At 33.0% G+C, this 72,089-nt stretch overlaps 6 protein-coding genes and 1 long non-coding RNA gene across 9 annotated transcripts; 6 read left to right on the forward strand and 1 right to left on the reverse strand.

Moving 5' to 3' along the window:
* Positions 1-5,428: 5,428 nt before the first annotated feature.
* On the forward strand, positions 5,429-7,231 carry LOC126685790 (cytochrome P450 94A2-like). Its single transcript, XM_050379746.2, has one exon. It carries the CDS (start codon positions 5,531-5,533, stop codon positions 7,043-7,045), a length of 1,515 nt encoding a protein of 504 aa, XP_050235703.1. The 5' UTR covers positions 5,429-5,530; the 3' UTR covers positions 7,046-7,231.
* A 5,090-nt stretch (positions 7,232-12,321) lies between these two features.
* LOC126686049 (probable myosin-binding protein 4) lies at positions 12,322-15,674 on the forward strand. 3 transcript variants are annotated; one of them, XM_050380067.2, is made up of 3 exons: positions 12,322-12,496; positions 13,217-14,406; positions 14,501-15,674. In XM_050380067.2, exons 2-3 carry the CDS (start codon positions 13,320-13,322, stop codon positions 15,508-15,510), a joined length of 2,097 nt encoding a protein of 698 aa, XP_050236024.1. In that variant the 5' UTR covers positions 12,322-12,496; positions 13,217-13,319; the 3' UTR covers positions 15,511-15,674. The 3 variants fall into 3 exon arrangements, with proteins under 3 accessions (XP_050236024.1, XP_050236023.1, XP_050236025.1); XM_050380066.2 differs by having other exon boundaries at positions 13,220-14,406; XM_050380068.2 differs by having other exon boundaries at positions 12,323-12,496; positions 13,220-14,406; positions 14,504-15,674.
* A 9,312-nt stretch (positions 15,675-24,986) lies between these two features.
* On the reverse strand, positions 24,987-31,048 carry LOC130015705 (uncharacterized). The gene is made up of 7 exons (XM_056106380.1): positions 30,950-31,048; positions 29,973-30,670; positions 29,605-29,852; positions 27,472-28,638; positions 26,495-27,372; positions 25,469-26,368; positions 24,987-25,172 (listed from the first exon to the last, which is right to left on the reverse strand). Exons 1-7 carry the CDS (start codon positions 31,046-31,048, stop codon positions 24,987-24,989), a joined length of 4,176 nt encoding a protein of 1,391 aa, XP_055962355.1.
* A 7,836-nt stretch (positions 31,049-38,884) lies between these two features.
* Positions 38,885-40,509, forward strand: LOC126653944 (cytochrome P450 94A2-like). Its single transcript, XM_050347948.2, has one exon. The coding sequence runs from the start codon at positions 38,910-38,912 to the stop codon at positions 40,434-40,436; it is 1,527 nt and encodes a 508-aa protein (XP_050203905.1). The 5' UTR covers positions 38,885-38,909; the 3' UTR covers positions 40,437-40,509.
* A 3,471-nt stretch (positions 40,510-43,980) lies between these two features.
* Positions 43,981-44,709, forward strand: LOC126653945 (inhibitor of trypsin and hageman factor-like). The gene is made up of 2 exons (XM_050347950.2): positions 43,981-44,134; positions 44,368-44,709. Exons 1-2 carry the CDS (start codon positions 44,116-44,118, stop codon positions 44,565-44,567), a joined length of 219 nt encoding a protein of 72 aa, XP_050203907.1. The 5' UTR covers positions 43,981-44,115; the 3' UTR covers positions 44,568-44,709.
* A 15,401-nt stretch (positions 44,710-60,110) lies between these two features.
* LOC126688178 (transcription factor bHLH3) lies at positions 60,111-62,194 on the forward strand. Its single transcript, XM_050382787.2, has 2 exons — positions 60,111-60,301; positions 60,546-62,194. The coding sequence occupies exon 2, from the start codon at positions 60,548-60,550 to the stop codon at positions 62,066-62,068; it is 1,521 nt and encodes a 506-aa protein (XP_050238744.1). The 5' UTR covers positions 60,111-60,301; positions 60,546-60,547; the 3' UTR covers positions 62,069-62,194.
* A 7,831-nt stretch (positions 62,195-70,025) lies between these two features.
* On the forward strand, positions 70,026-71,291 carry LOC126653731 (uncharacterized). Its single transcript, XR_007632305.2, has 3 exons — positions 70,026-70,325; positions 70,823-70,919; positions 71,177-71,291. It is a non-coding gene; the product is annotated as an uncharacterized LOC126653731 (long non-coding RNA).
* Positions 71,292-72,089: the final 798 nt, after the last annotated feature.

A 72,089-nucleotide genomic window follows, 5' to 3' on the forward strand; every position in this document is an offset into this window, starting at 1 on the left:
TGACTGATGAAAAATCTGTCGAGGCGCAATCCCATGAATTGCAGAAAATAGCTCATGAGATCATCTCCGAAGGTATGGTTCTTGATGAACAATTTTAAGTTGCTGTTTTAATTGACAAATTACCTCCTTCGTGGAGGGACTTTAAGAATTCTCTCAGGCACAAAACAAAAGAGTTCTCGCTGGAAAGCTTGATCACTCGTCTTCGGATTGAGGAAGAGGCGAGAAAACAAGATCTAAAAGATGAAGTGCTGGTTGTTTCTAACAACACAAGGAAGTTTAGTTCGATGAGTCTGAAGCCTAATGGCAAGAATTTTAAGAATCAGAATCGCAACTCGAACCAAAACCAAAATGTGAATCGCAACAAAGCGAACCAGAATGGTAATCCTTCAAGGAACCATATTGTGAAACAGGCACCACCTGTTAAGAATGACCTGCCACCATTTCTATGCTTTAACTGTGGAAAACCGGGTCATATGGCACGCAAGTGTCGGAACAAGCCAAGTACTGCTCCACAGGCTAACTTGACTGAAGAGCCTTTTACGGCTATGATAACAGAAATGATGGCTGAGATCAACCTTTTTGGTGGATCAAGTGGTTGGTGGGTAGACACGGGCGCTAATCGCCATGTTTGCCACGATCGTGCTATGTTCAAAACATACACTGCCGTGGACGATAAGAAAGTATTACTGGGTGATACTCACACCACTACTGTCGCTGGAATTGGAAGTGTTGAACTGAAATTTACTTCAGGAAAAACACTAATCTTGAAGGATGTGATGCACACTCCTATGATGAGGAAGAACTTGGTGTCTGGCTATCTTCTCAACAAGGCTGGATTCTTTCAGACTATTGGTGGAGATATGTACACCATTACTAGAAATGGTATTTTTGTGGGAAAGGGTTATGCTTGTGAGGGTATGTTTAAGTTGAATGTTGAAATTATCAATAAAGATGTTGCTTCTGTTTACATGGTTTGTGATTTTAATACTTGGCTGCAAGACTCTGTCATGTAAATAAAAGAATAATTAACAACATGAGCACCCTAGGATTAATTCCTAAAATGAACCAAACTGAGTTTGAAAAATGTGAATTCTGTAGTCAAGGTAAGATAACTAAAAACTCACATAAATCAGTAATTAGAGAATCTGAACCTTTAGATTTAATACATTCTGATATATGTGAACTTGACGGTACCTTGACCAGAAATGGTAAAAGATATTTTATCACTTTTATTGATGATTGTTCTGATTTTACACATGTGTATTTGATGAAAAATAAAAGTGATGCACTTGACATGTTCAAGTTATTTGTAACAGAAATTGAAAATCAATTCAATAAGAAAATCAAGAGATTTCGCAGTGATAGAGGTACTGAATATGAATCTAGCTTGTTTATAGAATTCTATAACTCACATGGTATTGTGCATGAAAGAACAGCACCTTATTCTCCTGAAATGAACGGTAAAGCCGAAAGAAAAAATAGAACACTTACAGAAGCAATAGTGTCTATTTTATTGAATTCTGGAGCTGCTTCTTATTGGTGGGGTGAAATTCTTTTGACTGTTTGTTATGTACTCAACAGAGTCCCGAAATCAAACAGGAAGATTTCACCTTATGAAATCCTAAAGAAAAGACAACCAAATTTGTCTTATTTGAGAACTTGGGGCTGTTTAGCCTATGTTCGGATTCCTGATCCGAAACGAATAAAATTAGCAAGCAGAACCTATGAATGTGTTTTCATTGGGTATGCAGTCAATAGCAAGGCTTATAGATTTTATGACTTGACTGCACGAGTTATTATTGAATCAGTAGATGCTGATTTTTATGAACAGAAATTTCCTTTTAAATTAGGAAATAGCGGGGGCGAATCATCTAGTAATGTTCCTGTGGTCAGGAATAATGAGATTACTAATGATAAAGAACCAGAGATCGGAAGAAGTAAAAGAGCTAGAATTTCGAAAGACTTTGGAACTGATTTCCATGTCTATTCTTTAGAGGAGGATCCTTCGAACCTCCAGGAAGCTTTAACTTCATTAGATTCTGATTTGTGGCAAGAAGCCATAAATGATGAGATGGATTCATTAGAGTCCAATCATACATGGCATTTGACTGATCTGCCTCCCGGTTGCAAAACCATAGGTTGTAAATGGATCTTAAAAAAGAAATTGAAACCTGATGGTACTGTAGACAAATACAAAGCTCGACTTGTAGCCAAGGGTTACAGACAACGTGAAAACGTTGATTTCTTTGATACCCATTCACCTGTTACTAGAATAACATCCATTAGAGTGCTGATTTTGATCGCTGCGCTATATGATTTGGTCGTACACCAAATGGATGTTAAAACTGCTTATTTAAATGGTGAACTGGAGGAAGAAATTTACATGGATCAACCTGAAGGTTTTGTAATACATGGTCAGGAACAGAAGGTGTGCAAGTTAGACAAATCTTTGTATGGTCTAAAACAAGCACCTAAGCAATGGCATGAGAAATTTGATAATCTTGTCATCTCAAATGGCTTTAAAGTGAATGAAAGTGACAAATGTATTTACTACAAATCTGAAAAGGAACTTTGCACTTTCATATGTCTTTATGTAGATGACTTGCTGATTTTTGGATCAAATATTCATGTTGTGAATGCTGTGAAATCAATGTTGAGTGCCAACTTTGATATGAAAGATCTAGGTGAAGCGAATGTCATTCTTGGCATAAAGATAACTAGATCTGAAAAAGGAATTTCTTTAGATCAATCTCACTATGTTGAGAAGATTCTAAAGAAATATAACTACTTCGACTGTAAACCTGCATGTACACCTTATGATCCAAGTGTAAAACTTTTTAAGAACACTGGTGATAGTGTACGACAGTCTGAATATGCGAGCATCATTGGCAGCCTTCGGTATGCCACTGATTGTACTAGACCCGACATTGCATATGTCGTTGGATTACTGTGCAGGTTTACTAGTAGACCTAGTATTGAGCATTGGCATGCTATTGAAAGGGTTATGAGATACCTTAAAAGAACAATGAATCTTGGATTACATTATCTGAAGCATCCTGCTGTACTTGAAGGGTATAGTGATGCAGATTGGAATACATTGTCAGATGATTCCAAAGCCACGAGCGGCTATATTTTAAGTATAGCTGGTGGAGCTGTTTCTTGGAAATCAAAAAAACAGACGATTCTTGCTCAATCTACGATGGAGTCAGAAATGATAGCGCTAGCTGCTGCTAGTGAAGAAGCAGGATGGCTAAGAAGCCTGCTAGCTGAGATTCCTTTATGGGAAAGACCGATACCAGCTGTGTTGATCCATTGCGATAGTACCGCGGCTATTGCAAAAATTGAGAACCGTTATTATAATGGTAAGAAACGACAGATACGTCGTAAGCACAGCACTGTTAGAGAATTTATCTCAACAGGGGCTGTTAGAGTGGATCATGTACGCACTGATGATAACTTAGCAGATCCTTTGACGAAAGGATCAGGTAGAGAGAAAGTCCATAAAACCTCAAAAGGAATGGGACTATTGCCTATTGAATGAATCATCCATAATGGTAACCCGACCTAACTGACTGGAGATCACAAGAAATAGGTTCAATGGGTAATAACAAGTTATGAATGATATGAGCCAGAACATGCAAAATTAATGCATGATTCCTAAAGCGAGAAGAGGATGAGTTAATAAAATCTCTTAATGAAGTCTATACTCCATATGGAGTGGAGTACCTAGCTATAGGAGTACTCTTGATAGCTTCACCTTTGTGAATGTGGAAGTGGGGCCGCTTCCTATGAAATTTGAGGCAAAATTTCTAGAGCGTTCACTAAACTGGGATAGACGTGCAGGGCCATAAATGCACGGGCTTTAGAAAAACACTTATGAAAAGAACGTGCGTGGTTTGATGTCCGAGATAGAGTTCAAGACTACGAGTCACTCTTGTTGAATCAGAATCTTACTCACTACGCAAAGGTTCAAATCGAAAGATACCTTTGTTTATGCACAATCTTAACAGAAATTGCTCGAGAAACTATTTTTAAAAATTCAAAGTGGGGGATTGTTGGAAAGTTATTGAATTTAAAAATTAAAAAGGAAAAAGTGCCTTGTAACTTGAAATGAGAAGATATTCTGTTTTGTGGTTTTCCCACATTGCTTAGGAAAACTCAATACATTGGGTTTATAAACTTGGTCTTTCTCATATGGGTTTGGGCCCCAAGGGGTACCCAGTTTTGTGAACGGGCTAGGAGTTACATCCTACCCGATTTACCACACACGCGCGCGCCGTCCGTCCGGTCGGCCGGCCTGGTCTGGGTGGGTGGTTCGGTTCGGCTAGCACTTTATTTTTTGCATACAAAAGTATTAATAATTTTTATTCAATTCTTTTGTAACTGTTATGACTCTCTGATTACCTCTCCACGTTTTTTGACTGTTGCTGTTTCCTTCATTAATCATAAATCATTTTCTGTATTAATTATTTACACAGCAGCTATATTTTCTTAGCCTATAAATACTGGCTTCACTTTTCATTTGAGAACACACAGAAACACAGAGCAATACAAAGAAAGTGTTTTAGAGCTGATTTCACAGTGCAGTGTGATCAGTATTTCCGGCTGTTTTATCCTAGGGACGCCGCGGTTGATAGTCAGCTTTGCACCACCGAGCTGTGCCACGAAACGTCTAAAAGAGAGCGACCTAGTCCGCGACTCAGCCTCATCATATTCAGTTTTACAGTAATTGTCTCAACAATATATATATATATATATATATATATATATATATATATATATATTCAACAACAACCTATTATCTTTAATAAAAAAAATTACAATTGTTAAGAAAAAAATATTGAGACTCCTCCTTACCATTGCAATAATTTCTCTTTAATCTTTTATTTGAAAAATGTGTCTTTATCAGGCCGGTTCTGCAACAACTCATTAAAAAAAGCAAACCAATAACACTACAATTGTCCGTCGTGAATAAAACTATTCTCTCTGGTTCATAATATTCGTCACATTCAAAAATTTCTTTTGATTCATAATATTTATCACATTAAAATTTCAAACTTATCTCTAGCAATAAATAGTTTAATAAGGCTAAAAGGACTAATCAAATATAAAACTAGTGGTAATTAATATAAGCAACTTAATAAAATTATTATAAATTAAAATATATTTATTAATTTTTTAATTTATGTGAAGTGGCTAAATACGACAAACATACATTATGGACGGAAGGAGTAACATTAAAAAAAATGAAACTAATTAAAATTCACGTTTATACATAAACTGTTAAACACCAAAAACATCAGTACCATATTTTTTGCATGCATCGTTAATTTTTATATTATGGAATATTAATGAATTAGAAACAAAATTGATTTTTTCAATGGTCCACTCCCTCAATTCACTATAAAGATACGTTCTCAAACCTTGTCCACTACATCTCAATTCACTTTACCAACAAAATAGTTCATTCATATATTCATCGCTACCTTAAATTTGTCTTTACTCTGTTGCTTAAATCAGCCACAAGAAAATGTTTACAGAGCTCTCAGTATCATTTTTCTGTATACTTCTCTCGTTGTTCTTTATATTTTCTGTCGCTAAATCCTCTAAATCCAAAAAATCAACCCCTAATAATTACTCCCCTAAACCATACCCAATATTTGGTCACTATTTTGATCTAAAAGAAAACTGGCACCGTCGTGTTCAATGGACGTCGGATATTCTCCGAAACTCACCTACAGCGACGTTTATGTTGCGACGCCCATTAGGTGGCCGCGCAATTATTACAGCGAACCCAGCAAATGTTCAACATATGCTCAAGACTCACTTTCATCTCTACCAAAAAGGCGACCAATTTCATAGCATTCTCTACGACTTTCTCGGAAATGGAATCTTTAACGTCGACGGCGACAGTTGGAAATTTCAACGACAAGTTGCTAGCCACGAATTCAACACTAAATCGTTGCGGAAGTTTATGGAAACTGTCGTGGATACCGAGCTTTCGCAGCGACTAATTCCAATTCTCTCTGCCGCCGCTGAAAATGAAACTGTTCTTGATTTTCAGGATATATTACAAAGATTTGCGTTCGATAATATATGTACGATTGCATTTGGGTATGATCCTTCTTACTTATTGCTGTCGCTTCCGCAAGCGGAATTCGCGCAAGCTTTTGAAGATAGTGTCAGAATTAGCAGCGAACGGTTCAACTCACCATTAATCTGGAAAATCAAGAAAGCTTTCAGAATTGGATCAGAAAAACAGCTCCGAGAAGCCACATCTAAGGTCCGCAATTTCGCAGCTCATCTCGTGAAAGAAAAAAAGCAAGAACTTAAAGAAAATTCCTCGCTCCAATCCGTTGATCTTTTATCAAGATTCTTGAGCTCGGGCCATTCTGATGAAACATTTGTGACTGATATAGTCATCAGCTTTATATTAGCAGGCCGCGACACCACTTCCGCAGCGTTAACATGGTTTTTCTGGCTGTTAGCGAATCACCCAGAAGTGGAGTCCAACATCTTTGAGGAAATAAATGAGAAATCAGAGATGCCGATTTTCGAAGAAGTTAAAGACATGGTGTACACACATGCAGCTTTATGCGAAAGCATGAGGCTATATCCGCCAGTTCCGACTGATTCCAAGGTCGCGTTAGCTGACGATGTTTTGCCTGACGGTACTGTGGTGACTAAAGGGACGAGAGTTGGCTATCATCCGTATGCAATGGGGAGACTAGAGATTCTATGGGGTGCTGATTGGGCTGATTTTAAGCCTGCGAGATGGCTTCAGAGAGATGCAGAGGACAAAAAATGGAATTTTGTCGGGAGAGATGCGTACACGTATCCGGTGTTTCAAGCCGGACCGAGGATTTGTTTGGGTAAAGAAATGGCGTTCTTGCAGATGAAGAGGGTTGTTGCTGGTGTTTTGAGTCGGTTTAAGATTGTTCCGGCGACGGATGATGGGTTTGAGCCAGTGTTTATGGCGTATCTAACGGCCAAGATGAAGGATGGGTTTCCTGTCAGGATTGTGAAAAGAGAAATAAGCAAGTAATAAAGCTTGCTGCTATAAGAATGGATGATCCTGTTCGCCTGTTTAGTGTTTGTTAAAAAGTCTGAATGAGATTAGTAATTTTGATTAGCAATCGTATGGTACATATTTTGTTTTTTTAATTCTTTTTTCACACTTTGTAATTCACTTCATTATATGATTTGAGTAATAAATTTCTTTCGCATAGAACATTTATGCATGTAGAATTTACTTTCAAATTCACTTCATTAATATTATAGAGCCGAAAATTTATTACAAAAACTCAATTTTTTTAAAATCAAACTCATGTTATGCAAGTATAGTCAAAGGTTTCGTGTCACTAAAATGGAAAAAAATATTAACCCAATAAAAAAATCAAAAATCAAAAAATATCTGTAAATAATTGAAAACTGACGGTACGTGAACCTAACCGCATGTAAAGTTGAAGCATATACAAACAAATTATGATGGCTGATTAATAAGCCTAAACAAATAATACAAAACTACGTTCTTCCATACAGAATCCTACAAATGAATATATTATCTTTTAGTGTACATTATGAAAGCAAAGTAATTGTGAAAATAAAAATAATCATTGAATCTATTTGTATGGTTGATTATAATTTTGTTGTCTAGATAGTGGGTTGGACACAAATACTAAGATAATGTTTCATTATTTTAGCGATTTAAGTCTAACAAATAACTCGTTGTATGGTCTGGAAAAAGATAAGAGTGAGTTTGTGGCTGTTATTTGTTGGAGGTTGTGGATTAATAAAAATAATATAGTGTGGGGAAAGCGGGGTGTTTTGGCGGAGGAGATTGTGAATATAGCGAGCAACCAAGTCGGCTAGAAAAAGTAGCAAGGATCCAAGTGATATCAATGTGGTAATTAGAAATGGTGCAGTGAATTGGATCTGTCCTCCTAGTGGGTTCGTGAAGGCTAATGTAGATGGAGCCATTTTTGGCGATGAGAGGAAAGCAGCGGTAAGTTGTGTGCTCAGAGATGCTTCAGGTTGTATCATTCAAGCAACGCAATTTTTCTTCGCTGGTGTTTATGAGGCCCGAACAGTGGAATTATTGGGTATTCGAGAAGTGCTCAGCTGGCTCAAAGACTGGGATAATGTGATTATTGAGTCCGACGCTCAGGAGGTTATCTCGGACATCAAGAACCCAAAGAGGCGTGAGGGAGATATGCTTGTGGATGATTGCGTTATGTTAGCGAAATAGTACTCAAAGTATCTTTTATGTTTATAAGGCGGTTTGCGAACATAGCTGCGCACTTGTCAGCGCGTAATGTTATATATCTTTGTCAGGTCATCGAGTTTGGTTGTCAAACTTTTCCGAATATCTTACACATGTATCTGTTTTGAAACTCTCTTAATGAATAATTTCTTTGATCGTCAAAAAAAAGAGTAACATTCGAAAATTTTACAAATAAAATTCCAACCTTTTCAATTTTTGCACTTTGTAACCTCATTTTGAATTCCGGTCATTTTGTTAGTTTTTTAAGTTATATAGGGAAAAATTAGGATTTTAGTCGAGATTTAATAATGCCAATAATATGGCTAATATGATTGTCATATATGTAAATAATTGTCGGAAAACGGTTTAGGCTACAAAATATATAAACTGAAAAAGATTAGAATTTGTTTCATAACGTTTTTAAACGTTATACTTAAATCGCTAAAAAGTGAAAAGTTAGAATTTTTTTACCAAGACCCCTAAATACAATGAGCAAGAATGTTATGTAAAGAATATTATATGATGCATTTCGTTTATCCCTCTTGAATTATGTGAAACTCTCTCACACACACACACACACACTTAATCTTCCGTATAACGGTAAATGGAGCGAGGAGCTCACGATCGAGTGGTTGAATAAGAACTCGGTTTGAATTCTTTTGCTATCTAAATGAATAAGATCGAATTCTCTAATTATGTTTGTGAATGTTCATGTATAGGTGAACTGGATTAAGAGTTTGTAAACTCGCTCATAAATAAGTTTGATCATGAATTTATATACTGGCTTGAATGAGCTCGATTATTAGCCAATAACCTTGCTTATTGTTTCTAAATATCCTTATTTAAATAAATAAATTTCTCAAAATAAATTTATAATTAATTTAATGGATTTTTTTCTCAAAGATTAAATATGTAAAATTCTATTCATAAAAAAGTTAAAATTTATAAACATAGTTATATTTTATTTGTTATGAATTATTTAAATAACCCGAGCTTGTAATCCAAATGAATCACAATATTTACTTTTTTGAGCAATTAACTACAAAATTCTTCATTTTTTTATCAAATTATCTCATAATTGTATTTTTTGGATAATTTTTTAAAAGTGGGGAATAATTGTATTTTTAACATGCATGAAATACAAATCGAATGTGAGTGATGCGAAAAGGAAATTAGAAAGTTTCCTAATTGTTACAGTAAAATTATCTTAAATTTATTTTTTACAATACAAATTTAAATTACGGGATAGATCCAAAAATGAAAAAATTTAGGATTAATCGTTCAAAAATATAAAATCTGAATTAAATGATTATGTGTTATAAATTTAGTGGGCGAGTTGACAGTTTTGTTTTCAAGTGCTAATACATAAAAACTCCGTTCCGTTGTAGCCAAATGGGAGGGCAACAACAATTATTCCCATCTTCACTTTTTTTTCTTTTACAGGGATAATACAACTGGATTTATTTTCCTTTTCTTTACAATTTTGTTTTGTTTTGTTTTCTTAGATCTATTTATACGAGACATAAATCTCTGTATGAAAATTTCCACCTTTGAATTTCCTTAAAGTCTTAAAAATATCATTCAAGACTTTAAAGCTGAATTTTGTTTTAATGAGTGATTTGTCAATGCTGGTGGCGAGATGATAGACATTTGAACAGATAATAAATTGTAGATATTAATATATGAATTTTAGGGTAGCAGCTGATCTTGTTTTTATTGTGATAGTGATGAAGCCGTGGTGATTTTGTCATTTAACGAATTAATTTTTAACATTTTTGTTTTTTTTTTAGATTCATTCATTTGGGTATATACTCTTGTATATTTATTGAGAATTAAAGATTGTGTATGAACTTTTTTGTTTGTCAAATAGCATTAATTAATTAAAAGCTAATTGATCTGCAATCTTATAAGAATAAATATTTAGAGAGACAGTCATTTTTTAAAATTGAAAATTCATATTAAAATTGCAAAACATATAAAAATTCATAATTTTTAGAATAATTAAACCTATTTTTTTATTAGATTTACTCATACATAAAAGCATTCAAAATGTATCAATGCACATTCAACAATTTGTCCTCGGCTAAAAAAATGCTGATGACGGTGTGGTATTGGACACGCCGATACTAGCTCTCATTTAAAAAAAAATGTAATCCATCGATTTAACGAGTTATGATAGTTGTATCTAAATTTCAATTTAATTAAAATTATATAACTGTTTTAGAGCAAATTACTCTAAAACCTTCCATGTTTGTCATAATTAACAGTTTGATATCTTTTGTTTGAAAATCAAACACTTTGGTACCTCAGTTTTAATTCTGTCAATGATCAATAAAGCTCTTTTGTTAATCTATTTCGTTTAAATTAATGGTCAAACAAAAAATTAGTGAAACCCTAAATGAAATATTTAAACTCTGAAATGCTCTCAAATCATTTTATTTTTTTTAACAAAACCTAGAAACCCATTAACACTTTTACCATTTTATTCATCTTCCACCTCAGTTCTGCCGACAACCACCACCGTCACCGACCGCCATATCATGCCGGAACAATCTGTGCCATGCCTGAGACGAACCTAACGCATCTGGGTTCGTCTCAGGCAAACTCCAAATGCACCAGATGTGTCTCGTGCATCTGGGTTTGCCTGATGCAAATTCATTGTCATTTGGGTTTGCCTTGCATTTGCATCTGGGTTCGCTTGAGACAAATTCGGATGCAAACGGGTTCGTCTCAACCTAAAAGCATCTGGATTCGCCTGAGGCAACCCGACAACCACTTTCGGTCGTCGGAGTGTTTTTGTTATTTTGTTCTCAAACGACGTAATTTTAGGTAAGGGTAATTTGTTAATTTCAATTGTATTAATTAACAGAAAAAACATAAAAAAATTGACAAAAAGATCTATTAGTTTACATAACAAAAACTGAGATACCAAATCGTTAATTTTTTTAATAAGGAGTACCAAACTGTTAATTATAACAAACGTGGAGGGAGGGTTTAGAGTAATTTACTCATTTTTAACTGGACAAATAATGTAAAGTCACGTAAGCAATGAATGTTGAATCATATATGTTTTGACTATATTTACAAATCTAAAAAAATTAACAATCTAATCCATTAATTTGACGTGTCATGTTAGTTATATTTAATCTTAATTGAATTAAAATTATATATTTTTTAATTTGGACTAATCATATAAAGTCATGTAAGCAATTCATATTGAATCATACATTTGGACTAATCGTATAAAGTCATGTAAGCAATTCATATTGAATCATACATGTTTTGACTATAATAATTATAAATTATAAATTAATGGACTAAATTGTCAATTTTTTATAGATCAATTTCTAGATGTGGACATATATAACCTCAAAAAGGGCAAATAAATGTTTATGCCCCTAAATTTTAACGGTTTGATCACTTACACCTAAACTTTTACAATAATCAACCACATGCACACTTAAATTTAATTTTTTTTTCATTACATTTGAACACACTTTAAGAAAGTGAGAACACTTGCTGGATTAAAATCCAATGAGCCTCTTAAATTTTAAAGGCTTAATGGTAAAAAAAACCAAACCTTTACGACTTGTTGTAATTTTATCCAAATTTTTTAATTTTTGTAATAATATCCAAATTACATTTTTTTATTGTAATAGTATCCAAATTGTATTTTTTTGTTGCAATAATAGCCAAATTGATAGCTAAACTTGTTGTTTTCAATTAAGATATTATGCTATTATTATTTTTTGATGTATAATAATATAGTAAAAGTCCCAAAAAATAAAAAAAATCTCAAAAAAAAATCACATAAAAAGTGCAATTTGGCTATTATTGAAATTTAAAAAATATCAAAAACTAATTTAAAAGAGAAATAAAATATTAAATTTTTTTAAAACCTTTTCCATTTTGTATGGAGAGTATAATTCACTTGCTGAGGTGAAAATGGGGAGAAATTGTTTTATGTACTTTGACATAGTTGCGGGTCGTTTAATTTAAAATTCTCTAAAATGAACTTTTTTGATATTTTGTGCGAGATACAGGAGGTGAATTGACCCTTTGCTCATCCGGTAGCAACCAAACAAAATGCAAGACAGTTAATTTCAACGGTCTCTCTCAGAATGAAATTGATATTCAGATCTTCCCACAATTTTTATTTTCTTTTAATAATTACGTTTACTTAAACTTTGATCTGCAATGCCCTTCAATTCGTAATCATCATTTCACAACCAGGTGAACACATTTCCCCCTATTTTCTCACGTTTCCTGTACATTGATTATCGAAACAATTGAATTTTGTTAATCCCATTCAATTTAAATTGTCTTCTTTTAATCTAATTTTCATGTTCTTAGCTGGTTCTTAGTTCTGCCTTTTGTGTATCTGTGTGATTTTAAGCTTGAAAATAATGCAGATCCTGGACGCAATGTCATTGTTTTGCTTTCAATCTAATTAATGTATACAATTATGGTTGTTATTTGATTCTAACATAATCTTACGCAGTTAGGGATGATAATTATAAATTATTATTTGTCGGCTGTCAGTTGGATTTTATCAAGTATGAACGCAATTGCGCTAGATTTCTATTATTCTGATTCAAAATTAAAGCTTGATTTTCCTCCACTATAAGGATTTTACGGAGCTCCCCATATTTATGATATCTTTGTTTGATTTATTAATTGTTATCTGTTGTTTAAATCATTTTAAATTTTTCACTTTTATCTTTTTCCTCATTTTACCTGTTCTCTGATTTCTTAGATTGTTCATCTAAGTAACCACAAACTTCATTTGGTCAATGTTTTCCGATTCAGATTTAAAATAACAATGTTTTGCGTTGTCCATGTCCGAGTGTCCCATTTTCCCATATCTGTGTTTGTGCTATATATATGTTCATTACTGTTGGTTAGTTTACATGTAGGCTCTTCCAAAAGTGATTGGTTGTTTTATTGTCTCAGCAGGTTGCTGCTGCTTGCTATGCTGAATTTGGGAAGGAAACATCTATTTTGTGGTCAGTGATTGTCATATTTGTATGGAATTATAGAGTGATTTCTGGTAAAAATGGCTGAATCCAGCACTTCTATTGCAGAAGTATGGAAGAATTTGCAGGGTTTTATGATTCTTTTAGAATATGCAGCTTGTGAATTATTTTTGAACTTTTTGCTGCTTATTGATGCTCTATTCTCATATCTGCTGACGAAATTCGCACGCTACTGCAAACTGCAAAGACCTTGCATTTTGTGCTCGAGGCTTGATCATGTATTGGAAAATGAAAAACCTACATTTTACTGTAATCTTCTATGCAGCAACCATAGATCAGAGATATCATCTATGTTTTCTTGTTGCATCCATGGAAATCTTGCTGATGGTAATAGTATGTGCGACGAATGTTTCCTGTCATTTTCCAGGAAATCAAAATCAAGCTCAGATATGGAAAGGCTATTGATGGGTAAGTTTGGATTTGATCTTAGTTCTCACGGCTGCCAGAGTTCGTTAATAAACGGAGAATCCGTTCTCGATTCTGATAGTGTGAAGCAGTGTTCATGTTGCAATAAGCCTTGGATATCAAGACAGAAAGTTGACAAGCCGCATCTGGTAAAAGTAAAACCGCCGAGGAGTGGAGTGTCTGTGCCTAACATTCCTTTACCGCGGCGTCTGACTCATCGTGAGAGCTTAAAGAAGATGAGGGAAAGATTTTCAGGGTCAACAACTCCTGGCCGTCTTGGAAAATTGAATCCTGATCCTTTATCTCATGTCGGATATAAAGAACTTAAGATAACTTCCGATTCAGATTCCGAATTTCCAATTTCGGATGACGATGACGGTAGTAATGCTAGTGTTCGTAGAATGAAGGAGCCAAAGGAAGTTCCACCTATTACTCTGACCAATTATTTTCATTTTAATGCTAATAGAGATCATGACCGGGGACAGAAACCGAATCAAAAAGCCTACCCATCTGCACTACCGGAGCTTATTTCTCTCGACGATTTTCCAGCTTTATCCCATGGAGTGGTGGAATCAATAGAGAACAGTGAGCTTAAATTTCATGTCTCTCAGAACTCTAATCCTTCTGTGCTATCTCAGCTTATGGCTTTAGTTGATGCTCCCTCGTTATTCAAACGTCCTTCTGAAATATCACAACGGAAATGTAAGCTCTGTCTCTTCATTTATTTGCCTGTTTTCTACACATAAATCTGTTTTGTTTTTGCATTGACTCGCATTCTCCTCTGTAATTGTTCTAGCAGCAGAAATTGCAAACATCGACCAGGTTGCTAATGAATGTAAGAATCAGATTGATGACTTGAAATCGACGATTGAAATAGCTGCAAAGGAACCGGAAGGATGTGAAGAAGAAGAGAAATTTCCAGACGAGAGAGTCCCCATCGCCCATGAGGACAATGGCGATGAAGGACAGATAATTGAGTCTGGTGTTGAATCAATTGATGAAAGCTCTGTCAGCGAGATTGAAAACGAAGGCGACAATATCGTTGATCGATTAAAAAAACAAATACAGAACGATAAAAGATGCATAAATGCTTTGTATAAGGAACTCGAGGAAGAACGAAATGCTTCTGCCATTTCAGCAAATCATGCAATGGCTATGATCACAAGGCTGCAAGAAGAAAAAGCTTCATTACATATGGAAGCGTTACAGTACTTACGAATGATGGAAGAGCAAGCGGAATATGATGTAGACGCGCTAGAGAAAGCTAATGATCTGTTGGCTGAAAAAGAAAAAGAAATACAAGACATGGAAGCTGATTTAGAGTATTTCAGTTTACAACTCCTAGCCGAGCCAGCTCTGCACACTGTTCCGTCAGTTCGCGTAAATCACGAAGAGAATCTTATCAATGTAAAGTCTTCATGGAAAGAACTCGAAGACGAAAAGCTATTCCTTTCGCAGTATTTAAAGGATTTGGAGACGAAATTTCATAATGCGGCTAATCAAGACACCAACTCTGAAGAAACAGCAGATGGAGAAAGTAACAAAGCGGAGACTGATCATAAAAAGTCTAACAGTACTTCGACTGATGGAGATGAAATCGGTAGGAACGAAAAAATCAATCTGGTGAATCTGGAAAATGAAATTTCAGACATTAATGAAAGACTGGAAGCTCTTGAAAGTGATTGGAATTTTGTGGAGCATACTCTTAGCTCTCTCCAAGCTGGAAAAGAGGGTCTCTGTCTTGTTCAAGAAATAGCTCAGAACCTACAAGAACTGCGAAAAACCGCAACGAGAGGTAGACCTTAAATGTTCCTCCATTGATCATGCACATTAATTTTTTTGAAGTTAATTAGCGTATTTAAAAACAAAATTAGTTGTTTTTTTGTTTATGTATTTGATTGTCCATATAACAGCCAGTCCTGTAATTGTCTTAATCATTTTCTCCCACATAGTATCATTCTTTCATTCAATATTAGATCTTGTCCGAGTACGGTAGTAATGTTGGTACATTTTTTAAATATACGGAGTTGAAAATTCTACGTCGGCACAGAAAAAATTTGATCGTATCGGCATAAACTCTATTCATGAAATTAGAAATATTAGATTCAAACTGAGTTTAAACTGAACTAAATTTACATATAAAAAGAGTCAATTCAGGTCCGATTAGATCCAATTCGAACCCAACTCGCTCAAACCCCGCCCATAACCAGGTATGCCGATAGTGTTAGTGATATGCACTAGGTCAATCATGTTTGACCATGTTTTGACTTTATCATTTTATTATTTATTGATTGGCAGTTTTTATCATTTTATATTAATGATTAAAATACTTGAATGGTTAATTCTTTCTAAGGTCATCGAGTATGTGACTTGATAGTAGAACCCTTAGGTTTAATAAAAGAATTATATACCATCTATCCCTAGTCTTAATAGAACATTGAGACTAGTGTGATGTTGACTGATGATTATGTTTTACTAATCATGTATATGAGATATTAAGTCAAATCATAGGTGCTATTTGAGAAATAAGGCAATGGATGACCCACTGTGAGAATACTACATAGATCACTGTCATAAGTAATTCTCATTACAGTTCTATTAGTATAATCCTTTGACCTTGAAATCATCATGGATTTCTACATAGCTATTTCATATTTTGATACAGTCTTACATTATCTTTAACAGGATAATGGAATAGATTGTCATTGGATATGAAAGTAACTATGTGAGAAATGTGAGTGACTGAGAAGGAATTTGTCCCTCATTTATTTGAGTAAGATATCTATGGGCCCCTTGAAGAAGATAGACTGAAGTAAATGCATGGCCATGCTAATTGATAAGAAGTTATCATTTTCAGTTTACTTAGAGTCAAGAAACTAATGATTGAATGTTATAAGGATGACATAACTATGCCTTATATTCAATCTGAATATCGAGAGACAAAGGGATTAAAATATTATTGTAAATGGTTAAATCGGATTATCGATATTCATATAACTTGGGTAGTCATAATGTCTTGCTAGAGGCCACTTATGACTTGTGGGCTGAAATAGGGATTTCGAGCCTACTGCCAACGTTATATGAACCTACAGGGTCGCACACTAAGAACAGGCCCAAAACAGTTATGGGTTGTACAAGCCCAATGTGATTAAGTGATTAATTATATATATATATATAATTCGTAATATATATATATATTAATAAATATATATATTAATTCGAAATTTAAGGATAAGTGTTTTCCTTAATTTATTATTTTTGGAAGATAATAAATATAGTAATTAATATATATGGATAATTATCAAAAAGGAGTTTTTGATAAACATAAACTTGTAGAATTGCAATGAGATTGAAATTCGAATTTGTCTCAAACCCTAGTGTTATTTATCACTATAAATACTCATTAAGCAGTTGGTTTGAGAATCACGAAATTCATTATTCACTAAATCACTAAAATTCGAAATTGCTTGTGAAGCAATAGTGCTAGCACACAAGCACTAGTTTTGGCTAAGGTCTGTTCGTGTGGATACTCGTAGAGGACGCGTTCTTTTGGAGGCGTTTCTGATCCGAGGCCAGGTATCACCAAAGTGAACCACCTCCTTCCTTCCTACATTGCTGTTGAATTCGACATACAAGTAAGTAATTGTTCTGTTTAATTCGAATTACATGGATCTTGGTTTGGGTTTTTAGATAAATTTTTGAAATTCCGCTGCGTTATGAACCAATAAAACCCAACAGTGGTATCGGAGCTGCTTGTAATTTGATTAATTAGATTCTGAGTATATATGTGATATATGCTTATTGTATGTTCTGTTTTGAAAAAGGGGTTGTTTTTCGAAATTGTTTTGAAGGAATTATAATTCGTTGTAATTATAAATAAAACGTTTATGTGATTAATTGTATGAAAAATAGTATGAAGAATTAATTTGATTAATTGTTTAATGTGATTAAAACTTCGAATATACTGTTCTAAATTAATATTACGTTTTAATTTGATTAAAGGTTTCGTAGTATTAATGTTCATACGAATTGATAAGAAAAGGGGAAACAGAATAATAAAACTGTTTTTGAATAAGGATTAGTAAACTGTTTATGAAACTGTTTTAATTCCATTAGGAAAACTGTTTTTGAATAGGATTAGTAAACTGTTTGTAAAACTGGTTTTAATTCTATTAGTAATTCTGTTTTGAATAGGATTAGTAAACTGTTTGTGAAACTGTTTTGATTCTATTAGTAATTCTGTTTTGAATAGGATTAGTAAACTGTTTGTGAAACTGTTTTGATTCTATTGATAAAACTGTGTTTAATTATGTTATGAACATAATTTATAAAACTGTATTTAATTCTGCTATGAGCCGAATTAATGAAACTGTTGTTATTTAAGTGTTAAATAAATTGTTTCTGAACAGTTTTTAAGATGCAGTAATTAGGGTTTTGGGGTTATTTTAATCTGTTTTGAACATATTAAAATAAACCGTAATCAATTAAGATTATTGATTTCGGATAAAGAAATTTTAATTCTGTTAAGAGTAACATGTGAGAAAAATTTCTGGACCCGCTAGCCGACTAGCGGGACCACCGCCTGGGGCTCTGCCCCCGGGCCCCGCCAGGGGCGCTGCCCCTTGGACCCCGCTAGGGGCGCTGCCCCCAGACCCCGCCAAGGGGCCGCGCCCCTTGGACCCCGCTGATACACCCCATTAAGGACCATTATCCTTTTAAGCCGGCGTGTTTTTGTCATGTATTTTATTTTAATACTTTAATGATAAATTTTAAATATGATTTAAATTATCATGTATAACATATTTATATGATTGTTGTTAAATATGATTTAAAATAGTGAAATAATATGTTTTTAATGTTTATCTTATTGGTTATATGCTTTGCATGATTATTTTATATGTGATAAGATAGGATAACTAAATAGGATAAATAACAAACCCTTATTTAATATTAAGTCTTCAATATACCTCCCATTGTAATAACACTTATCAAAACTTAGATTGCTATGTATAGGCTATTGCCAAAGCATGATGTATAAAGTCATCTAAGTAAGATAAGTTGGATAAAAGTGATATCCATATGTTTGATTTGGTTAGACTTAACTAGGTTATCAAAATAGTTTTGAACCTAGGGTATAAGATAGAATATCAAGACTACATGTGATGTTAATATTCTATGTTCAAGAATTGCATGAGATGTAATTGGTAAAGTGTTACCTACCTAAATAAACCACACTTAAAGTGATAAGCCAAAACTTACTTGAAGTAGGGTGAAATATGGATCTTGTCCCACTATTATTTTTCAATTGTTGAAATTAACATTAAGGGTTTTTATATGAATTATGGATATATGTTGTGGGAATTTTATTGTGCCTTTTATTAAATGCTACTTGTATATTTATTGTTGTAGAGATGGCTACAAACACTACACCTACTTCATCAGTGCGATCAATCCTTGAGAAGGATAAGCTCAATGGCACTAACTTTCTGGACTGGTGCAGAAAACTAAGAATTGTTCTTAGGCAAGAAAGAAAGGAATATATCCTTGATCAACCCCTCCCTGAGGAACCAGCTCCTGCTGCTACTAGAGCTCAAAGGGATGCTTATACGAAGCATCTCAATGACTCTACTGATGTCACTTGCATTATGCTTGGATGCATGGAGAATGAACTCCAAAAGCAAATGATGGAATTGGATGCGAACACCATGATTACTGATCTCATGGAAATGTTCCAAGAGAGAGCAAGAATTGAAAGGTTCAATACCATCAAGGATTTGCTTTCTTGCAAGTTGACTACTAGCGGCTCAGTTAGTCCTCATGTTTTGAAGATGAAGGGTCATCTTGAACATTTGGACAGGCTCGGTCTCCCAATTGCCCAAGAGTTGGCTACAGACATTATTCTCCAATCTTTGCCTGAGGCTTATGATGGTTTCATCATGAACTTCAATATGCATAATATGGAGAAGACCACCACAGAGTTGCATGGGATGCTTCAAACTGCTGAAAAGAACATCAAGAATGAGATTAAGGATGTTCTTATGGTCAACAAGGGAAAGGGTATGAAAAGGTCTGGTAAGGGCAAGGGAAAGGCTTTCAAAAAGTCTAAGCCCAAGTCCAAGCCCAAGACCAAGGATGAACCCAAAGCAAAACCGCCAAAGGAAGGAACTTGCTTTTTCTGCAAGGAACCTGGACATTGGAAAAGGAATTGCAAGAAATATCTGGATGATCTGAAGAAGAACAAGGGTAGTGAGACTACCACTTCAGGTATTCATGTTATAGAAATTAATCTTTCTACTTCTGATTCATGGGTATTAGATACTGGATCTGGATCTCACATTTGTACTAATGTGCAGGGTCTCAAAAGGAGTAGAAGTTTGACAAAAGGCGAAGTGGACCTACGAGTTGGCAATGGAGCAAGAGTTGCTGCTTTAGCTGTAGGGACTTATGAGTTATCTTTGCCTAGTGGACTTATTTTATCTTTGAACAATTGTTATTATGTACCTACTGTTAGCGGGTATACTAACTTGTAGTAATCCGGAAATACGGAATCGATCCCACGAAGACAAGAGGTTTAAAGTGAGCGAATATGTAATGGGAAATTCAATTCGGAAAGCAAAGATTAATTGGAATTGTAGTAATGACTACGGAATTTAAAACTAGTGAAATCAACACTTTAAGCAATTAAGAACTAAAGCAATTAATTAATAAACGGGAATAACAATAGGAAAAAGCGTCTAGAGGTTGTTAAATCATGCCACTAACGAATCCTAGAAAATTGGGTATAACAGTGTTATCGGCTCGGGTCAAGTTTTCCTAGATTGCCTAATCCGCTCTCTCGAGTCCGCAATTAGGTCTAATTGAGATTAGATTATCAAGTTGACGTCTAAATCGCTCTCGCGTAATTAGAAGTCAACAATGTCAATCTAATCCAATCGCGAAGCTAACTTCTAACCACCTAATCCCTAAACCGCCCTAGCGTGATTAGATTTTAGGTTTGTGATCAACTAAGTCCGTCTAATTAATTGACTCTCGCCTAATTAACTAGTCTCTAAACATAGATTAATAGATCAAGTTAATCTAAGCATTAAGCCCCAATAATCACAACAAACTCCCAACACAAATCTACCCTAATCAACTATTCAACTAATCATGGCAATCATCAACAACCCCCAAACAAGGAGTTTAGCTAGCCATTATCAAAACTAAAGCAATGATTAAACAAGAATTAAACATACTATTAAGATGTAGAAAGATTACCTTTAATAAGTAGAAGAAAAACATTCAATAATAACTATAATAATGAAGCTTGAATAATAATAATCTTGCATTAATCACCAAAGTTAAGAACAAGAATCTGGAATTAAAACTAAGAACAATTGTATCTAAAAATCTGAGAATAGTAATAGGAAATGGGGGCTACAAATCTAAATCTAGTGCATAACCCTAAAAAGGGAAAATAAGGTATCCTTATATAGTACTACCCAAAATAGGGAATAAAAATACAACCCATCTAGAATGTTTGGCCCAATAGGGAAAGAAACCAAGAAAATCTGAGCTCCCTCTATTACTCTTGTCTCGAATCGAGACACTCAACTTATGAGTGTGTCTCGATTCGAGACACACTAAGCAGAAAAATCTGCTTCTCTAAAACTTGTGTCTCGATTCGAGACACCCATTTAAGTGGGATGTCTCGATTCGAGACACCTCTTCAGAAGGGGGGGATTTGCTTCTTTTGCTTCCGGCTTTCGACTTCTTTTGCGCTCGACTTCCGCTTCCGCTCATTTTCCACTATTCCGGCCTCAAAACTCTTCGTAATGCTCTTGATTCCCTGAAACATAAACACCCTCTATAAGCTAATCAATTCCATATAAAAGCGGGGTGAAAACACATAAAAGCATACGAAAAGACATCCTAAAGATAGGAGTATTTCACTCCTATCAAACCTCCTCACACTAAAACCTTGCTTGTCCCCAAGCAAGAAATGAATCTTACTATCAACCACAACAATTAGCAACCTTGGAGATTGTAAACACATGACTACACACGAACTCCCAACCAATGAAGGCACAAGACAAATTTCTAGTGTTATCAATTGTAAGCGATGCAACCAACGATGAATGCAAGTATAATGACATAGTCCAATGACATTGAGAATACTATTGGTAAGGCATTTGTGTTAAGCAAATTCGGAGTTACAATCATCTACGGGACATGCACACATTGGCCAAAATGAAATGGTAAATCATGGCATTATTCTCAAAGGAACCAAGCAAAGCACAATGAAACTCACAAGATATCACTCCAGCACACAAGTGTTTAGGGTAAACAATTAAACTCACATCGTGCTTATTCACCATAAGCTTGCCTTTAGTCCCGAACTCCACTATTTGGTTCGGTAATCAACAACTATCGTATGGACTTGTGAGGGTTGTAACTTGGCTATGGGTTAGGGGTAGGTAGATTTGGATACTTGGCTAAAACTTGATTCGAACGACTCTTTTCTAATATACTTCCGACCTAGCTTGGATTTTCAACACTTGTGAACTTTTCAATTTTAATTGCCTTTGTTTATTCTTTCTTTCTTTTCTTTTCTTCATTTTTCTCTTTTTCTTTTGTTTTCTTTTTCTTCTTGATATTGTTGTTATTCTTTCTTTCTTTGATTTTCTTTTTCTCAAGGCAAATTTCTCTTCTTTTACCACTTCACATTTTCATTATAATCATCAAGCTAGAGCCACATTTTTCTCATCATTAGGTCATTCAAATCAAATTGGGTGTTTTAAGAGGTAAGTTGTTGAAGGGAGTTGTGTAATTTGTGTTTTGACAAAGAAGGGCTTAGGCTCAAAATGGTGATTCTAAAGGTAGAGGGTAGGCTTTTAAGTGATTTTGTTCAAAAATTTGGGGTATTCCTAATGCCATACTCATCTAGTCATTGACACTCAACCTCTATAGTTTTGAGCGGACACCAAGCAAGTTCTAGGAATTTTAGCATGCAATTGACACTCACAACAACAATTAGGCTCAAAAATCACTCAATAAAAGGGTGTCATGCAAAAAGCTCAATTCCTATGAAAACATGCCAATCATACTCAAATTTTCAACAATGGCACAACTTATCACATTACAAGCACACATCATGCATCCGTATTAAGCACTTCAGACTTATCAAAACACAACACCAATTAATCATGTAATTAACTCGAATTTCATTAAACCATGTCATACAACTTGCATCTTATTAAACACATTCACATTTGATTGATTTAAACTAGAAAAATGCACTCACTAACTTCATTGATCGGGAATCAAACTTTCATTTCACAAATACACCAAGGTCACTAATCATGCTTCAACATACACAAGCCAATGATTTAGTGCGAGGTGACTCAAAATAAACAACCTAAAACAAACAAACTAGACTCCTACACGCAAACATTAAAAACAAAACAATAAAACCGAGACTCTAACGCATTCATATTTTCAACAACCCCTCCTCACACTATTTCTATGCTATGTCCCCATGGCAATGAAATAAAACGGAAAATTGCATGAGTTAGAGTTGAAGAAAGCAAATCTTCGAGTTCAATCGAACTCGGGTGGCTCCGGCGAAGGTGTAGGAGACGGGAAACGCGGACCGCCTTGAGCGTTGTAAAACTCTTGCATCTTTTGCTCATGTCTCCTCATGCGATGTTGCATCCTTTCTTGCCTATACTCCATCTTCTTCCACATCCTTCTTTGCTCCTCCATAAAAGCACGTTGGTCCGCTTGGAAATCGTATGGGGGCGGTTGCTCCCATTGGACTCCCTCCGGAACACTAGCAAATTGTTCCCCACCTTCGGCACTAGTGCCGGCCATATGGTTATCTTTTCTTCTAGGTTGCTCCTTTGGCCGCCTCGGTATGGGCTCTTCTCTTGGCTCACTCCAACCCGCTCTAGGGTAAGGTTCGCCGGGATGGGTGTCTTCCCAATGTTCTTGTACGTATTTTCCAACAACCCGTTGTTTCCTTGCATAGCCCCCATGCGAGAGATGATCCACATCGATCATCTTTGGAGGTAACAACTTGTATTTGCTTTCATCAAACTCGGGGTCTTTTCTTGCTAAGTGCATCACAAACCAACCATGGCCGAGTTTCTTATTTTTCACCGGAGCTTCTAACAAGATTTTCATGAATCGATAGCCCACATTAACATGCACATCCGGGTTGGTTTCATCCTTGAGTACCCGGAGAATTAGCAAATCCGATCGTGTTACTTTGTTGGACTCATGGCGCCCGGCATAAGAGTGAGCATACCATTTGAGCAAAACTATGGCCGCGATATCCCTCACTTCATTTAGCTTCGCATTGTGGCTATCAAAAACCGCTTTACCCGATGCCCCATTCCAAACCAAATTGTCATCAAATTCTTCCGGTATAAACTTCAATCCCATATCCCACAACGAAAAATCTTCAATCAAGTTGGCCAACGTGTATTCCCGCTCTTTCCCTTCTAGCCGGAAAGTGAGAGTTGTCTCGCTTGTTGGTGATGGTTTGAGTGTGGTGAAGAACTCATAAGTAAGCTCCTCACAATACTCATGTGGAGAAGCTTCCATTTTTGTAAAATCCAACCATTCGAAATAGGGCTTTACAATCCCATGGATTTTCAACTTCGTCATGCTTTCCCAACAAACCTTGTATGGAACGGAAATACCTTTCTTCTTAAGGCTCTTGAACATATTTCCTTCCGCCTCGGTACGGATATCAAAAGGCGTATCAAAACGGTGTCGAAGAGCCCCCGGAGTGTTAACTCCGAAAACGTTGGACCCGGAAGCACTTTTCTTACGATTGGAACGGAAGGTTCCTAGCGTCGGTTCAACCGTTGGTGGTGGTGGGTTCGAAGTTTGCGCGACGGTCTTCTTTGATCGTGTAGCTCGTGACATGGCTAGAGTGGCGTAAAGGGTGTTCGGAAATGTGTTTGGAATTGAATTTGGGTAGATGGAGTGATGGCTAGGGCTTCTTGAAGGTTTGGCTTGATGAAAGAGAAAGAAGCTTTTGGATATGGAGGTTTTCTAATTTAGGTATGGAATGGTGGAGAAGATGAAGTGATGGAGTCCTTTTTATGGCTAAATTCATAGCTATGGATTGAAGGGCCAAGATGTGTTGTAAGTTGGTGATCCATGTCAAAAATTTGAATCTTGAAGGGTTAGGATCGTGCCACATCATCAATCCATGTGAAACAAATAAGAGCCAATGAGAAAAATTCAAAATCCCCCCTTTTAGTCAAGTGTCTCGAATCGAGACACCCTTATTAATCAGGTGTCTCGATTCGAGACACCAAAAGTTGAGAAGCAGAATAATCTGCTTCTCTTGTCTCGAATCGAGACAGCTTCCTAAGAGGCTTGTCTCGATTCGAGACAAGGGAAAACAGATTATTCTGTTTTTCCTTTGTTGGGGAACCTTGAATTTTTTTCCGACGAAATGCTTCATCGAACTCCTACACATCCAAAAACCGAACATACCACGCATTATCTCGAACATAACAACATATGAAATACGCCAAATCATAAACAACATAAAAAAAAATTAAAACTTAAGGTAATTGCAAAATGAAAACAACTAAAAGCATTAAAATTCAAACCTCTTGGGATTGCCTCCCAAGTGCGCTTGTTTAAGGTCGAAAGCTCGACCGTCAATCCGTGGCACTTAAGTTGAAGGGGGAGCAAGATAGATCTTGTCATCTATTTGACCCGTCAAAGGTCCCAAGTAGGGCTTGCAACGGTTTCCGTTGACCTTGAATGTCTCTCCCTTTTGATTTTCTAATTCTATTGCTCCATGAACCGCCACGTGCCGGATCTTATACGGACCACTCCACCGAGATTTTAATTTTCCCGGAAACAACCGCAACCTTGAATTATAGAGCAACACAAAAGCTCCAACTTCAAATGACTTGGGTGAGATGTGAGCATCATGCCATTTCTTCGTTCTTTCTTTATAAAGTTTGGCATTCTCATAAGCATCAAGTCGGAATTCATCTAGCTCATTAAGTTGCAACAACCGCTTCTCACCGGCCGCCTTGAAGTCATAGTTCAACTTTTTAATTGCCCAATAGGCTTTGTGTTCTAATTCAACCGGCAAGTGACACCCCTTACCATACACAATTCGATAAGGCGACATACCGAGAGGTGTCTTAAATGCCGTGCGGTAGGCCCATAAGGCATCATCCAACTTGAGGGACCAATCCTTTCTTGTCCCATTTACTGTCTTCTCTAAAATTCTCTTCAATTCACGATTCGAAACTTCCACTTGGCCACTCGTTTGGGGGTGATAGGGGGTAGCAACTCGGTGGTACACATTGTACTTTTTCATCAAAACCTCAAATTGCCGGTTGCAAAAATGCGACCCCCCATCACTAATGATAACCCTTGGAGTCCCAAATCGGTTAATTAGACGCTTGAGAAACTTCACCACTACCTTGGCATCGTTTGTAGGTAAAGCCTCCGCTTCTACCCATTTCGATACGTAATCCACACAAACCAAGATAAAAAGGTTTCCATGAGACATCGGAAATGGCCCCATGAAATCTATGCCCCACACATCAAAGATCTCCACCTCTTGGATTGAGGTCAATGGCATCTCATCTCGTTTGGAAATGTTCCCTACTCGTTGACAACGATCGCAATGCCCCACAAACTCCTTGGCATCGCGAAATAGGGTAGGCCAAAAGAACCCACTTTCTAGCACTCTAGCCGCGGTCCTTGACGCCCCATAATGCCCGGCGTAATCCGCCTCATGACAATGGCTCAAAATTGGCATCACTTCCTTCAAAGATACACACCTCCGGATCATCCCATCACCACATATCTTGAAAAGATACGGCTCGTCCCACAAAAAACGTTTCACATCACTCAGAAATTTCTTCTTTTGATGGTGCGATAGATCCGGTGGCATGACATTGGAAGACAAGTAATTAGCTATATCCGCATACCAAGGTGTCTCCACTTCCGAGATTACCATCAACATTTCATCCGGGAACCGTTCATTAATATCAACACCAATTGGAATAGGTTCCGGAGTTTCTAACCGTGATAGGTGATCCGCCACAACGTTCTCCGTTCCCTTTTTGTCTCGGATTTCTACATCAAACTCTTGCATTAAAAGAATCCATCGAATAAGCCTTGGTTTTGCGTCTTGCTTAGCAAAAAGATATCTCAAGGCGGCATGATCGGTATAAATGATGGCCTTTGATCCGAGCAAATATTGCCGAAACTTGTCTAACGCAAATACCACCGCCAACATCTCTTTTTCGGTTGTGGTATAATTGAGTTGAGCTCCCGCCATGGTCCGGCTCGCGTAGTAAATCACGTGGACTTTCTTATCCTTCCTTTGACCCAAAACACACCCTAAGGCTTGGTCACTCGCATCACACATGAGCTCAAAGGGCAAGTTCCAATCCGGAGACGATATAATTGGCGCGGTCACAAGTGCCTCCTTAAGTTTCTCAAAAGCACCTTGACATTCCTCTGTGAATTCAAACGGCGCATCTTTAACTAACAATCTCGTCAAGGGCCGTGCAATAGATGAAAAGTCCTTAATGAATCGCCGGTAGAAGCCCGCATGGCCTAAAAATGCCCGAACTCCTTTGACCGTAGCCGGAGCTACTAATTTTTCAATAACCTCTGTTTTTGCCCTATCCACTTCGATTCCCGCTTCCGATATCCTATGCCCGAGTACAATGCCTTCATCCACCATAAAGTGGCACTTTTCCCAATTAAGCACCAAGTTTGTCTCAACACATCTTGCTAAAACCCGCCTTAAGTTCGCCAAACAACCATCGAATGAGTCGCCAAACACGGAGAAATCGTCCATGAACACCTCCATAATATCCTCAATCATGTCGTTAAAGATTGAGGTCATACATCTTTGAAATGTGGCGGGTGCGTTGCATAGTCCGAAGGGCATTCGCCGATATGCAAAGGTACCGTAGGGGCATGTGAAGGTCGTCTTCTCTTGATCTTCCGGGAGGATTAATATTTGATTGTACCCGGAGTACCCATCAAGGAAACAGTAGAATTTGTGTCCCGCTACCCTCTCTAACATTTGATCGATAAATGGTAGCGGGAAGTGATCCTTTCGGGTTACCTCATTGAGCTTCCGATAATCGATGCATACTCGCCAACCGGTTACCGTCCTTGTGGATATTTGTTCTCCTTTTTCATTCTCCACCATTGTCATACCGCCCTTCTTAGGGACACATTGGATTGGGCTTACCCACTCACTATCCGAAATAGGGTAGATTATTCCGGCGTCGAGGAGCTTAACAATTTCTTTGTGCACTACCTCCTTCATATTCGGATTCAATCTTCGTTGCCTTTGAGCCGACTTCTTTGACTCATCTTCGAGATTGATCTTATGCATCACAATTTGAGGACTTATTCCACGAATGTCGGAGATTTGCCACCCTATTGCTAATACATGTTCCTTCACCACTTGTACCACCCTCCTCTCTTGTTCCTTAGAAAGCTTGTTCGAGATGATTATTGGCAAGGTCTCATTCTCCCCAATAAAGGTATACCGGAGATGAGATGGAAGTGGCTTCAACTCAACTTGTGGTGGCACCTCGGAAGATGGTGGAGTCACACCACTACTCTTGTTCAAATTCTCCGGCTTAGGTTCATCCTCCTCGGAATACTCATCACTCGGATTATCGGAATGGAAGGTGACTTTCGAAATTTCAGAAAAATTTGGGTCCCCTCCTTTTGCTCTTGTCTCGATTCGAGACAGTCTACTTATGGGACTGTCTCGAATCGAGACAACACCATAGGAAGCTTCTGCTCCCTTTTCATTAGTGTCTCGAATCGAGACACTCTCTTTAGTTGGGTGTCTCGATTCGAGACACTCATGTAGGGAACCCAGATTTTGATTTTCCGTCACTCCGTCTTGATTAAACTCTTCCACACTCGCTTCAAGAGTATCCCTCACAAGTTCATCAACCAAATCGATTCTCATGCAATCTTCCTCCTCGATGGCATTCCGCATCACTCTCTTCATATCAAACTCCACACTTTCCTCATCAATTCTCAAGGTGAGCTTGCCGGCGTGAACATCGATGAGAGCACGCCCGGTGTTCATAAAAGGGCGACCGAGAATCATAGGACATTCTTTATCCACCGCATAGTCTAAGATCACAAAATCCACCGGAAAGATGAATTTATCCACTTTAACGAGTACGTCTTCCACTATCCCATACGGCTTTTTGAGAGAGTGATCGGCAAGTTGCAATACCATCGAGGTGCGCTTTACCGGTTGATCACCAAATAAAGACCTAAAAAGAAACAATGGCATCAAGTTAATACTTGCCCCAAGATCACACAAACAATTTATAGCATTCATATTTCCTATGGTACAAGGTATAGAAAAACTCCCTGGATCTTTAAGCTTTGTCGGTAAATTGCTTTGGATTATTGAACTACAATGCTCCGTGAGCGGTATTGTCCCACCTTGCTCCCAACTACGCTTGTTCATAATTATGTCTTTCAAGAATTTTGCATATTGGGGCATCTCCCGAAGTGCATCCGCCAAGCTTAGATTGATTTGCAATTTCTTGAAAATCTCAAGGAACTTGTGAAATTTTTCGTTCCCTTGAGCTTTCCTCAACCGGCTTGGGAATGGAACCGGTGGTACAAACGGTGGAGGTGGTGGTGGCCTCACATAGGGCTCTTCAACCTCGACAACCACTTCCTCACAATCCTTTGGCAACTCTTGACTTGAACTTGCTATGTCAATTACCACTTGAGGCTCATCCTCCTCAACAACTTGCCTCTTTCCGTTGGCTTTCTCAAGAGTTCTCCCGCTTCGGAGCTCTACCGCCTTAACATGTTCTCTAGGGTTGTTCTCCGTAGTAGATGGCAATCCCCCTTGTGGTCTACCTTGAAGATTGATAGCAAGTTGAGAGATTTGAGTCTCAAGCATTTGATTAGTGGCGGCTTGATTCTTTTGAAGTTGCTTCATCTCTCTAAGCTCATCCATTAACTTAGCAAGCATATTCCCTTCATCCATGTTTCTTTGAGGTTGAAACCCGGGAGGATGTTGAGGTCTAGCACCCGCATTGTTGCCATGACCTTGATTGTGATGGTAATTCCCTTGTTGTTGGGGAGGTCTATTTCCACCTTGGAAGCTTGGACCCGCTTGATTAGGCCCTTGAGCATTGCCTTGCCCTTCTTGATTTCTCCACCCGAAGTTTGGATGATTCCTCCATCCGGGGTTGTAGGTGTTCGAATAGGGGTCATTAGCTTGCCTTTGTCCCCCTATGTAGTTGACTTGCTCACTCAAGGCTTGACCCGTAACTAGGCATTCTCCTCCCGAATGGCCAAAATCACCACAAAATTCACAACCTACTTGCACATAAGCCACCGGAGCGTTTCTTTGCATCGGAGCGACTTGTTTCTTGAGAGCATCCACTTGAGCTTGAAGCGAAGCATTTGCGGCTTTGATGGACTCCATCTCCCTCACTTGATCAAGAGTCATGAGTGACTTTTGAGTAGGTGGCGCTCTTCTTTCCATAGGACCCCAAGTACTACTAACCACGGCCAATTTCTCCACCAATTCAAGGGCTTCCTCATAGGTCTTTTGCATGAGTGACCCCCCCGAAGCCGCATCGATAGTAGCTCGGGTAGTGACATTCGTCCCATCATAGAAGATTTGTATAACATGCTCTCTATTGAGCCGATGATGGGGTACACTTCGTTGTAAATCTTTGAACCGCTCCCATGCTTCATGAAGTGATTCTCCTTCAAATTGGACAAACTCAAGTATGTCTTTAGTCAACTTTGTAGTCTTGCCATGAGGGAAATATTTGTTAAGGAAGGCTTGAGCCAACTCCCTCCAATTGTGAATGGACTCATTAGGTAGAGAATGCAACCAAATGCTAGCCTTGTCCCTCAAGGAAAAAGGAAACATCCGAAGTTTAATTTGGTCCGCCGTTATCCCATGAAGCTTGAAAGTGTTTAGAACACCCAAAAACTTGGCGATATGCTCATTAGGATCCTCATGACTCAACCCAAAGAAGGCACAACGATTTTCCAAAAGTTGAATGGTACTCGGCTTGATCTCAAAAGTTGCCGCTTGAACCGGCATTGCGAAGCATCCAAAAGTTGCATTGTCCACATCCGGCAAGAAAAACTCACCCAAAGTTTGTCTTTGTTGGTTTGGCACGTGTGCGTGCGCTTGGGGTCGATCATCCCTTGGGTGGTCTTGTTGCCTTGGTCGGTTCACATTCCCTAATGGAGGAGCGGGTGGATATTGTTGTTCCCCCCCATCCATTAGAGGATTGAACCTCCCCTCTTCATCATAATTGTTTCCCTCGTTATTCATAACTTCGGGTATACGGGCTCTTCTTCTTACACTTCTTTCGTAGTTACCGAGGTTATCTTGGAACGGTTCTAGTGGTAGATTTGCTCGTCGCGTATTGTGCATACACAAAAATCAAATTCCCTACACAACAACAACAAGAAGACCGAGTGTAAACCACGAAAGATAATTAATAACAATAAACCAAAAACAGAAAATACGCTAACTCGACCGAATTTCACAATACTTTCAATCAATTAAACGCAACCTTGTCCCCGGCAACGGCGCCAAAAACTTGTTAGCGGGTATACTAACTTGTAGTAATCCGGAAATACGGAATCGATCCCACGAAGACAAGAGGTTTAAAGTGAGCGAATATGTAATGGGAAATTCAATTCGGAAAGCAAAGATTAATTGGAATTGTAGTAATGACTACGGAATTTAAAACTAGTGAAATCAACACTTTAAGCAATTAAGAACTAAAGCAATTAATTAATAAACGGGAATAACAATAGGAAAAAGCGTCTAGAGGTTGTTAAATCATGCCACTAACGAATCCTAGAAAATTGGGTATAACAGTGTTATCGGCTCGGGTCAAGTTTTCCTAGATTGCCTAATCCGCTCTCTCGAGTCCGCAATTAGGTCTAATTGAGATTAGATTATCAAGTTGACGTCTAAATCGCTCTCGCGTAATTAGAAGTCAACAATGTCAATCTAATCCAATCGCGAAGCTAACTTCTAACCACCTAATCCCTAAACCGCCCTAGCGTGATTAGATTTTAGGTTTGTGATCAACTAAGTCCGTCTAATTAATTGACTCTCGCCTAATTAACTAGTCTCTAAACATAGATTAATAGATCAAGTTAATCTAAGCATTAAGCCCCAATAATCACAACAAACTCCCAACACAAATCTACCCTAATCAACTATTCAACTAATCATGGCAATCATCAACAACCCCCAAACAAGGAGTTTAGCTAGCCATTATCAAAACTAAAGCAATGATTAAACAAGAATTAAACATACTATTAAGATGTAGAAAGATTACCTTTAATAAGTAGAAGAAAAACATTCAATAATAACTATAATAATGAAGCTTGAATAATAATAATCTTGCATTAATCACCAAAGTTAAGAACAAGAATCTGGAATTAAAACTAAGAACAATTGTATCTAAAAATCTGAGAATAGTAATAGGAAATGGGGGCTACAAATCTAAATCTAGTGCATAACCCTAAAAAGGGAAAATAAGGTATCCTTATATAGTACTACCCAAAATAGGGAATAAAAATACAACCCATCTAGAATGTTTGGCCCAATAGGGAAAGAAACCAAGAAAATCTGAGCTCCCTCTATTACTCTTGTCTCGAATCGAGACACTCAACTTATGAGTGTGTCTCGATTCGAGACACACTAAGCAGAAAAATCTGCTTCTCTAAAACTTGTGTCTCGATTCGAGACACCCATTTAAGTGGGATGTCTCGATTCGAGACACCTCTTCAGAAGGGGGGGATTTGCTTCTTTTGCTTCCGGCTTTCGACTTCTTTTGCGCTCGACTTCCGCTTCCGCTCATTTTCCACTATTCCGGCCTCAAAACTCTTCGTAATGCTCTTGATTCCCTGAAACATAAACACCCTCTATAAGCTAATCAATTCCATATAAAAGCGGGGTGAAAACACATAAAAGCATACGAAAAGACATCCTAAAGATAGGAGTATTTCACTCCTATCACCTACCATGTGTAGGAATATTATTTCTGTTTCTTGTTTGGACAAGGATGGTTTTGAATTTATTATTAGGAATAATAAATGCAGTATTTCGCATAATAACATTCTTTATGGATATGCTCCACGCAGTAGTGGTCTTTATATTTTAAATGTTGACGACACTAATGAAAAATCAGTCTATAACATCAATGCTAAGAAGTTTAAGTCAAATGATTTAAACTCTACTTATCTCTGGCATTGTCGTTTAGGCCATATAAATGAGAAACGCATATCAAAACTTCAAAGAGATGGACTTTTGAATTCATTTGATTATGAATCATTTGAAACATGTGAATCTTGTCTAATGGGCAAAATGACAAAAACACCTTTTATTGGACAAGGTGAAAGAGCTAAAAACTTATTGGGCCTTATACATACAGATGTATGTGGTCCATTAAGTACAAATGCTAGAGGTGGATTTCAGTACTTCATTACTTTTACTGATGATCTCAGTAGATATGGTTATGTTTATCTGATGAAACATAAATCTGAATCTTTTGAAAAGTTCAAAATATTTAAGAATGAAGTACAAAATCAACTTGGTAAAAATATTAAAACACTAAGATCTGATCGAGGTGGTGAATATTTAAGCCAAGAATTTGTAGATCATCTAAGAGATTGTGGGATCGTTTCTCAATTGACTCCACCTGGAACACCACAATGGAATGGTGTGTCTGAACGGAGAAATCGAACTCTATTGGATATGGTTCGATCAATGATGAGTCAAACTGATCTTCCAATCTCATTTTGGGGTTATGCTTTAGAAACCGCTGCATTCATTTTGAATAGAGTTCCATCAAAGGCAGTTGAAAAGACACCATATGAGATATGGACTGGAAAAACTCCTAGTTTGTCTTTTCTTAAGATTTGGGGATGTCAAGCTTATGTGAAGCGACTAATTTCAGATAAATTAGCACTCAAATCTGACAAATGCCTTTTTGTAGGATATCCTAAAGAAACTAAAGGATATTACTTCTACAATGCTTATGAGAACAAAGTGTTTGTTGCTCGAAATGGTATCTTTTTGGAAAAGGAATTTATTTCCAAAGGAACCAGTGGGAGTACAGTACAACTTGAAGAAATTCAAGAACCACAAAATAGCATTGTACCAAGTATGGAACCTCAAAAGAATCAACAAGCAATTGCTGAACCAGTACAAGTACCACAAGGCCAAAGGAGGTCTGATAGGACACGTCATAATCCTATGAGATATGGATTTCTCATTACTGAGAACAATGATGTGATGATTGTGGATCAAGAAGAACCCACATCCTATCAAGAGGCCATAAATAGTCCTGACTCTGAAAAATGGCTCGAAGCCATGAGATCTGAAATGCAATCCATGTATGATAATCAAGTTTGGACCTTGATTGACCCAACGGATGGTGTAAAAACCATTGGGTGCAAATGGGTCTTCAAAATGAAGACTGACATGGATGGCAATGTGCATACCTATAAAGCAAGACTAGTTGCAAAAGGTTTCAGACAAATACATGGTATAGACTATGATGAAACCTTTTCACCAGTTGCTATGCTCAAATCCATTCGAATTCTCCTTGCCATAGCTGCATATTATGACTATGAGATATGGCAAATGGATGTCAAAACAGCGTTTCTTAATGGAAACTTACTTGAGGATGTGTACATGACACAACCTGAGGGTTTTGCCAGTCCAGAGAATTCTGGAAAGGTTTGCAAGCTTCAAAAATCCATTTATGGATTAAAGCAAGCTTCTCGGAGTTGGAATCTTCGTTTTGATGAAGCAATCAAAGAGTTTGGATTCATCAAGAATGAAGATGAACCTTGTGTATACAAGAAGGTTAGTGGGAGCGCGATTGTTTTCTTAGTGCTTTATGTTGATGACATACTACTCATTGGAAACGACATTCCCATACTGCAAAATGTTAAATCATGGTTAGGGAAGTGTTTTTCAATAAAAGACTTGGGCGATGCTGCTTATATATTAGGCATCAAGATCTATAGAGATAGATCTAGAAGACTCATTGGCCTAAGTCAAAGCACTTATGTTGATAAGGTATTAAACAGGTTTAGTATGCAAGACTCCAAGAGAGGATTCTTGCCAATGTCACATGGCATCAGTCTCAGCAAGACTCAGTGTCCTAAGACACAGGATGAGCAAGACCGCATGAGTAAGATTCCATATGCTTCTGCTATTGGATCTATCATGTATGCAATGTTGTGCACTCGACCTGATGTCTCGTATGCTTTGAGTACAACGAGCAGATACCAGTCAAATCCAGGTGAAAGTCACTGGGCAGCAGTTAAGAACATCCTTAAGTACTTGAGAAGAACCAAGGATGCATTCTTGCTATATGGTGGTCAGGAAGATGAGCTGATTGTAAAGGGTTACACAGACGCTAGCTTCCAAACTGACATTGATGATTATAAATCACAGTCAGGATATGTGTTTTGTTTGAATGGAGGTGCTTTCAGCTGGAAGAGCTCGAAGCAGGACACCGTTGCTGATTCTACAACAGAAGCTGAGTATATAGCTGCTTCAGACGCAGCTAAGGAGGCTGTTTGGATCAAAAAGTTCATAACTGGATTAGGAGTTGTTCCTAGTATATCCGATCCAGTGAACTTGTTATGTGATAACAATGGGGCCATAGCACAAGCAAAGGAGCCCAGATCACATCAGCGATCCAAACACATACTTAGACGTTATCATCTCATTCGAGAAATCATTGAGAGAGGAGACGTGAAGATATGCAGAGTTTCGACAAATGATAATGTTGCTGATCCGCTAACTAAGGCTCTTCCACAGCCTAAGCATGAGAGTCATACTAGGTCCATGGGAATTAGATTTAATGTAGATTGGGCCTAGTGCAAGTGGGAGATTGTTAGTGATATGCACTAGGTCAATCATGTTTGACCATGTTTTGACTTTATCATTTTATTATTTATTGATTGGCAGTTTTTATCATTTTATATTAATGATTAAAATACTTGAATGGTTAATTTTTTCTAAGGTCATCGAGTATGTGACTTGATAGTAGAACCCTTAGGTTTAATAAAAGAATTATATACCATCTATCCCTAGTCTTAATAGAACATTGAGACTAGTGTGATGTTGACTGATGATTATGTTTTACTAATCATGTATATGAGATATTAAGTCAAATCATAGGTGCTATTTGAGAAATAAGGCAATGGATGACCCACTGTGAGAATACTACATAGATCACTGTCATAAGTAATTCTCATTACAGTTCTATTAGTATAATCCTTTGACCTTGAAATCATCATGGATTTCTACATAGCTATTTCATATTTTGATACAGTCTTACATTATCTTTAACAGGATAATGGAATAGATTGTCATTGGATATGAAAGTAACTATGTGAGAAATGTGAGTGACTGAGAAGGAATTTGTCCCTCATTTATTTGAGTAAGATATCTATGGGCCCCTTGAAGAAGATAGACTGAAGTAAATGCATGGCCATGCTAATTGATAAGAAGTTATCATTTTCAGTTTACTTAGAGTCAAGAAACTAATGATTGAATGTTATAAGGATGACATAACTATGCCTTATATTCAATCTGGATATCGAGAGACAAAGGGATTAAAATATTATTGTAAATGGTTAAATCGGATTATCGATATTCATATAACTTGGGTAGTCATAATGTCTTGCTAGAGGCCACTTATGACTTGTGGGCTGAAATAGGGATATCGAGCCTACTGCCAACGTTATATGAACCTACAGGGTCGCACACTAAGAACAGGCCCAAAACAGTTATGGGTTGTACAAGCCCAATGTGATTAAGTGATTAATTATATATATATATATATAATTCGTAATATATATATATATTAATAAATATATATATTAATTCGAAATTTAAGGATAAGTGTTTTCCTTAATTTATTATTTTTGGAAGATAATAAATATAGTAATTAATATATATGGATAATTATCAAAAAGGAGTTTTTGATAAACATAAACTTGTAGAATTGCAATGAGATTGAAATTCGAATTTGTCTCAAACCCTAGTGTTATTTATCACTATAAATACTCATTAAGCAGTTGGTTTGAGAATCACGAAATTCATTATTCACTAAATCACTAAAATTCGAAATTGCTTGTGAAGCAATAGTGCTAGCACACAAGCACTAGTTTTGGCTAAGGTCTGTTCGTGTGGATACTCGTAGAGGACGCGTTCTTTTGGAGGCGTTTCTGATCCGAGGCCAGGTATCACCAAAGTGAACCACCTCCTTCCTTCCTACATTGCTGTTGAATTCGACATACAAGTAAGTAATTGTTCTGTTTAATTCGAATTACATGGATCTTGGTTTGGGTTTTTAGATAAATTTTTGAAATTCCGCTGCGTTATGAACCAATAAAACCCAACAGATAGGCGATAGCTAGCAATGAACCTTTGAAATTTTGGTAACATGAGAAACGAAACGAAAGTAGAAGAAGACAAAAGGTACTGAAATTCTTTTGATCAAAGTTTAGAAATATTTAACTCTTTATAATAATTAATGTTGTAATTTGTTCTTTGTAGTCTTTAACACAATAAAGATGGTGATTTTTAAAATAGAAATATAAATATAAAAAATTAAAATTTTTGTACTTTCTTTTTCATTGGATCTTTATTAGGGAATATTTAATTTAAATCTGTGCCAAAATTTTAGACGAAAAGGAAATAGAATCTTTATTTGAATCCCATCTGTTAATCAGTTTTTTGAAAAAAAATTTATAATAATTAAATTCCATTGTAGATATATTTAACATAAATAAAATTATTGAGTAAATTAATTTAGTATAAAAGATATAAATATATACATGTGTATAAGCAACACATGACCAGTAAGGCCTAAATTAAACGGTTAAAATTATCCAAATGCATCCGGTGGTTTAAGATTGATTTAGAAATTCAAAATTAATTATTATTGCTAAGTAATTATACAGTTTTGCCAAAAAAATTGACTTTATTGATATGTTACATAAACATAGATTATTATATAAAATTGTAAACAATCCATTTATCGCATGTAACGCGATAATAATAAATATAATAATTATTTAATTAATATTACTATACATTTATTGATGAGTTATCATAATTATTATTATCATTTATCATACGATTAGTGGACGACTGGACGGTGATAACCCTACCTATAATCCCCGCAAGATTTTCTCGTCGACAATCGACACGACTCATGAGGCAAGTTATCATGTCATTTCTGGATTTGGCTTATGCATTTTTGCACGTGATCCGGGCACTTTTTCCTAAGGATCAATGCACCTTATAATTCAATAAATGTTCATTTCATAATTTTTTTTTTTAGATAAATTCAATCTACTACGTTATCTATGAATTAAGCCTAGGTCATATAATGACACATAGAATGATGATAATTTTATAAATTTATTTGCTACTTATTTACATATTTAGATAGTAATATTATAAGATTACCATCATTTTAATGACGTATCATTATATGATAGGCTAGTACATAAATAACGTGGTAGACTGAATTTATTTAAAAATTTCTCTCATTTTAGCCCTTCAATCAAAAAAAAATTAAAAAAATATATTTTGATAGTTTTAAATAAATAATTCCACAAATTGTTAAAAATAGATCATTTTATATTTTTATTCATTCAAAAGCATCAATTCAGAAACTTTTATGCTAAATCCGTTTTGAGATTCCTAAACTATAATATGCAGTTTATCATATTTCTTAATTTTTATTTAACTTTTCCAGATCCCTAAATTTTTGCTTTTTAATTTAATATGTCCTTCAAATCTCTAAACGAAGATCCATGCAAGAACCAACAGAACCAAAAATGAAAATTTAGGCATTAAATAAACAAAAATAAAAGTTTAGGGAGCTAATGAATCAAAAAATGAATGTTTATAAGAAAGTTAAATAAAATTTAAAGGACCTAATAAACTACAATCTATAGCTTAAGGACCCTAGAATAGGTTTAACCAAACTTTGAAATACTTTTATCAAATTTAAGGACTGAAATAAATCTTTATTGTCTCACTTAATTTGGCTATGCACATAGGTCAGCAAATCCGGACCAACAACTATTATAAATCTCATCAATATCTTATCTAAAATTATCAAACACTGTCCATGTCTGCAATTCAATTTCTTCTCTCTCTCTTCATTCTCATTCTCTCTCTACTTTTCATCTACTTCACACTCAAAAAACATGAATCTTCCAACAAATCTAACTCAACCCTAATCCCTAAATCCTACCCTTTAATCGGTTCTTCATTTGCCATCAAAGCAAACTCCGACCGGCGAGTTCAATGGACTTCAGACATTCTCCAAACCTTATCTTCTCCAACTTTTGTCCTCCACCGTCCGATGGGCAGCCGTCAAATCTTCACGGCGGATCCCGACAACGTCCAACATATACTCAAGACTCATTTCCATCTCTACGGTAAAGGACCCGTTAGCCGTCACACTCTGTTTGACTTTCTCGGTAACGGGATTTTCAACGCTGACGGTGACACGTGGAAGTTTCAGAGACAAGTTGCTAGCCATGAGTTTAGTACGAAATCTCTCCGGAAATTCGTCGAGACCGTCGTGGATACGGAAATCAATGAAAGATTGGTGCCAATTCTGGCGGAAGCTGCCGTGAGTGGAACGGTTCTTGATTTCCAAGACGTTCTTCAGAGATTTGCTTTTGATAATGTTTGCAAGATTGCTTTCGGGTATGACCCTGCTTATTTATCGCCGGGGCTACCGCCGGCGCCGTTTGCGGAGGCGTTTGAAGAGAGTGTTATGATTATTAGCGACAGATTCAACCGCGCATTTCCGATCATATGGAAGATTAAAAAGATTTTAGGTATTGGATCGGAGAAACGACTGAAAGAAACTATGTCTCAAGTACGTGATTTTGCTATGAAAATGGTGCAAGATAAAAAACAAGAACTGATCGAAACAAATTCAAGAACTGATGATTCCGTTGATCTTTTATCAAGATTCTTGAACTCCGGTATTTCCGATGAGACATTCGTCACCGACGTTGTTATCAGCTTTATACTAGCTGGCCGTGATACTACTTCAGCGGCTTTAACTTGGTTTTTCTGGTTAATCTTTCGAAACCCTAATATTGAAACCAATATTCTTCAAGAAATTCAAGAAATTAACAACCTAGAGGAAAATATTTTTGAAGAAGCGAAGCATATGATGTACACGCATGCTTCTTTATGCGAGACCATGAGGCTGTATCCTCCGGTACCTGTGGACTCCAAAACGGCAAAAGGGGACGACGTTTGGCCAGATGGGACTCCGGTGAGGAAGGGAGATAGAGTGACGTATCATCCTTACGCTATGGGTAGGCTGGAGAAGCTTTGGGGTGCTGATTGGGCTGATTTTAAGCCGGAGAGATGGCTCCGGCAAGAAGATGAGAAACGGAGCTTTGTTGGAAGAGACCCTTTCAGTTACCCGGTGTTTCAAGCCGGACCGAGAGTTTGTTTGGGTAAAGAAATGGCGTTTTTGCAAATGAAGAGAGTGGTTGCCGGAGTTTTGAGCCGGTTTAAGATTGTTCCGGCCGATGGACATGAGTTTGAGCCGGTTTTTATTGCTTATCTTACTAATAAGATGAAGGGTGGGTTTCCGGTTAGGGTTGAAGAAAGAAATAAGAATTAAGAAATTATAAAAGGTTGATTCTGTATACTTTCAAAAAAGAACAAAAGATTTAAGTAATAATTTGCTCTTTCAATTTGTGAGTAATAAACAATTAACACATAAATTAGTTTTATTAGCATATCGAATTTGGTGATTATAAACAATTAGTCCATTTTAACAAATTAACTTACAAGTTAAAAGGATAAATTGTCAATTTAAAAGATAATTAACTTATAAATTGAGAGGACAAATTGTTAAAATGAAAAAAATTATCTATAATTATTAAATTTATATACTGATTTGTTCACAAAATTAATTTATATGTTAATTATTTATAAATTTAAAGAGTATATTGCTATTTAAGTCAAGAATTAAATAAAAAGAACCTGTATTTATTTATTTACTATTTATTTTCTATTAGTATTTTGTGATTAAGGAATCCTAGTGAATCTGCACTAATGTCCAATGAGATTCATAAACTGCTACTGTGACTAGATACAGTCGGCCGTTTATTTAAATCAATAGTAGATACGAAAGTTAAGTCACATCTTATTTGTTTTATATCCAACGGTTGGATAAGGCCAAACAATCCAATATATTACAATGTTGGAATGAACAAAGGTTCATTTCACCTTCTCAACTTTGACACGAAATATTGATAAAGACACAAAATATTATCAAATCAGATAAAACAATCATAATCTTTGCCAAATCTGGTAAAAACACCCTCCTATATTCTCACTTCCGAAAATAAAATACACTTTTCAATTATTATAAAAAAAGTTGAAAAAGATCCTTCACATTTGTTTCATTCTTCAAATTACCACACAAATTTTTTTCAAATTTTAATTATTATCTTATAATTTTAAAAATTTAAAATATTTTAAAAAGTTGTTTAGACATCTTTTCAAACTCTTTTCATTTTAAACCTAAATTATCCATCTTGTTTTTACCGTTTTATTTTTTCTTCTGTTGATTCAATCTAAGTTACTGAATCTTGTCAGACCAACGCTTCGAAAGAATAGATTAAATGAACATATTTCAACACATCGACTTCTACGGAACCACTGTTCCTTCGTGGTTGTTTGTTTCGTTTTATTTTTTATGTTGTTTTGGTTTAATTAGTGATGACATGGTTTAATTCGTTGTTTGGTTTCATTTTTTGAGTTGGTTTTGTGTTGTTTGTTTTCGTCAGAAGCAGAGGTTGATGGCAAAGTGTTTGTCGAACAGAGGTGGGTTGGACAGTAGAGTAGAGTGTTGGTCGGCGGAGGCAGAGGTTGACGGTGGAGGTTTGTGCAGTGGTTCGGTTCCAAAAATAATAAAGAAGAAGGAGTTGGAGGTGGTGGTGGAATGATGGTGATAGCGGCGTGAGTTGTTGAAGGTGGCGGCGGTATTAGATTTTATGGCTAGTTTAGGTTAATTTAGGGATAATTATAATTTTATTTAATTAAGATTAATTAAGGTGTAACTAAAGTTAATTATAATTCATTATGATTAATTAAGATTAAGTAAGATAAATTAAATATCCCACTCTTTTTATTATCACAAGGGCCTTTTAAAAATGGTATAAAAAATAATGAGTATTTTTGGTTTAATTTTGAAACAACGAGGGTTTTTTATGTCAATAAAATTAAAAAGCTGATATATACTTTTAGGTAAAGTTTGAGATTCTTTTTTGTATTGTTTGCCATATTTTTACAATTGTTTTTTTAAGAATAAATTTAACAATGTATATAAACCTTGTATTAAAAATATGTGACCTAATTAGATAATTTGTGTATGCAAAACCCATTCAACAGGCCAACATGTTGTTTTTTAAAAAATCAGGCACATATAACATTTTCATTGGATTAAAGAAGGCCTAATCACTCAAAAATCTCTCAACTTTAACTCCTTTTGTAAATATACTATGACGTAGGAATTTTTATAATTTTACCCTACTTTGCCCTTTTATATTTTAATTGCACCCTAAAGTATTAAATTGATATCTTTTTACTTAGAAAAAAATTGAAAATAATCCTTTATTTTTAACCTATATATCAATTACACCCTAATATTATTAATAATATAAAAAATAAAAGATTATTTTAAACATTTATATAAATGAAAAGAGGTCAATTTAATATTTTGGGGGTACAATTGAAATATAAAAAGACAAATTAGGATAAATTGGAGAAATTCTTACGTTAGAATATATTTGTAAAAGAAGATAAAAGTGGGGAGATTTGAATAATTAAGCCATTAAAAAATAAAATAACCGTAGCAAAACCCAAAAAAAAGAGTATACTACTCTTTACAGTTGGGGTTTTTTTATTTGAAAAAGGAAGAAGAACAAAGCTAAATTTATCATATTCTCTAATTTTAAATTTACGAATTTAAGATTTATTAATTTTAAAAAGGCTTATGAAAAAAAACTCAAACCTTTACGACTTATCGCAATTTTATTCAATTTTTTTGATTTTTACAATAATATCCAAATTGCATTATTTTGTTGTAAGAATAGCCAAATTGCACTTTTATGTGAATTTTTTTTGAATTTTTTTTCATTTTTCGAGACTTTTACTATTATACATCAAAAATTAAGGGTTAATTACATATAAAATCACCACCTTTACATGAAATTGTCAAAATAACACGACATTTAAAACATGGCAATCCAGAGCACCACCTTTCATTTTGTTTCAAAAACAACATGGGCACATTTTTAGTGGCGTTTTTGCTGACGTGGCATGACACGTGGCACTCCCATCTGGCATCCAAGTCAGCAAAATTTTATCTAATAACGTGTCCATTTTATTTTTGAAAAGAAATGAAAGGTGACACTACAAGGAATTCTGTTTATGGCAACAATTTTTTTTGTAGCTAATTTTTTTTGCTGCTAAAAAACATTATGCAACATTAATTTTAAAAGTTGCTGCCATTAGTTAAGTTATAGCAGCATTTTACAGCAAATTTTGTTACCAATTATTTAAGGCAACGTTTTATTAGCAGCAACATGCCACAATTTTTGTTTGTTGCTATACGTTAATAGTAACAATTTTAGCACTATTAGCAGCAAAAATATTTGCTGCTAATTCTAGTATTTCTTGTAGTGTGATGTCATGAATTGACACGTTTTAAAGGTTGTGTTATTTTTACAATTTCGTGTAAAGGTGGTGATTTGATATGTAATTAACCCAAAAAACAATAATAGCCTAATATTTTAATTGAAAACAACAAGTTTAACCATCAATTTGGCTATTATTGCACCAAGAAGATGTAATTTAGATATTATTGTAAAAATTAAAAAGTTTAGATAAAATTTTAATAGTCGTAAAGATTTTTTTTTTTTACCATTTGACCTTTTAAAAATTGGTGACGTTACCAAATTGGCTCTTACCTCAAGAAATACACAAAAAAGTCTTATGTTAATGTGTAAAAAGTTTCATGTAGTTGACAATTTGTTTATAATAAAAATCCAAGTAAAATAATAAATGTATTGCATGTTGAATTTAAGTCTATTTGACCCTTAAACCAAACAGCTACCGCCGCTTCCCCCATTCATTCAACTCTATCCTTTTCTTTTTCATACACAAATCCATTTAATCAATTTTACAAAATTAGTTTAAATCAAATCCCTCTCTATATATATTCAATATTTTCCTCTCTACTCTCACAAACACAAATTCAAAATCTCGCCTAAGAAATTAAATCTATATCAATGGCAGACATTTGCACTGGTACGCATTATTTATTTTTATTTCTTCAATATTATTTGATTTTTCAAATTGTTTCAACGTACTCATTTTTATATTTTAGGTTTAAATTTTTTCGTTTTTATGTAGTTTAAGCTTTAATTCTACTGACTGCTGATGATATTAAGATTATTTTATTGAATGTAACACTTGAATTTTGTTTCGTATAATTCATAATTTTATAAATATTTCTTATTTACGTATTTATGTACATTTAGATCCCGGAAAAAGCTCATGGCCGGAGCTGGTGGGGATGAACGGAAAAGTGGCGGCCGAAATAATCGGAAGAGAAAATACAAGCGTTGGTGTTGTGATAGTGAAGGAAGGGATGGCGGTGACGATGGATTTCCGATGTGATAGGGTTCGAGTTTGGGTTGACAAACATGGAATTGTCAAGGACACTCCTCATATTGGTTAATCATTTGTTTTTACCATAAACTTTGTTCTTAATTAATAATGTATCATAATAAATAAATAAAAATATGGTATAGCGGTTGTTATAATTAAATAAAATGAAAATATTTGTACTTGCCAATAAATAAAAGTGCTTTGTTATTTTAGCTATTCTAGATATTTGAATTTGTTTATCAATTTTCATAATTATAATTTCTTTTATCGTATGAATAAAATTATTATATAAATAAAGTTCATATAATTGTAATTTTTTTACATTTATGTAAATAAATTTTTGTTGCAAAATTCCACTTTGAAAAAGTAAAGATATGTTAAGTGATTTAAAAGTAGAGATTATCAACAACTATTATAAGTCGACGAGTTTCAATTACACTAGAGACTTTATTGAAAATATTTATTTTTTGCAAAATAATTATAAAAATACATGTTTGATTTTTTAATTGGGTATAATATATTCTGACCAATTTTTTTGCATGTACATGGAAATTTACAAAACATTTTATATTAGGCACGTATACAGTGGGGGATTTAGGAAGAATTTATAGTGGCCAATTGCCCATCTTATAGTTTAAGAGTAAATTACACATAATACAGTAAAGTACCATTTTAATTTCACAAACACGGGGCCAGATTTTATTTTTAAAAAACACATTTTGATTTTATTTTTTTAGATTTCTACCCTTTTATTTTTTCACAAATATTGTTTATTCCTCTAAATTCCTTCAAAGCAGCCAAACCTAATTTCATTCAACAAATCTAATTCAGCTCCAACGTCACCTATGGAAGGTTCACTCGTCAGCGCCGCCTCTTGTCGTCTTTTCATCCCGTCCGCTTCTCGAGTTAGAACTTTATTCTCCTCCACGCCGTCGTCGTCTTCACTCTTTCCATTCTCGGCTTCTCTTCATCATATCCAAATTCCAAATTCGTTATGATTAATTTCATGTATGTGCAATGATATTGTCATGAATTGGCACTTTGATTATTTTTATCAACAGGATTTTGCAGTCCGAGTAGTAGCATCTCCACTCCTAAAATTTCCAAAATCTCTGCCGTCTGTTTGCTGCTCGTCCTGTTTCCAGCGACCATGGTTGTTGCTGCATCTTCTACATATTGATCTACTATACTCAGTTGTGCCTCAATTGGGTCTATGAAGATGTGGAGTTTAAAGATGGATCTATGAAGACTTGGGACTTTATCGATTTGCCATTTTTTTGTTTTTTATTCACTTTGTATATCTGTAATGTTTTTGGGTGTTGGTTAATTAATGATTAACTTTGGATAATTAAACCGTTAGTTGTTTTACAATGATGCTCTTAATTCTCTAATGTAATTTTTTTCACTCTGTGTATTTGTCATGGTTTGTTGGTTAACCAGTGGTTTATTAATGGTACACCAATAATTTTAATTTTAATACACTGTTAGTAAACATTAGATTAACCGTCGGTAAACTTATAACAATTTTTATTTTGAATATATGGTTAATAAATCGTTGGTAAACTCGAATTGTGCATTTTAAACAAATTGTAGTTTTAAAAAAAATTAAAAAGTTTATTTTTAGTACACCGTGAGTAAACTGTTGATAAAGTTATTGTTAATTTATTTTTAGTATATCTTTAAATTGTGCATTTAAAATATAAATTATTTTTTAGTATATTATTAGTCGCCTGTTAGTATACCGCTGGTTAACCAAAATCGTATTTTTGAGATTAAAAATAATTTTGAGAATAACAAAAATTATTTTTACAAAATAAAAAGTATAAATTATATTTTTTAAAAAACAAACTTTGATGTTGTGTTTTTTTTATGATATTTTATAATTTTTTATAAATACTTGTCTAAAGAGGTCAAGATAGAAATGTCTGAGTGAGGATCTTTTTCCCCTTTCTGGCCACCTGTATCTGGTGGAGCAGAAACAAGGAAATATGGCACTTTCAGTGTGCTAGTCTTCCCTTTAGGAGCATCATTTTCTAGTACTTCTCTCTGACCCCATAGAAGCTCTCCGCCTATGAAATGTGATTCATAGTTTGCCTTATCAACACTTAACCAAGATTTCGATAAGATTTAGAGGTTCACCAGCAGGCACATAAATGCCATTTTTTTACATTAGCGAGACGATGTCTGCATTACCTGATCATGTATTATAATTAGGTCTAATCACTCAAAATCCCTCCACCTTTAAGCTTGTTTTTAATTGCACCATGACGTTGGAAAACTCTCTCAAAACCCTCCCACTTCAAATTTCATTCCAATTGCACCCTGACGTAGGAAAATCCTCTCAAAATCCCTCCACCTTTATTTTTATTTTCAATTGTACTCTAAATTGAAAAAAGATTTCGTTTTGATTTTAAAAAGTTATTGGATATAATTTTAGGAAGAATGATTTTAATTATATTAGTGTTTAATTAAAATATAGATTAAATATAAAAAATTATTTTTATTTTTTTTCATGTGAAAATAGGTCAATTCAATATCTTAGGTTACAATTAAAAAAAAAATCTAAAGATGGGGAGTTTTTGAGAGAATTTTCCTACGTCAGGGTGCAATTAAAAAAAAATTAAAGGTAAGAAGCTTTTGAGTGATTAAGTCTTATAATTAAGGCCTAATCACTCAAAAACCCCTCACCTTTAAACTTTTTTTCAATTCCACCCCGACGTTGAAAATTTGTCAATTTTACCCACTTTTAAATTTTCCGTTTTCAATTATACCCCAATATTTTAATTTTTGTTAATTTTTTTACTTAAATGATGAAATCATTCAATTAATTAAGTCTAAACATGAAATTAAATTCTTTTTTATTCAAAAAAGTACAAATAAATCCTTTATTTTTAAAAACTAACTAAAAATCATAATCAAATTAACACTAAATTAAATTCTTAATTAATTTAACTAAATTTTAAAAATATACAATCAATATATGCGAGACATGTAGAATGTTTTAAACAAATTTCCAAACGCAAACGTCGTTAATTTAATTTTTCAGGGTACAATTGAAACACAAAAATGTAAAATAGGGTAAAATTGACAAATTTTCAACGTCAAGTTATGAGTGAAAAGGGGTTAAAAGGTCGGGATTTTTTAAGACATTAGGCCTATAATTAATACACACATTTGACATTTCTATGTTTGAATAAGAAAAAGATAATATCTCAGTTTAATATTATAAAAATAAACTACGTATATGCCCATATGTCCTTACGTGTAATTTGTTATGCTCATGTTTCTTAAATTAATAAATTTCTTAGTGTTAATTGTCAACCACGGATGGTTTGAAAAAAGTTATGCACATTGATAAGTTACGTTACAATATAATTTTTAGTAGAATATAAGTTCTTTTTAGGGTTAATTACATATAAAATCACCACCTTTACACGAATTTTCAAAAATAACACTACCTTTAAAACGTGTCAATTCAGGGCATCACCTTTCATTTTTTTTCAAAAACAACATGGGCACATTTTTTGATAAAATTTTGCTGACTTAGACACCCAATGAGAGTGCCACGTGTCACGCCACGTCAGCAAAAATGCCACTAAAAATGCGCCCGTGTTATTTTTGAAAAGAAATGAAAGGTGGTGCCCTGAATTGCCACGTTTTAAAGGTCGTGTTATTTTTGCAATTTCGTGTAAAGGTGGTGATTTTATATGTAATTAACCCTTCTTTTTATCTATTACAGCTAGAGCGAAGAAAGTTTCATCGTCTTTTGATTTCAAATTTTTTTACTCTATCTGTTTGTTTTTTTTATTGAACAAAGAATCAATTATCCCAATTTGGGTCAAAATATTAAAATGTCCAAAATAAAAAATTCGACTATTTTATATCCTAAATTTATGTAAACTGGATCAAAATACTCTTTTTGCTGACGTGACACTTTAATAGAAAGTGAATTTCATAAAACTCACAATTTATTTTAATTAATTATAATTAAACTCTAATTACAATAAATTAAATTAAAAACTATTTTATCTTTTAAAAAATAAATTCAATTTTTTTAGTTTCAGTCCTCCTCGCTCGCCTGTCTCCGGCGAGGAGGTGAAATTGCGAAAAAAAATTAAAAAAATTGATTTTTTTTACAAAAAAGTCTTTTATTCTTTTAATTAATATTATTTGATATATAAAGTTTTATAATTAAAAGAATTAAATTATATTTTTTCAATTATTTTGTGTTAAAAAAATAAATATTCAGGACCATTTTAAAATTTTTTACCATTAAAAACCACTTTGCTAGAAAATGACCTTCAAACATTGGAGAGTGTGCCTCACTCTCTGGGATTAGAGTGAGGGCGAGGGATTTTTGACCAATTTATATAAGTTCGAGGTATAAGTGATTTTAATTTTCAGATTTAAACTTTTTTGATACTTTGATGCAAGTTCATGAGGATAGTGATCATTTGTTCATTTTTTATTGTTCATTTTTTTTATCAAAATACACGTATCAAAAAAAATTAAAATTTTATATAAATAACAAAATGATATATATTAATAAATACTCTCTCTACTATACTAAATAAACTAATAGGTAACAATAATACATATCTTTTAAAATATCTTTAAAATTTAAAATAGACAATTATTTTAGAACGACAAAATGGAAAATTAAAAACAAAATAGGGAGAGTAAGTTTTTATAAAAGTAAAAGATATTAAATTAAAAAAACAAATTATAATTAGACATTTTAGCATTTATTATATAAGAAGATAGTATTGTTATAAAAAAAATTATGGAGTATTGTATAATTTGAATTTTAAACCGAACCAAATCAATTAATTTAAAAGTATAAATATATAAACTAAATCGATTATTTTTAGTTCGGTTAGATTTTTTGATTAATGTGGTTTGATACATAACATTCAACGACGGAGAGCTAGGTTGGGTGGGGGGGCCTTGGCCCAGCCCTCCACTTTTAAAAAATTGTTTAAATTAGCACTTACATTTGCATATTGCCATTTGGCTCCTTTAACTTTTAAAAATTATCTCTTCAAATATAATATACTCCCTCCGTTCTTTTTTAGTTGTCCATTTAGCAAATTTTATTTGTATACAAATAGTTGTCCATTTAGAAATCCCATGTGATATTAGCTACTTATCTTCCAATTTTACCCATCCCTAATAAATGACTCTATGTTTTAATTTAAAAGGCATTTATTAACTAATAGGGCTATATTAGTATTTTTTTTTTATATTAAGATAAAAGAAGCACTATCTTGGTATGTGCAATATTGGCTAAATGGACAACTAAAAAAGAACGGAGGTAGTAGTATATAAATGTTGTGATTAGGTGTCCCTAATATAATAATTCTGGCTCTGACGTCTTTGCCAACGATAAATGTTTATAATTAATATACGTAGAGGATAAAGATGAGTATTTTCTTAATGTGAACATTATTATGAGATGGGATTTGTATAAATTCAAGGGCCTAATTACTCAAAAACCCCCCACCTTTCACTTTGTTTTCGTTTATACCCTGACCTAGGAAAAATGTCATAAATACTACTGACCTTGTCATTATGTTTCTCCCGTACCCTCGAGGTATTAAATTGATCTCTTTTCATTTGAAAAAGAGTTTAAAATAATCCTTCATTTTTAGCATATATTCTAATTACACGTCAATGTTATTAATTATACAAAAACACCTTCTTCTTTAAAAAATTCAACTAATAATAATAATTTAATTTATATTAATTATCAATAATTTGTTAAAAATAAAAAACCGTAAATTTTTTTACATCAGACTAATTAATTTCAACATAATACCGTACTTTAATTTTAAAATCTATTTTCAATTTTTTTTAAAAAAAAATTAAAAAAAATAGCTCCTCCTCCATGGGAGGAGGAGCTTCTCCTTCCTTCCATGGAGGAAGGAGCTCGCAGCTCCTTCCTCCATGAGGAAGGAGGACGCTGCTCCTTCCTCATGGAGGAAGGAGCTCGCAGCTCCTTCCTCCATGAGGAAGGAGCACGCTGCTCCTTCCTCCATGTGAGGAAGGAGCAGATCTGCTCCTTCCTCACATGGAGGAAGAAGCAGATCTGCTCCTTCCTCACATGGAGGAAGAAGCAGATCTGCTCCTTCCTCCATGTGAGGAAGGAGCAGTGCGAGCTCCTTCCTCACATGGAGGAAGGAGCTTATTTTCGTAAAAATAAAAAAAAAATGAAAAAAATAATATTAGCGGTTTTTTTAAATAGGAGTACGGTAATAAATAGGACTTAATAAAACTATATTATTTTATTTATTTATTTTATTTAAATTAAAAAATTAATTAATTTTGGGATTTATTTGAACGTTTTTAAAGATGAAGTATTAGTTTGTACATTTTTTAATAGAAAAAGGTATAAAATAACCCTTAAATTTAGTTGTTTTTAAGAAATCATCTTTTTTTTGAAATTTGGGGTACGGGCGAAACATAATGACAAGGTCAGTAGTATTTATGACATTTTTCCTAGGTCAGGGTATAAACGAAAACAAAGTGAAAGGTGGGGGGTTTTTGAGTAATTAAGCCTAAATTCAATGATTCAACTATTAATTAAACACTCAATATAAATAGTCTCACACGCAAAAATGACTAAAAATATGTACCAAAATTCAAACATGTCGGCAACGGCTCTAATTCTTCAAATCTAAGCATCTATATAAACCTGCTGCTCTGCACCATAAGCATTCAAATATATCCTCACAATATTTCTTACTCTCAGGCTTTATCAAAGAGAATCATGGCAGATCAATGTTTAGGTAAGTCCAAGTTTTATTTTTGGTTTTCTGTTATTTTTTACAGTGGCCGTCTCGTCTGACCGGAGCTGATCGGAAATTACGTGAAATTTGTGCAGGAAAGCAGTCGTGGCCGGAGCTGGTGAAAAAGAAGGGTGAGGAGGCGGAGGCTATCATAGAGAAAGAGAATGAACACGTGGATGCTATAGTGCTGAAGGAAGGAACTCCGACCACTAAGGATTTTAGGTGCGACCGTGTCTGGGTTTGGGTTGATGAATATGGAGTGGTCACTAGAACTCCTAAGATTGGATAAGATTCGTGATCCATGAATTATTACCACATTATATATATAGTTTAATACTCTGAAATAAATAATGTTTATGGGTTTCAGCGACCCATGTTGTAATAATGATGATTAAATAAAGGTTTTTCATTTGTGAAATAGTGATTTTATGATCTGTATTGTTGTATTATTCTGGTTCATAAGCTAATTTTAGTCTGTGAAAGTATATGAATCTAGTTTTGTGAAGAAAATTTGGTTAAAAAAAAGAGTAATGCTGTATAGCCCTCTTTTTTAACCCACCTTCTTTAACCCACCTTATGTGGCATTAAAAGAGTGGATGAATTAAAAGTTGGAATTTAAGATATACACTTTTGAAGGTGGATTTGACGAATTAAATGCTGGCACATAAGGAGGGACAATGAAGATGGTACAAAATGGTGGGTTAAATAGCATTTTCCTAAAAAAATATACATTATTTGGAATATAAAAGAAAATAAATTTGGATTATACTTGAATATTTAAGTTTTTTCTTCAAATCCGGTCTGAAAATTTTAGTTCAGATATAACTTTATTTTTTTATGAAATATTAAAATTAAAATTTCATATACACTTGGTAAAATTTCAGCTCAACTCACTTAAATTTAATTTAGAGACAGATAATAAAAATAATGTACATCTGAATCGAGCTGGTGTAAAATTTACACTGTAGTAAAGTTGAATTGGTATCGGCCTGAATCTGGAAAAGCCCAACCTACGTTGTGGGCTGTATACTTTATGCTCATAAGCATAGTCTTTTGGGCTTCGAAACTCTGGGTTAATGGTTACTAACCGGTTAACGTTGAGCGCTTTCTATTGTAAAGCTATGGAAGCACTCAATAAGTTGGGTGAACTACTATTTACCGTCCTAAATTGCTACCCACCGTCCAATTTTTTTGTCAAAATATCCCTAAGCCATTTTCAGTTTTTTTTTTTAAAAATTCAATCCTCTCAATTTAATTAAAAACTCAACCAATATCCGAACGAATTTACAATAAAAATATCAAAATCGATTAAAGATAAAGGACGGAACCTCCGATAAATAATCGGTTTTTATTTATTTAATTTTTTTAATGGGCCATCGCCATCTCAAGAATTTGGGCCATCTTCTTGAGATGGCGATGGTCTATAGGGACCATCGCCACCATTTGGCGATGGCCCTATGGTACCATCGCCATCATTTGGCGATGGACATATGGGCCATCGCCACCATTTGGCGATGGACATATGGGCCATCGCCAAATCAAGGCGATCGTCTATAGGGTCCATCGCCAAATCAAGGTGATGCCCCATTAAAATAATTAAAAAAAATTAAAAAACGAAAAAATTAAAAACCGATTAATTATTAGAAGTTACCGTCCTCTATTTTTAGGTGATTTTAATGTTTTTATTATAAATTTGCTCGGTTATTTGTCGGATTTTTAGTTGAATTGAGAGGATTGGGTCTTTTTTTTAGCTGAAAATGGCTTAGGGGTATTTTGGTAAAAATTTGGGCGGTGGATAATAATTTTGGGCGGCGAATAGTAAAATCCATAAGTTGGTCAATTTTATGGCCACATCTTTTTGTATTCTCTTTATCCCGTTTAAAAAGAGAAACAAATAATTTTTGCATATATATATTAACTAGTTTCGTATTACGTGCTATGCACGTGGCTCGTAACGTAACTCGTCAATGAACATATTAGTAAATTTATTATAATATATCAATTATTTATTTATAATTAATATTAAATTAGTTAAGAATTTTTGTAAAAGTAAATATAATATATTCGGTTATTATATTTTTTTCCATACTGAATTTATTCTTCTTTTGGTTTTATAATAACCATACTTAAATAATTAACTTAATTTTATTAATAATATCTTTAAAAATAATAAGATAAAATTTAAATAATAATATATTGACCAAATACTGTATTTTAATTTTGTAGTTCAATCAAACTAAAAGATAGGTATTCCTACTAATTTGAAGACAATTTAGTTATTTTTTACATACAAAAAACTAAATTGGAGATATTATAGCTACCTATTCTAATTAGGACTTTAATTACAATAGTGATTAATTAAATAACTAATTAGTTAATGACTATAAAACATTTATTTAGTAGTAAATTACTGAAAATGATTATTCAGTAAATTTGCCTGTCCCCCCCCCTCCCGCCCATCCGTACTTTTATATATAGTATAGATATAGTATTAATTATTATTGTTTTTTTCTTTTATCCCTGTTAATAGTTTTACAATTTGTATATAGAATAATAATCATTAATTGTATAAAGAGAAAAAAGATAAAAAGGAGAATTCTATATAAAATGATAAAAAAAAATTAGTATTTTAAAGACTAAACTGATGAAGTGGTTCTCAATTCAACTGTTTGAACCGGTTCAATGGTATTTTTTAAAATATAAAAATTAAAATTAGCGACAAATTTTAAATATTCATTCTCTTCATCCGGTTTAATAGCGGTCTAATTGGTTCAATGACAGTTCAATCGGAATTTAACCAGCTGATTACTGGTCGAAATCGATCCGATTTTTGAAATACTGCAAAAACTATATTATGGTCTTCTTATATGGTACATAAAAAATGAGATATGTCATTTTTTAAATAGAACGGAGAGAATGTTTTTTTTTTAAATGAGGGAATAGTACACATATAATTGAGGTAATTTAGAAGCTTTATTTTTAAACAAATATACAATATAGTATCTACAATTTAAGTTATCTGCAGCTTAAAAAACTTTTTTTTTTTAGAAATTTTACATATATATACAAGAAAAATATTAAATTCTAGTTTGTATATTATTTTATATCGAAATTTTGATTATTTTTCTTTTAAAAAAAATTCCTTTTTTCCATTTTTCTAATATCTTGATGAATACAAATAATTTATATTAATTACCGGACAAGGGACCATAATTTTCACCACGAACATTGCTGGAAATATTGTTGTAAGCAGATTCTTAATCAACTGTAGAAGAAAATACACCACAGTACTTGTTATATATAGAGCGCCTAATAAGATTTATTATATAACAATTAATGAAATAATAAGATTTCTAATAAGATTTATTGCCACATGCCCATACAGCCTTCATGCCATTCCAGTTGGCACTATGTGGCATATATGTATAACCTGCATTTATGCATCTGCTTTGTAATTACATCTGTTATCAATACCAAAATTCAAATATGTCAGCAACTTCAAATTTTGCATCTATAAATATCAACCTGCACCATAAACATTCAGCCATCACAATATTTCTTACTCTCGGACTTGATCGAAGAGAATCATGGAAGATCGATGTTTAGGTAAGTCCAAGTTTTTTTTTAGCCTGCACAACATTTCCGTCAATTATTAATTAATTTACAGTGGCCGGAGCTGATCAGAAAATACGTGGTGCAGGTAAGAAGTCATGGCCGGAGCTGGTGAGGAAAAATGGGAGGGAAGCGGCGGCTATCGTAGAGAAAGAGAACGAACATGTGGAAGCTATAGTGTTGAAGGAAGGATCTCCGACCACTAGGGATTTTAGGTGCGACCGGGTCTGGGTTTGGGTTGATGATCATGGGATGGTCACTAGAACTCCTAAGATTGGATAACTTCCCTTATCCATCAATTACTACCACATATATATGTATTGTTAAATTCTCTGAAATAAATAATGTTTATGGGTTTTAGCCATCCATGTAAAAATAATAATAATTAAAAAAGGTTCTGCAACTGTGATTTATCATCTGTATTGCTAATTTCAGTTATTGGAATAATTCTAGTTCTGCCGTCTCTTTAAGTTAGAAAGAAAAAATTCCATAGAGAGCAAGATTCGGTTTTTCTTTGATTTTGAGTGTAGGGGACAGATCTTCGGCTTTTAGCAGAAAATCATCGTCTTTTAGTTTTGTTTTTGCTATGTTTGCGTTAATTTATGAATAAATTGCTCCGTTTCTTGGGGAATTATGTGTTTTTCTGTTCGGTTTCAATTTTATTTGTCCAGATCATTGGCTCGTTTAAGACTTTTCAACGTTTATTCAAACTTCAGCTTGACATTTTTGAAGATTCAAGGCTTTCTTTTTTATCGTTCGAAGGTTTTTAATAGCGGAACAAGTGGTTAGTAAAAGTTATAGGATACGATTGTCACATATTAAATTTGTATATTTAAATTTTTATTGTTGTTTAGTTTTTTTTGTAGGTCGATTATATAGTTCCAGTTATTTTTTATATTTTTATAATAATTAGATCTACGATATATTTTGACGATAGGATGTAATCTGTAAATCTTATCTTATTACTATTTTTTGACAAAAAAAATAATATAAGTGCAAACTAATAAGATAATTATATCTATACTATATACTAGTTTTGCTTAACGTGCTATGCATGTGGCTCGTAATGTGACCCGTCAACTTATAATAAAGAGGAATCAATTCACTATTTTATATTTTTGATTCATACACGTACCCTAAAACTAAAGAAAATTGAATGTTTTATTATTTAAATACACGTACCTTATTTAGTTTTAGCTCCAATTATACTTAAAGATCATAAAGGTCAAATTTAAATACTAAATAAGGTACGTGTATGAATCAAAAATATAAAATAGTGAAATACTAAATTGAATGTTTTATTATTTAAATTTGACCTTTATGATCTTTAAGTATAATTGGAGCTAAAACTAAAAATTATATACGGTTAATATGAGTTTATATTATAGAGCTAAAACTAAATAAGGTTTTGTAGTTATTTATTAATTAAAGTAAAATTTAAATAATAATTAACTATTAGAAGTAGAATATAATTGAAATACTACTTAATTACTCTTTGAAAAAAAATTCATCTCCAGACCTTCAAAACCCTAACAATGGCGGAAAAAATAATATGTTCACTATCCAAGAACCTAACCAGTTCTTTGTTGATGATTTTGATAGTAATTAATGTGTTAATTATTATTGGTATGAATTATATACGGTTAATATGAGTTTACCATTCTATATTATTATTTAAAGTACGAATGGTGGGGGATAGGCACATTTATCTAATAGTTCTTTTATATTTTTAATTAATTATTCACTTTGTTAAAAGTTTTGTAGTCATTTACTAATTAAAGTAAAATTTAAATAATAATAAATTATTAGAAGTAGAATATAATTGAAATACTACTTTAATTACTTGATAGAGTAAACTACTATAATATCTCTAGGCACCGTTTGGATTGATGGATTCTAAACAATGGATTCTAAACAATCCATGGATTTGGATAAAATCTATCGTTTGCCTAGAAAAAAAATTAATAGAATCCATGGATTTACAAATTCCCATATTTTCTACAATCCATCATTTTTGAGGGTTTTGATTTCCCACCTATTAGGTGGGAAAGTCCAAATCCACCATTTTTTATAGATGATGGATTGTTATACTATTTATTATTTTCCATAAATAATATTAAAAATCCATTGATTTTATATTCAATCCAAACGATGGAATTTTAAAATCTATGGATTTAAATTCCATTGATTTAAAATCCATCGATTTTGCTAAAATTTATGGATTTTAAAAACCCTCAATCCAAACGGTGCCTAATGTTATTTAGTTTTACCTATAATTAATAATGTAACACGTAAAACTTATAGGTAAAACTAAATAAATTGTTAACATCTAGATATTCCATAATACATAATCAAACTTCCTATTTATATGGAACTAACTAAAACAAAATTAATCAGATCATTTACACGTATATATTATGCTGCAATTTATTTCACTATGGTCGGCTTTGAGTTTGGAATTTTCGAATTTTTCTTAAAATGGTAGTGGAAGAGATTAAGTTGGTAGTTTAATTTATAACAATTGTACATTACTAAAAAGTAGCTACTTTTTAGTTAAATATCTAATTTAATTATAGTCAATTAGCAAATTACTAAAACACCTAATTAACTAATAAATTAGAAAGGGTTATTAGGTAAAAGCACGGATGGGGGGACAGGCAAATTTACTGAATAATCCTTTTCAGTTTACTACTAAATAAAGGTTTTATAGTCATTAACTAATTAATTATTTAATTAATCACTATTGTAATTAAAGTCCTAATTAGAATAGGTAGCTAAATTATCTCCAATTTAGTTTTTAGTATGTAAAAAATAACTAAATTGTCTCCAAATTAGTAGGAATACCTATCTTTTAGTTTGATTGAACTATAAAATTAAAATACTGTATTTGGTCAATATATAATTATTTAAATTTTTATCTTATTATTTTTAAAAATACTATTAATAAAATTAACTGAATTATTTAATTATAGTTATTATAAAACGAAAAGAAGAATAAATTCAGAATGAAAAAAAATTAATAACCGAATATATTATATTTATTTTTACAAAAATTCTTAACTAAATTAATATTGATTATAAATAAAAAAATTGATATAATTATAATAAATTTACTAATATGTTCATTGACGAGTTACGTTACGAGCCACGTGCATAGCACGTAATGCAAAACTAGTTAATAAAAAAAGAAACAAATTGTTTATCGTAAGTTCCCAACTACATGTAAAAACTGTATTTCATCTGCTAATTTATATATCTAAAATAAATTAAAATAAATACTTTTTGAAATAACACATGTTTGAACCCTCACACTCACACTTTGACGATTGAGCTTATGTACTATAAAATATGAGGAATTTGCACAAAACACTCCCTTTTTAACTTATTTGTTCTAAATACCTCAATTTCAAAAATTTATTTTTTTACTTTATTTTTTTATTATTTTTAGTTGTACCTCAATTAGCAAAATAATTTATTTATATTTTTACTCTCTTTCTTTTAAACACATACATATCTCATTTTTCCTTTTTTTTCTCTCTCCTTTTTCTCTTTTCTCTTTCTTTCCGTTTTTTTCTTTTCTCTCTCCTTTTCTCTCTCTTCATTCTCATTTTTTCTTTTTTCTCTCTCTTCTTTTTTTCTCTCTTCTTCTTCTTTTTCTTCTTCTTCTTTCCTCTGCAATTTTTTTTTCTTCGTTTTTTTCGAATCTGCTTTTTCTATTTTCCACATTATACAAATGAACTTTAAGATAAAAAAATTTGAATAAAAAAAAATTTAAGACATAATATGACGGTGATAAATGAGAAATTTCTTCTTCTCTTCTTTTTCTTCTTCTACTTTTTTTTTATGTTGTTTTAAATTATTGTAGCATCGTTTTTTGGATTTTTTGACAATTCTTTTTGAAAAAATCATAATGTTCTTCATTAATGATACTTTGATCTGGTTTTCAAATATTTTAAATTAATTTTAAAAATCGTTTGAAACTGTTTTATACTGTTCGAAACCTTTGTAAACGGTTTGAAACTGTTTTATACTGTTTGAAACTGTTATTTTTTAAACTGTTTTAAAGTATTTTTTAGAAACTGTTTTAGACTGGTTGAGATCTTTGGAAACGGTTTGCAATTGTTTTATACTGTTTGAAACCTTTGTAAATGGTTTGAAACTGTTATTTTTTATGTAAACGGTTTGAAACTGTTTGACTATTTAAAACTGTTATTTTATAAACTATTGGAAAGTATTTTTTGGAATTTGTTTTAGACAGTTTGAGACCTTTGTAAACGGTTCGAAACTGTTTTTTAAAACTGTTCGAAACTGTTATTTTTTAGACTGTTTAAAAGCGTTTTTTAGAAATTGTTTTAGACTGTTTGAAACCTTTGTAAACGGTTTGAAACCGTAATTGAAACTGTATTTGAAACCGTAATTGAAATATAAGCGAATGAAACAGTTTGCAACTGTTATATAATTTTTATTATGTTTTAAACTATTTAAACATCTCAAAAATCTTTGAAACCTAATTAAACATACTAAAACTGTAAAATAATTCGATTGAACAATTCTATATCCTTTTTTTCACTGAATCCGCAGTTTTTATTGATCGTAATGTATAATTTTGAATAATGAAGCAGTAATTCAAAAATATCTGACAGAATATGAAAGAAGAAATAGTGAAATTTGAGATCTGAAAAAGAAAAGAAAAAATGAGATAAAAGTTTTGAGAAGAAAGAAAAAGTTTGTTATGATAAAAACAGGTGGAGTATTTTTTAGGTATAAAAACAAATAGGATAGCGTATAAAAATAAATGGCTGACACAGGTAGTTATGTAAATCAAGTCCAAACTTTATGGTAGGTAATTGCTAATATTTTTCTTATTTAGGTAATTCTCTAATTCTCTCATAAAATATCCACATTAAATCACTACACTAATTATAAACACACTAATTTTTTTTATTCTTTTCAATCTACTTCTATTAGAAACGAACTCAATGATTGTATGGACAAAAATAGACGGTAGGATTCAATCACTAAAAGTGATAATGTAAAGTCGATAGTATATAGGTATTTTTAATATAAAAATTAACCGTAATAGTATAAAGATCCAAATATGCGTTAAATCATATTTTATGAAAATAAATGGTGAATTCAAATATATTTATAGTATTTATTATGGTCCCATGTTCAACGTGGTAAGAACGTGACAAAAGACAAATCCAAAATGCCAAATGGCAAACACAGAGTTCATACCGTTGGTACCACCATTCGTACAATTACAAAACACAAACCCAATTTGGGGGCCAATTTAGCAAAAAAACCCTAGAATTCAGATCTAATCTCAAAAATCTTAGAAATTCAAGAATCTTAAACCTCAAGTTTACTAATTACACACAGTCCCATACTTGTCTTCTCTCTGGTAAGCATCCTAGTCTGAGCTTCTATTTAACTGTCACTTCTGATTATCCAATACTGTAATAATAACACTTAATTAGCTCAAAATTTATTGCAATTGTAATATACTTGTGTTAAAATTGTCGGGTATCACGTGAATTGGCTGGTTTGCTGAAATTTTAGTTTTTAAGTTTATTGTGAGTTTGATTATTATTATTAGTATTTGTGAGAATTTTGATAATCTGGCGCTTTTGTGTGAGAAAAAAAAGTTATGGGAGGTGAGAAATTTTGGGGAAATGAAGAGAAGGCCATGATGGAGTCTATAATTGGTGCTGAGGCCTGTGAGTTTCTTATCTCATCGGGTTCTAATAATGTGTTGGCGGATTTGGTTTCGCCGCCGAGTAGTTTAGGTTTGCTTGAGGGGTTAAATCAGCTTGTTGATGGTTCCAATTGGAGCTATGCGATTTTCTGGTGTGCTTCGAGTTTGAAATCTGGGGGTTTTGTTTTGACTTGGGGGGATGGGGTTTGCCGGAACACGAAGAGTGGTGGAGGTGGAGAGGGGCGTTCTGTTGGGGGCGGGAAATTGGAGGGAGATGAGAAGAAAAATGAGACGAAGAAGCGTGTGCTTCAGAAGCTTCATTCTTGCTTTAACACGTCGAATGTTGATAGTTATGCAGCCAATTTGGGTGTTGTTTCGGATGTGGAAATGTTTTACCTTACGTCGATGTATTTCATATTTCGGGGTGATTCATTGTATGGTCCTACAGAGTCTTATAAGTCTGGTAGATCGTTCTGGACGTCGGATATGGTTACTTGTTTAGAGCGCTTTAGGCCGAGATCAGTTTTAGCTAGATCGGCTGGATTTCAAACAGTAGCATTTCTGCCTGTTAAGTATGGAGTTGTGGAGCTTGGTTCGATCAAATCAATTCCCGAAGAACTCAATGTTGGGGAGCAAGCAAATGCCATATTTGGGGGATCAAATGCCGTACAGGCAAAGGCTTTCCCTAAGATATTTGGGCGTGAACTAAGTCTAGGTGGCTCGAGATCTAGATCAATTAGCATTAATTTCTCTCCGAAAGTCGAAGATGAGTTTGTTTTTACCGGAGAATCTCTTTCGGAAGCAATAGGCACTAATTTAGTCTACGGAAGCACTTCTAATGGCCGCCAAAGGGACATTAACGAAGCAAAACGGTTCCCCCATCTGAATCAAACGAGTGTTTCGGGTTTCAGTGGTGAAACAATGGTTGCTGGTTTGGAGCAGCGTAAGGATGACTCCTCATCTCCACTAGACGACCAGAAACCGAGGAAGAGAGGTAGAAAGCCTGCAAATGGGAGAGAAGAGCCTCTAAATCACGTAGAAGCAGAGCGACAAAGAAGAGAGAAGCTTAATCAAAGATTCTACGCATTGAGAGCCGTTGTCCCTAATATCTCTAAAATGGATAAGGCCTCTCTGCTCGGTGATGCTATTACTTTCATCACCGATCTCCAGATGAAGATTAGAGTTATGGAAACTGAAAAGGAGATGTCAAACAATCCGCAAAAGCAATGTCCGATACCAGAGATCGATTTCCAGGCACGACAGGACGATGCCGTTGTGAGGGTGAGTTGCCCCTTGGATGGTCACCCAGTTTCGAGCATCCTAGAAACATTCAAAGAGCAAGAAGTTACACCTCAGCAATGTGATGTCTCTCCAGGGGAAAATGATAAGATTATTCACACGTTCTCGATCCGGACTCAAAGCGGTGGTGCTGAGCAGTTGAAGGAGAAACTCGAGGCGGCCCTTTCTAAATGATTGCACTGTATGTATAGTTTTGGTGTTCATAAGCTGAATCTACTCCATGATTGTTATGTGTAGTCTAACTCTATGCTGTTGTATCATGTATGAACTTGTGTCTCTAAAATTAAAGGGATTGCATTACCTGTTTTGATTTTTGCTTAATGTTATATGAAAATCCAAGAACTCAATCAGAATTTTAGTAACAAGAGATCTTGGGAAGAAACTGAAAATATTTCAGGCAATTGAAAATTTAGATGTGAATACTTTGCAGAATTTTCCAAATTTCTGTGATTAATTTTGTGGGGTTATTGGTATTGTTAAATTAACGAAATATACAATTTTTGCAATTTAATCATTTTTTTAAAAAGTTGGTAAATATATATACCAACTACGGTCGACCCTCTAATAATTAATATACATAGTAGATCAAAAATTTATTAATTACTAGAATTATTAATTTATTGTTGTATAGGAAAAATTATAAAAACTATAAAACATATTTTAAAACATCTGCATTCGTAGATTTAATATTAATATTATAAAAAACCAACTAAATACATTTCACAATCACTCAATTCAAAAGAAATAACTTTATATTCAGTTTAAAAAATATTAATCTGATAATAAACAAAAAAATAATTATCAAAAAATTGTATTTATAAAATAAAATAATTTTTAATATCTTTTTAAACACTAAGGATGCTTTCATCTAATAATTTTTCTTGAATTTTTTTCAAATGAACAAAAAAATCACAATTTGATGGTATTTGGTTTCCACCTTACGGATCAAGATTAATGTTGCCCCAAATAAATTATTAATTATTATATATTTCTCTATAAAAATTTCTCTAATAATTAATATTCATATAAAATATATTTTAAATTTTATTAATTATTAAATAATAGAATTATTAATTATCCGACGTGGAACGAAGTTAGTTTTTTCATTTTTTTATTAATTATTAGAATTATTAATTTATTGAATATTAACTATTAGAGGGTTTACTGTACTGTTTTGGTAAAATATTCAACAAAAATTGATGACATGGAAGCCATATACTCAAAATGAAGGGTTTTGATATGCAAATGATGTTGCCAACTCCGGCTTTCTCGTCATTAATTTTTTTCGATTTCTCAATCATTGTATCGATTCGCCAATAACTAATAATTGATGTATATGTTTATCAACTTTTAAAAAACGTGACTGAAATGTAATGTTTATAATTGAGTAAATGACAAAACTATTCAAAAAGAGGAAGAAAATAACAAAAATGCTAAGTTTGCTGAAATATTACATCACCACCTAAAAAAATTAAAACTTTACATCTAATACCTTTCCAATAAGGATGCAACACATGGCACACTCAAAACAAATGGAAAAAAAGTCAAAAACGTGTCAAATTTGGTCAAAACGCGTCAGAAACGCGTCAGATATGCGCCAGACGCGCGCTCAGACATGCGCCTGACGCGCGTGTCATAAAATGTATCAGTCACACGTTAAATATTTAAACATGTATCATTTATGTATATGTTATGTATCCGCAATGTATCAGAAATATATTTGATTATCATTTTTCTTTATTTTTAAAACAATATAAATATATAAACACACACATATATATTATTTATATTCATTATTTATATGCCTCTATGGTGTCTATATAATATATTTTAAATTAAAAGATACATGTATTATATATTTTAAAATTACATAAATTATGTTACAAAAAAGTATCTATAAAAAAATGTGTCTTCCTATTACATGTTTGATGCTTGCATTGTTCTTTTGTTAATTACTATTTTAACTTTTGAAATAAATAATTCTTTTATTTAAATTCGTTTGAGTTGTATATTTAACGCATTGAATATATAATTTACAGGTAGTTGAAATGTATCAATAACATATATTAAAATAAAAAATGTCACATGCTCTGTAAATTGTATAAAATATTTATTAATGATACGTAGTAAGGATATATTTATTATGTTTTAATTGTATATGAAAGATGTATCTAACAAATACATCTAAAAGACACACACACACACACAAACACATATATAATGTTGATTTATTTAAAAAAACTTTCTTCAATGCACTACATATTACATAAATTAATAATCAAAATACATAAATATTAACATTAAAAGTTTTTTAAAAATTCAAAATAAAACAATACGTCTAAACTATTTCTGATATGTACAAAAGATGTGTCGAATATGTATTGTATTTGTATTTGAGTTATATATTTAACGCACTAAATATATAACTTACGAGTAGTTGAAATTTCTCTACAACATATATAAAAATAAAAAATACGCCATATGCTCTGTAAATTGTAGAAATTATTTATCAATAATACGTATCAATTATATATTTATCATGTTTTATTTGTATATGAAAGATGTATCTAAAAATACATCTAAAAGACATATATATATTTATATAATATATATTTAAATATTCTTTGAGCTGTTTCTGATATGTATTGACGACGTATTCGAGATGTATCGAAACTGTATAGGAGATGTACCGAAAATGTATCTAAAAGGCATTGAGTTACCACCATTAACGAGAAGACGCATATCAAAAATATATTTATCATATATATTTTATATTTTAAAAATTTATCTAATAAATACATCTAAGAAACATGTCAAACACTTTTAATGAATTAATATATATTTAAAAATAAATGTATTTAGGCTGTTTCTGACATGCATCTGATATGTATAATATATGTATCTGATATGTATTCAAGATATATCTCGAAGACAGTCACATACTATTAATGAAACTTATTGGAAAAAATATATCTTAGACATGATAAATCTTAAATACATAAATAATACATTGCTTTCTCATTCGAAGTGCTATCATATTTTTTAAATAAATATACTGTCATTTTTAATAAAACAAATAAATTTATACACTTCCAGCAAATGGATTGAATGACAAGGTTAATGAGGTTTGGTTGCAAAGAACTTTCACAATTCTTCTGACTGGCAACACGTAAACACTAGCCCTCTTGAAAGTTCCAATCTCCTCCTCTACATCTTTATCCCACGATGTATCAGAGATGTATCAATAATGTATGAGGGACAACTTAAATACATGTTTCATACATCTTAGAGACAATTTAAATATATTTTCTAAAAAAAATTATATACTAAAGACACTGTTGAAACCATAAACTACAAATAAGAAAAGCACATAAGAGATGTTAGCAAATAATAATATATTTATATCACATAATGTATAAAAAAATAAAAAATAATACATCTCTTAAATAATATAAATAGATGATACATATGAATACATAAAATAATACATCTCTTAAATAATATAAATGGCTGATACATATGAATGCATAAAATAATACATCACTTTAACATTTGCAGTGTGATCATATTTTTGAAAGAAATGCATTGCCACTAAAAAAAAAGTTAAATTATTATATTGTTAAGAATTGAAATAAATTAATATAATTAATAACATAATTTTCATCTCTAAATCAATTTAAATAACCTACAAAACATAATTTAATATATCATTGATACAAGTATATATATTACAATTATTTTATAGAGAGAAAGTTCAAAATACGACAAAAATTACTTAAAATTAGAGGTGTTTTTTATTTAAAAAAAGATGAGCAATGACTAAAACTAGTAATATTTAATTGAAGATTTAAATTTAATTTTAAAATAAATAAAAGTATTTAGATTAAAATTACTAAAACTAGTAATATTAGATCTCAATCGTTCACCACTACAGATGTTATATGAACAAATTTGTTTAGTCTAAAAGCTTTGACCTCAATAAGGATGGACCAAACCAAACAAGTTTCTCGGCAAAATAAAAGGACAATTCAGTAACACAATTACCTGAGTACAAAAATGTATTGAAACACATATACACCATGCATTATCCAGAAAACTGGAAAACAAAATAGAATGCAAAAAGTTGGAAGGGGAGGGCTTGCAGCATGAAATTAAGTCCCAATTCAAGAAGCAAATGCCAAAAAAAGAGTTGCATAAATTAAGAAAAAAACGTCTTTTCTAATAAGGTTTGAGTTTCAACAGTGTTAGGTTTTTATTGTTCGCTGCTTATTTCGAGGATTTTTCAGTTTTAAATGATAAACAAACCATTAATGCTAATTTACAAAATAGTATGGAATCACGATTACTGCTCAACTAAATTTAGTTACACAGTTGACAAGTTATAAAACCGTTTTAGTTAACTTTTTAAATTTATTAGACTAATGCCGGAAATAAATATAAAGCTTAAATTACCTATTTCATTGTCGTGATGGTGAATTTCGAATTTTTTTAGATTTGATTTTCTCTGCTTATGTTAAAGATGGAAAATTTACTGTGATTGTGCAATGTATTAAAAAAATGGTAAAAAAAGCTGTTTAATTATGCAGTGCATGAAAAAATGGCAACTTTAATGGAAAAAATACAAAAATAGAAAGAGTAAAAAAGAAGAAGAAGTGCAACATGTGTTAGATTTATGAAAAAATGAATCAAAGGTGACAAGTGTAAGCCAAGGATCATTTAGGTATAGATTGTAATATTTTACCATTATTAGCTCCAAAATGTAAAGAAAAAGTTAGCACTGATGAAAGAATATGGAAGCCTTAGCATTTTTGTAAAAAAAGCCCACATTCAGCCCATTCTTGTAATTTTCTCTTTATAATTTGTGAATTTACGATAATAATTTTGTACTATTTATTGCTTTGATTTTTATTATTTTAAATGAAAAGCTATTATATGCAGACCTCTAGACATGAATGCTAGAATGGTGGGCTTGGGCCTCAGCCCAACCAATCTAATGTTTTAGGTTTTTGATTTGAAGAATTATGAATCATAAAAATATTATTTTCACAAGCTTATAATTCGATTAAATGTTAAGTTCTTTCATGAATTTGCAGCTTATGGTCAACTAATTAAATTCTTCAATTTTAAAAATAAATTTAGAGGATTAATTTATAGCAAATATAGATAAATTGATATTAATTAATAAAATTAGAAGGTAAATTTATTACAAAACTAGGTTGGATTTCATTGATCATGGATTACAAGATCAGAAGAAAATTTTAATTTAAGTCCTTATACATTTCCTCATAACAGAAAAAATAGTCTTTTATATTTTCAGTTGATGACATGCATAAATTTGTTCATTGCAATTATTTAATTTTTTTGTATCATAAAAGTAAATATATATGTAAAAATTTTCTAAATTATTAATTTATGATGAGAATGGGGTTGTAGAAACACGTAATACTAGTATTTAAAAAATAATATATTAATTTCTCAAATAATATTATTCTATAGAGGTTATGATGTAAAATATGTGGTCAATCCGAGAGTTATAAGAAAACTCTGCAAGATCCAAAATTGTATACTTGTATAAGAGTCATGCCTATCTCCCACGTAAAAGCTCAATTTCATGAAATATGAACTAATGGCTTACGGTTTTAATTAAAATATTTTAATTATTTGAACAATTTTTAACTTCGGTTTGACCTCAATTAGCCAATTAATCAAGGCATAGTACATAAATTTGGAGCCAAAGTAATGTAAACAAAAACTCGTGATTTACGTTCTTCACTATATGACATTGCTGGGGTTTCATCCCCCCCGATAGCTAAAAACACTCGTGATTTACGTTCTTCACTATATGAAATTTCATATTTTCAATTTGAACATTCAATTATAATTTATATATATTTAGGTTGAGTTAAGTAAAATTCAAAGATATTATAATAAAAAAATATATTTAGATGTTCAAATTAAATATACTAAATATGTTCTTATCAAAAAAAAAAAATATACTAAATATGTATAATCCGGTGATATAGAATCATGTCCAATATTTAATTATAGCTAACCCATTTTCAGATCCTTAAATTTTATTATCTGGTCCTTATATTAAATATTGTTCATTTCTGGTTCTTCAATTTAGCAAAAATGCATGTTTAAGTCCCTTAATGACGAAAACGATGCCAGTTAGAATAACTATTTGCATTTTCTAATATGACAAAACGGCGTCATTTTCGCCATTCAAGAACTTAAAAATGTGTTTTCACTAAATTGAAGAACCAGAAAAAATAATTTATTTTAAGAACGACACAAACAAAAGTGATATAGTTTAAGAATCTGAAAATGAATTAATCCTTAATTATATAAACTTACGATCTATGTAGTATATGATTAGATTGCAAATATAATAACAAATTAAATGATAAACTTTCAAAATTCAACGTTAAACTAAACCATATATACCGAATCCAAAAGATTGATAATTTTATGTGTGTTCTCCACAATAGGACTGTTTAGGGTCCAAGCCAAGTAACGTGTGTTGATAAATTCTACCTTTGATTGGCTTCAACATAGTCAAAACTTGGAATTACTCAAATTACTACAAAAATGACCGGTCAAGATCATATACCTCAATGCTCTCTCTATATCTCATCTATATATATACTCACATACTCTCCATTTCTCTTCATCAATTAATTATATTACATCAACATTTACTCCCATTTCTTTCAAAATATATATACGTACGTACATCGATAATAATATCCGTTGAGCAAATTAAGAAGTACGATGGGTTTTTGTTCGTTTTGCAAGAAAAACATGTCCGCGGTTCTATTGATCATATTCATTTTCTCGGCTTCTCTACAATTTGGTGAAATGAGACCGTTAGGAAACGGTGGAACGGTGTTTCAGACCCTAAAAACGGAACCAAAAAAGCCTGGTCCGAACCCCTGCACCTATATTCCTGGACAAGGGACCGGAATATGCACCATGAATATTGCGGGCAATGTCATTGTTCGCAGTGCACATTCAAGTTCTTGAAATATGGATAGAATTTTAGTTCTTCATTTACATGCTAACGACACAAATTTTGTATTACCAGAAATGGTGGTATATATGCTGATGTCTAATCCTCATTGTCTTGTTATTTCTTCCTATTTTATTCATTCATTGTAATAATTCTATTTCTTTTATTTCATTTTTTTCTTGGTGTGGGAATTAATCATAACCCCTTCAAGTAAAGTTGGATTGTCAACTTATGTATGTAACATTTTTCTCAATGAGAACAAATAATAAAATGATTGATTTAATTTTTTAATATATTTTTACTCAATTGTGTATTTTTGTAGTTTTGTTTTGCTTTTTAATTAGGTTACAGGCATTTCCGACGGATTTCCTTTCTAACTTGAAAATCTTAGACAAACTAGGGTGTGTAGCAAAAGTTCAATAATATATGGAAACGCACATTACAATAAATTGAACCGTTGAGGGCTTAAGTTTACTTCATGAGAATTTTTTAGGTGAAATTAGTTCATCATGTAAAATGAAGACCTATCTATAATGGCATGCCACGTGGTACAATTACATTCAGCATTTGCTATAGTGTATTTTTTATATGACAATGTGTCTGTTCTTCACGTGCACCAATACAATTTTTCACGAGAGAACAGAACATATTGAGCGGGATTGTCATTTCATTCGGGAAGATTCAAACCGATATTATTAAACCTCGGTATATTTCTACTGCACAACAACTAGCTAGCTGACATTTTCACTGAAATTCCCAGTCATGTGTTCCTTTGCTTATTAAGTATGATGAGCATTAATAATCTCTTGAGGGAGAGTGTAAAGATAAGTTGGTTAAATAAATTAGTTAGAAATATTTATTTTCTATTTCAATTTGTATTCTAGCTTTAACGAGCTCAGCATCTTGTATATATATGAAACTTTGTTTAATGAACAAACTATCTGATTCATTTAGCCAATTCACTTTCTTCTTCAATCTGTCACTACACCAAATGTTGGTTTTAGCAACGAATTAGCAGAGATGGTTTATATAAACGTCTCTTTTTTCTATTGAAGTAAAACGAACGGCGTTAAGTAGAGGCAGTTCTAATATTCGTAGGTATATAAAGATGGTTTAGACCGTCTCTACATATACTAAGGGTAAAAAAGGAAACATAAATGAAGTGAATAGGTTTTAGAAATACGATTTACTCAAAATCTTTTGTTCTCTCTGCTTCAGCCATAAATTTTAAATGTTTTAGAAATACGATCTTTTGAATTTTCTCTCATCTTCTTCCATTAATGGAGCATCTTGGGATCTAGTTCGATGGTGAAGATCAAACGAATATCCAAGGAATGTTTTTTTTAATGGATTTTTAGGTCAAAATTGGATCTGAAGCTATAATTTTTAGATTGCCACATGATTTTTTCATCAATTGAGGTATAGAAGCAAGATTAAAGTTGATTTTGATTTTTGTTTTAGGTTTTAATCAATTAATTTTAATTTTATTTTAGGTTTTAATCAATTAATTTTGATTTTGTTTTAGGTTTAATACATTGCTCTTATCTTTTAATTTTTGTGTCCTCTTACTTTATATTTCTACTGCCGTTTCTTCGTTTTGTTCATTGAAATTCATTTCAACTTAACAATTCTGTTTGAAAATATAATTAATATGGAAATGAGATTAATGTTTAGTATTTTCTAAATAAATTTTGTGTTTATACCAATTTAGATGTGATTATGTTTGAATGAGAATGAACTGGTTTGTAATACCCTAATTGTCTAATTATCATTCAAATTTTAAGATTTCTAAATTTTAACTTGGTATGTTAATATTAATATAATATGAATCCCTGTATAACATCTTTGAAGGAGCATGATGGCATTATACTTTTGACACTTTCAGGTCCTTTACTCTTCTCATTTTCTTTTTTCAGGTCATTCATCATTTTATTCATATCTCTTAGTGGCTGCTTTATTACTTGATTAGTTTCCTCCTACTTTTGACACTTTCAAGTAGCAAAGCTAAATCAGGTACTTTTTGTTTATGTTCTTAGTTATTGCACATTTGGATTTTTTATGTCTTCTCTGGACTTTCATGTCTCCTGGAGTCATTTTACTTATAGTGGTAATATGTGCTATATGTTTGGAAGTTACAGTCTGAGCAACTCAAATATATAAGCTTTGATATGCTTTGTTATAAGTATATTTTAGACTATGATAGATTTTTTTTAATGTTTACAGTTTATTAATTTATTTTGATTTTATAGCTGATTTTGATTTTCTTTCAGGTGAAGGATTTTTCTCAGCTGCTATTTGTTGTCGATTTGTTCTCCCTTTCGCTATTCGTTGCCGATTCATTCTCCCTTTCTCTATTCGTTGTCGATTTGTTCTCTATATCTTCTTCTAAAGGTACTTATAAATATATTTTTATGTTGTTTTAAGTATATGTTCTGATGATGAATCTATAGTATTCTGTGTTGAATCAAACTTAGGATGTTGGAGTTTACTAAATATGTCGGTTTTTGAATTTTTAGTGCTTATTTGAAGTTTCTTTAGTGAAAAATGGAAACATGTAACTGTAACTTGTATTTGTTTTCTATTCTATTTGTTTTGTACCAATATTGTAATAAATCCATTCCTTTTTGTTAGGTAAGCAGTTATCAACATTAAAACTCACCTGCATAATCTTTAACTTGAGTTTGAGACCTGCAAACTCATTTCTGTTTTAGGAATCTAGCTGAATTTGAATTAGCAAGGTCAATGCCGAATTTTCCTAGTTAACATCTGTCTGCTGCTTCATTTAAGTTTTTAAACAATTTAATATTTTTTTTCGATGAGTTGGTTGGTGGACAAAAGTTGGATGGTCCAACCGAGACACAGTGATTTATATAGAAGTGGGGTCAATGGCCTACATTAGTCCAATCATGGTTTACTGAGTCTAGTCAGGTTAACTTTTATTTTTTATCTTTTTGTTCATATTTTACTAAAGTGTTACCTAATTAAGTACTTTATTTATGCAGAGATTGAGTGCAAAAAACACTATGAATGCGCGGCAGAATAAACATAGTCATACTTCTGGCAGGATGAGCTATGCAAGGCGGAGAAAAGCAATGGTTAGTTTTTATACTTATGCTATTAGTCTTTTAGTAAATATAATTTTAGAGCTGGGAATGAAGATAGATTAGGGAGAAAAGCAATGGC

Source organism: Mercurialis annua, linkage group LG6, assembly GCF_937616625.2.
Source record: "Mercurialis annua linkage group LG6, ddMerAnnu1.2, whole genome shotgun sequence".
Taxonomy (NCBI): Eukaryota; Viridiplantae; Streptophyta; class Magnoliopsida; order Malpighiales; family Euphorbiaceae; genus Mercurialis; species Mercurialis annua.

Bases quoted from the DNA above. Each gene is read 5' to 3' on its own strand.
- LOC126685790 (XM_050379746.2), top strand. From the start codon at position 5,531: ATGTTTACAGAGCTCTCAGTATCATTTTTCTGTATACTTCTCTCGTTG.
- LOC126686049 (XM_050380067.2), top strand. From the start codon at position 13,320: ATGGCTGAATCCAGCACTTCTATTGCAGAAGTATGGAAGAATTTGCAG. The intron at 14,407-14,500 runs GTAAGCTCTGTC...TAATTGTTCTAG, and splicing joins TGAAATATCACAACGGAAAT to CAGCAGAAATTGCAAACATC.
- LOC130015705 (XM_056106380.1), bottom strand. From the start codon at position 31,048: ATGAATAACGAGGGAAACAATTATGATGAAGAGGGGAGGTTCAATCCT. The intron at 29,853-29,972 runs GCAAGCTAATGA...AGCGGGTCCAAG, and splicing joins AACTACATAGGGGGACAAAG to CTTCCAAGGTGGAAATAGAC. The intron at 26,369-26,494 runs GTGATGCCAATT...GATGCCAAGGAG, and splicing joins GGTGTGTATCTTTGAAGGAA to TTTGTGGGGCATTGCGATCG.
- LOC126653944 (XM_050347948.2), top strand. From the start codon at position 38,910: ATGTCTGCAATTCAATTTCTTCTCTCTCTCTTCATTCTCATTCTCTCT.
- LOC126688178 (XM_050382787.2), top strand. From the start codon at position 60,548: ATGGGAGGTGAGAAATTTTGGGGAAATGAAGAGAAGGCCATGATGGAG.